The 70,331-nt window shown below is 44.6% G+C and overlaps 1 protein-coding gene and 1 long non-coding RNA gene across 2 annotated transcripts; both read right to left on the bottom strand.

Moving 5' to 3' along the window:
• Window positions 1-27,104: 27,104 nt before the first annotated feature.
• On the bottom strand, window positions 27,105-27,914 carry LOC120836425 (gastrula zinc finger protein XlCGF71.1-like; the record flags this gene model as incomplete). Its single annotated transcript, XM_040205303.2, has 1 exon — window positions 27,105-27,914. A coding segment is annotated over one exon (810 nt), but the record flags the coding sequence as incomplete, so codon positions are not given.
• Window positions 27,915-53,417: 25,503 nt separating this feature from the next.
• Window positions 53,418-57,343, bottom strand: LOC115330026. Its single transcript, XR_005714660.2, has 3 exons — window positions 57,258-57,343; window positions 54,814-54,932; window positions 53,418-53,489 (listed from the first exon to the last, which is right to left on the bottom strand). It is a non-coding gene; the product is annotated as an uncharacterized LOC115330026 (long non-coding RNA).
• Window positions 57,344-70,331: the final 12,988 nt, after the last annotated feature.

Genomic DNA, 70,331 nt, shown 5'->3' with positions numbered 1-70,331 from the left:
ACCACCTCATCTGGTTGGTTGCTAATATCAATGACCTAACTTGATTATAAATGCCATCAGTGACGTTTTTGCGGTGGCCCATGACCTGCTTCTTTGTTTCTGTTTATTATTAGTAATTATTTGTTACAGATGTACAGACTATTTTGGCAGTGTATTTACCTTCCGCTCTATAACGACTTCGGGCCACGAGAGCGCATTCGATAAACAAGTACACAAAAGTAGTAATTGTGGTCGCGTTGTCAACTCCATCCCTTGCTTAATCATGTATACAATGCGTAGGAAGAAACGCGTTGATAGCAATACAAGGGGAGAAGCTTGGAAAATTGTTAAGCGGGCGTTGGTTTTTAAAAACCGAGGATCTTGAAGATGTGTGACAAAACGCGGGGGTTTGCGGCAGGGGTATGGAAACGGGGCTTTCGGATTTGGATTATTTCTTAAACTAATCATGGAATGGGGCAGAATCGTAAATGTCGGCGAGGAGCACTTTATTCTGTCAGGAAGACCCGGCTTGCTTTTGTAAGTAAACGACCGTTGAAACAGATAATAGACATACACTGGATTCTCCAGTAGCTTCGAAAAGCCACGTTACGTTCTCCGCTCAAACCGTGACATTGAACTTTAAAAATACGTGGAACAGAAAAAACGATCAGATAGAAAAGCTACACGGACTGAGTGTATCTCCGTTTCACCATAACTTGGTAAACGGCGAAAGCTACGATCCCCGTTGGCCAATCAGAGCAAGGGAGCGACGCACGAGACAGCTCTCCGTGGGAGGCTCGTGTTTCTATGGCACATCGTCAAGTGCTTTGCTCCGATGCCCCGATTGGCTCACGAGGGTCGTAGCTTTATATCCTGTCTTCAAAGGACTGGCTCTCACAACGCTTGAACGAGCACTTAACGCCTCGCCTTGTCCTGTGCGGAAGGTACTCCGTGATAATGGTTTTGTCCGGTTCGACATTCTGACAATATACAATGACACTTTTGTGAGCTGCTTGGAGATGTCTTCGGGGTAATCCGAGAAGTCAGACATACTGCTTTGGTACAAGATTATGTTCTGTATACCCAGGGATGTACCACACCGGACGCTGCAAGTCGTTCCAGCCAATGCAGCGCTGCGAGCGCTTCATTTGGCCTCGTGCCACACTCAGCGCATGTCACGTGTCACACACCCGGAACTGATTTACCTCCGATGGCTCGTAGCGTCCGCTGCGGTCCATTTTAAGGTAGAACGGATCGTAAGAGAGTACGCTGCTTTGTGTTTGCGAATAATAGATCGCTTAGAGTGGTTCATTGGTAAATCCTGCTTGAGTTCAGCCTGAGCTCGCAAACTCTGGACACAATAAAACTATGTGGCGTAGAAATAAAAGCTTCTGAAAATGTCGGTATCGTTTTTCTTTTTTTACTTGTAACTTTTGTTATTGCTTGGGACCGAGTTCGGCCCTGGAAGCTGTTTGCCGCACTGTAAATTTGTCCAGTTATTAGTGAGTGTAATGATTTTTATGTAGGTGATAGGCCCTCTTGGGAAGAACACATCAGAAATAGTTCAATGCTATATCTTGAAGACATTGCCAGATAACAACTCACAAATATTGGGTAAAAATGTCAAAGTTGCCTAGTTCGTGTATTTCGAAGCGCTGCATTTCGCATGGAGACAAAATAATGCAACATGTTAATGGAACACCACGCGATATAGTGTAAAATATTTTCCTTGAGAAAAAATTTTTTTTTTAATTGCACGCTGAAGTTGGGGAACTTTTCACATTGAAGCACGTTTGAAGCGTTGTAAATATTTTCAGTTATAAAACTCGAGTAAAAAAATATTTTCAGATGATTTACCGTTCCGGAAAGAATATACAAAAAAAATTCAACGCTATATCTAGAAAATATTACGAGATATGCACTCCTAAACATCAGATACAAATATCAAAGTTACACGCACGCACACACGCACGAAGGTACACAATAACCTGAAAGCCGAATGCAGTGGCTGATGTACGAGTAGTGATCAAACTGTTTCTGCGGTTGACATCATGGGACGTCGCGTTCATGTGGGAGCTGTAAAGGTTATCTGATCAAAAATGCACAATCATGACAATCAGAGCACATATCTCCAACATTTTGTACCATCAACAACCTTCTCTCCCCCCCCCCCCCCTTTTTTTTCTCGCTCAGAAAAAAAGAAAAGAAAAAGAAGGGAGATCATTTAATGGTGCGACTTTTGCCGACGGTGCACGCGCGCAAAAGTACATGTCAATCGCAAAAGTGTTATTTACAAGATAAAGTACACAGGAAAGTGATTGTCGCTTTAGATGTCATTATAACTGGTTTTAGTAGTGCACCCATACAGTAGCCTAACCACATAGTTTTAACCCAACTACGTGAAAACGATCAGTTCTTTTGTTGACCCGTTCAAGACTGGCAGTTGTTGAAATATTTTAGCAAAGCGAAAAACGGGTATCGGTGCAAATGATAATCTATACGCAAACCCGAGCCCCTGAGACTTCAACAGTGCCTCCGGTATATGTGGACGTGTGTTCACCTCGATTAGAGAAGTCATTCCAGATATAGTCACGGCAGTCCGGAAAGTCGAAGTGCTTCCGTCGCATTCCAATTAATGCTCGGAGCCTTTATTCTTGGCTGTAGGTATAGGTTACGTTAGCTCGCACCTCACGTGTGAACCTAAGAACAAACGATTCCGTCAAAGCATTGTATGCTGCACAGGTTACGCCACCTCAGCTTATCGGATATCAGTGATACATTACAATAGACTTGAGTAGCTCTTGCTGTGTTGCAACTTACAAGCACAAGTAGAGAATTAAAGAAAAAAATATTATCTTCTTTTTTTATTAAAAACGAGCTTGCGAGAGCACGGTTATGGTCTCATCTCATATGTTGCGCTGTAGTACAGCATGGCGACACCACTGATTCGAATCCCGGACAAAAGCTCACCGGACAAAAGCTCACCGGACAGAAGCTCACCGGACAAAAGCTCACCGGACAAAAGCTCACCCATTTTTTCACAGACCCGGACAAAAGCTCACCCATATTTTCACAGACCCGGACAAAAGCTCACCACGAGAAAATTTCATGTTGGTCTTAACACGAGTGCGGACAAATTAGGTGCATGCGTGCGACACAAAAAGGCAACGATAAATTTAATCTGATAGGCGCATGGTTTGTTGATTTTAATAGAAACAAATTTATTTATCGTTTGGTTGGAAGCGAATGCAGTGCCCCACTAGCTCCAGCAGTCTTGGTAGATCTCGATGTACATCAAGCCCTCGCAAATATTTCTAAGACGATTCTGCAGGTGCAGAGTAATTTTTCGCATCCGCTTTACGGTGGGCTCACCTCTCCGGGCTTTTGTCAATGCCGTGGCAACGAGCGCCTGATTTTGCTGTAGGCATTCAATCAGCCTCAAGACGCTTGGATGGGCGTGGCCGACGAGCTTCTGGAACCCGGTACTCTATCTTTCGCAGGTGTTGCTCATCCGGTCTTTATCTTGAAGAGTGGTGTCGTACATATTCCTCCGTACCGGGGGAAACTCCGGTCGCCGTCGGCGCAGAGGCAGGCGAAGGGAAGAATTCGCTCTGGGTGCCGCCGCAGATGGAACAGAAGCATAACGGAAGCGGCCGTTGAAATACGTGCAATCAAAATAGTCCAGTAGGTAGCGATGTCACCGGTAGACTTTTCCCTGGTGGTCAGTTCTTGTGGAACAAGCTGTGGTGGAAGGAACCCGAGCCTATCTAAAATACCGCACAATTTTTTAAATTGGTCATCTGTCTTGTACTTTTCCAAAAGGCCGAACTCCCGTTCTTTCAAATTATTTTTAAAAAATTCTCAACTCAATGGTGGATGAGGTACAAGATCTCCTAAAATGGTCCAATGTCCATTGCGTCCGCACTTTATTTCAGCCCGTGTTTCGCCCGGATAGTAAAAAAAAAGAAATCGAGGTGAGCTTTTGTCCGGGTCTGTCAAAAAACGGGTGAGCTTTTGTCCGGGTCTGTCAAAAAACGGGTGAGCTTTTGTCCGGTGAGCTTTTGTCCGGTGAGCTTCTGTCCGGTGAGCTTTTGTCCGGTGAGCTTTTGTCCGGTTACCACTGATTCAGATACTTTGGAGTTACTAGCGCATCGTAAAACCTCGTTGTCATCGGCGGCTTCCTGAACAAGGTTGCGGCATGACAGTAATATATTATATTGCGCCTACATTGCACTGTTTGCAACAGCATACTGATATTTCATTATCGACAAGCAAACTCTACCTGCAAAAATTAAATGTAATACGAAGAGAATGCCCATAGTTTTAGTAATGAGTAATTTGTAATGTGATATAATTAAATTTTAGTGATTTTTAAGAAAGGAATCGGTAATGTAAAACAGTTAGTTTTGGAAAGTGCTTTTGCCATCTCTCGCATAGAAATCTCAAGAGGGCGACTGTACTAAAGTGATTAACCATTTCGAGAAGAGACATTGAGTTGAGAAAAATTAACGCAATATTGTAATTACACTTCCAAAATTTGACGGGTGAACTTGTACTTTAAACTTTTGCTTACGATAGGGTGAGTTCTAGTCACCGGTGTGGCCACGTGCAATATGACGTGTAAACGCGGCACTGGTCACTAGTAGGATCTCAAAACGCAATATAAAAATGCAAGGAACCGGAAAAAAAAGGCTGTTTCGTATTATGGATTTTTGCAGATCTCAATATTTGGAGTTTCGGTCAAATTTCAGAACAAAAACAACGGTTTGACAGCCCCCAGCACTGTTTATTTCAACGTGTGTCCCATTTAGGCAACACCAGGTGGGTTGGGGTAAAAGCACCGGACATGTTAGAGTACGCACGCTGGCATGAGTTCCCGTCCCGTAAACACTTTTTGTAAGGCTCGCCGCTTCCTCTTCAAGTACCCAGGGTCACAATACACTCTGTAGTACCGTATTTTCCGGACTATACAAGTTTAAAAGTTGAAAATTCACCCGATGCAGAATATTTACAGGTGCGGACAATACAATGATTTAATTTTTCTAGATCCTTCACTATGACAATCGTGAAGGTTTTTATGAGTAACGGACTATACTAATGTTGATTTACGTGCGATAAAGCTTCATCGTGACCTAATACAGTAGGCGTTTGTCAAGATCTGCTGAGTATGATACTTTTTACGTGGGACCGGACATTTCATCGAACGCCGTTTCGTCGAACGACGTTTCATCGAAGCCGTTTCATCGAATGCCGTTTCATCGAACGCCGTTTCATCGAAGCCGTTTCATCGAACACCGTTTTATCGAACACCGTTTTATCGAACGCCGTCTTATCAAACGCCAGGGTGGCATTCCCGCTTCCTGAAGCTGGTCGGAGGTGCCAGTCCCAGATTCTGGAAGTTTTTGACTTGCGTCGCCACAGAACATCAGCTGACGGAAGACAAGCTGGAGGCGATGCTGAGTTCACAAGAGCCTCCTCGCCAGAAGATGGCCATAGCGGCAAGGAATGAGAAGATCCGCCTTTTTTATGAGAACCCACGGACCATGGCTGTGGGGGACTTTTTGAGAGCTCATCGTTTGAAACGGTGAATGGCTGTCGCACGAACACATGGAACCCCCTAAAGTTTTCAAATAAAATTTAAAGTGACGTACTTACTTTTCACTTCATTGAGTCTTAGAACAAAACAAAAAAACACAATGTTTCGTTGTAGTTTTATAAATAGCACCTCAGCTTTAGCTACTGCAAGCTTCGGGCAGTAAAAAGTATCAATAGAAAGACATGAGAGGCTAGGAGGCTCACATGGCTAAAGTTTTTGCGCCTGCGCAAAACCTGAGTCGCCTTCTGGCCTCCATGAGTCTTACCGGGAGTGCGACTTTTTGTTTATTTGTTACAATACCCTCAAGGCCCATCGGGTAATACAGAGGGGGTGAACAGATAAGCACAATGCGCGAAACAAACATAAAGATCGGTACCAATATCCTCATGGGTTACTTGCATCAAAATAAATTGTAACAGCTACAAGGTTGGACATTAAAAAACCTGACAATGAAATGGGTGAATGACACGAAAATGCACTCGATCCGTGCATAAAAGAACATCTTTCACACTTTTTATTTAAAAGACATTCGATGAAACGGCCGTCAGCGATTCAATGAAACGGCGTTCGATGAAACGTCCATTTTTTCGATGAAACGGCGTTCGACGAAACGGCGTTCGATGAAATGTCCGGGAACCCTTTTTACGTTCGGACTAGGTGCTAAGTGCGGGCTTTGCACTGGGTGCCGATTGTGTACCGGGTGCGGACTATCTAAGAAAACACTTTTTTTTTGACGCAAAATATTTCCCTGCGGACTATGCACCGACTGCGGGCTATAGTCCGGAAAATGCGGTAGTTCCTTCGAACTCTAGGGTTTTTGGACGATGGCTCTTGGCCTATGCCCATCCTCACATGGCATTGGGTCACTTTACATGGACGGCAGAAGCAGTCAAATGCTCGGAGTAGCCAAGCATGGTTATCGCAAAACAAAACAAAAATTCAGAGACAAAACCGAGAGGCTAGGCTCTGAAATGTTGCAGAAAGGAGAGTTCGGTTTCGGGCGCTTCTCTGGGGGAAAGGGGTCGCTGTGCGTCCCGCCGCAAATCGCCCATTATGCGCTTAGCTTGGCTTATCTGGCCCCGAGATGCAGCAACAAAAGGAGTCTCCCCGCCGTCAAGTTAACTATGGGAGAGGAGGAAATGGGAAGTGTTGCGAGGGGAACTTTTTTTCTGGTTGAAAAATATTCTGCAGGTTGGTCTTTGAGCGCCGCGTGGTGGGAAGTTTTGAAACTAGCCCGAATGTCTCGGAATCTTGGCCTTGAAGAAGAAACTCTCTTCGGGAACAAACTACCAGCCCCGGCGGACGTCAGGAATTGCCAAGAACCTACTAATTAGCCAGATAATTAATTAAAACTTGCTAATTAACTTTTTAATTAGTGGAAATAGCCATATGTGTCCAATTAGAAAGTTGCTGAGCGTTATCGAAAACCACTAAATCAGTTATTTTCAGAAAGACTCTAAGCGCTTGAGAAGAGTAGTAGCGCACTAAAATTACTCTTCGTGGAGCAGGTACAAGGCTGGGGCTAGATAAGAGGCGGAAAAATCGCGCGGGCGCCTTATCGCAACCGCTAGCCTTGTACCTGCTCCACGAGTGGTAACTTTAGTGCGCTACTACTCGTCTCACGCGCTCAAAGTATTTCTAAAAATGACTGATTTAGTGGTTTTCGATAACGCTCAGCAACTTTCTAATTGGAACCATATGTCTATTTCCCCTAATTAAAAAGTTAATTAACAAGTTTTAATTAATTATCTGGCTAATTATAGGTTCTTGGCAATTCCTGACGTCCGCCGTGGCTGGTAGTTTGTTCCCGAAGAGAGTTTCTTCTTTTTTCAATCGCCCTAATTTTTAGGATTTTTGAAAGTCTTCGCAAAAACACCCGGTATAACTAATTAACACGCAAAGCTGGAAACTAATGCTTTGCGCATAGTACTGGAACAGAATATACAACACTCGAAGTATTAGGAATATAATGTCTTGTTTCTTAATACTACCACTGAACTTTTACCCGCTAAATTGAGCGGAAAAATTTTTCCGCTAAGTTTAGCGGAAAGTTTTTCTCGCTGACTTTAGCGGAAAAAATTCCCCACCATATTTAGCGGAAAATATTCCCGGCTAGATTTAGTGGCAATTTTTCCCGATAAATTTAGCGGGAAGTTTTCCCCTAGATAGGAGGCGAGCAGGAGAGGAGGAGAGGAGGGTACGGATGAGAAGGGGCACACCCTTCTCTTTGTAGCTTCCCCTCTTCCTCAAGAGCTGCGCTCTAATTCGGTGTTATAGGGGATTGTAAACGACTAAAATTTTTTTTTGTCTTTTTAACGATTTGTACGCCTTTGTAGGCTTTACTGTAGAAAATAGTTGTGTAAAAAGAAAACAGAAGAGATGGAAATACAGGGTGAGCTCCGAAACGGATTCTGAAGAGATAGAAGACTGGTAGACAACTTAACCGTCGGGCTCTCTACTGTCACCTCTTCTCTTCACGATACATCTCAGTGAAATGGAAAATAAATTAACTTAGCTTCTGATGTGAGTCATATGGAAGGAGGGAGAAATGTAATAGAGGTAATGCCAGGACTGATGTATGCGGACGACATAGCACTCATGACAGATATCCAGGAATATTACAGGAACTAGCTGGAATATATGAAGAGGAAGGTGACACCTTGGGCATGACTTTTAGTAGTGACAAGTTTGGAGTAATGGTGTTTAATGAGGAGAAGAGGTAATCCCTGAAGATAAACGACATTGTAATAAATCATGTGGCTCGAGGAACATGAGGACAATATAGTCAGAAAAGGAAAAAAAATTCATAAGTTATGAAAAAAGGCATTATGGAACTACATATAATATATATAAACCGGTCAGCAGTATATGGAAAGGAGTGATGGTACCATGACCGTATTTCAACAATACGGTAGTGTGCATGAAATCAGAGGTTCAATCAGGATTAGATCTTCGACAAAGGGGAGTACGCAGATTGGCACTAAGAGCACATGGAAAGACACCAAATAGAAAGAAGTATGCAGGGGGACATTGGTTGGTCGTCTTTTGAGAGTAGGGAGGCAAAAGTAAGTTGAAATTTTAACAAAGGTGGACCGAAATGGTTGTGGGTACAGAAGGTATTGAAGTATTTACGCATGAAAAGTTTCTACACAAAATAGACAAACCGAAGCCGAAAGCTTACATTAAACTAACTACACACTTGTGATGGGGCTGAGCTGACTACAGTAAAGAAGGGAGTGAAAGAGGCAGAAAGGAAAGTGTGGGAGGTAAGAATACACGAAAAACTCAGCTCCAACAATATACAGGTCACAAACACAGGACAGAAGAAAGGAAAATTTGTTTGACAATTCAACGGGAATTTCTTTTCTGTTCGAGGCCTGAACGTGAGTGTTGAGAACGAAGACGTTTAGGAATAAATTTCAGGATACAGACCCATTATGGGTCACCTGCCATAATGAGGGCAAGACGCTAGAGCACTTGGTTTCGGAGTGCACGGGGCTTTGCCCTGCCTTCCTGAAGGAATAACGGATTTGGCCGGGACTCTGGATTTTGCTGGCGAAGATGGAATGACGCAAAACAAAAGGGGGTTACAGTCAGAAACAGGTGATTCGAAGATTGGTGCAAATTATGAAAAGAAACTTGAATGATACAGAAGTAACAAGCACAGCTGTAAACAGGCGGAAAAGAGGAAAATTAGGATTGCCTCTCGCGTGACTCCGGCCCAAAGTCTCAACCCTGTCTCCCAGCTGGTCGCGGTGCTAGGGCAACGCCGACAAGGTTTGACCAGAGGAAAATTGGCGACTTCCTTCCCGGGGGGAAGAGGCGGGGGTGTTGTTCTTGGTTTTTTTGCGGATCCCTCGATGGTCAACCTGGTGATATCCCACACTTCATGGTGATAGTGAGGGGGAGAAAATTGGTTTTAGAAGGGCGGGAGGAATCATTTGTTTATATTTTTAGACTTGGGCTAGGGGGCGCAAGCTACTGCCCGTTACAAAGGGTCCATCCAGACATTGTCTGGCAGCTGACCTGTGAGGAAACTTCTATAAAGGTCTGTTTTCTGTTTTTCATTTTTCTGTTATTTAACATACATTTTCAGTTTCTCACTAAAAAATTTATGTAAATTCGCAAGTTCGGTTAAACCAATCACGGAAAAATTCCAGCACAAAACATTTATGTAAAATAACAATTTCCGCTAAATCAAGTACAGGAAATTATAAGGGAACATAATTTACGCAATATTACAAGTTTCGTGGAAGCAATAGATTTTATGCGAAATGTAGAGCGCCATTTAGTACTGCACCGAGTGCTATGTCCGCCATATTGGTAGCGGCGAGAAAACGAAACCAGTCACCCGACCGGCAAAGACCCGACGTAAACAAGCGAACGGGCTTCGCGCGAGAGATGTGATGCCAATGCGTTGCTGCGTTTCACTGGGAATGCAGCGATAAGCCTTCGATTTGTGCGTGACGGGAACGCAAACGTGAACAGGATTCAAAACTTTTCTTATTTATATTTCTTACTTGAGACGCAGCTTTTGACAAAAACAATCGGTGACAACGCGAAGAAACATGCGGACGTTATCGCGCGGCGTGAAGCCATTTACAGCTATTGAACTGGGCCCTAATCTTTTCACGAAGTTGTACCAAATTTGTTTGTAAAGTTTTGTTTTGTTTAAATTGTTCTTTTTCTATGTGCGTCGCACTGTCGGCCTGCGTTTTTCTTGATGCCCGAGCAGTTAGCTCAATGAATGCGGACCAGTCCATGGCTGTTAAGCGAGGCAAAAAGCCTCGCTTAACACTTACGCCAACAGCCATATTTGAAGATTCGTATGTCAACAGTGAACAACAAAAGCTGAAAGCACCAGAGAGCCCTCCTGGTATTGTCATATATTTAAAAAAATAATAATTACTTTGGAAACAAAGAGAGCCATCTCATTGATTTGCTGCGATTTCTATACACTTAATTTGACATCGGTAAACGAGGTTTCTAAAACACCTCTATAACTAAACAGGAAAGTATGTTGATAAAATATTCTTTAATATTCAAAGCTCGGTCATGTAGAATAGAAGACACAACAAGCACGGACGACGTGTCTGTTTGCTCAACACTCACAGAGACGGCATTCTGGTGCGTTTTTTGTCGAACGCCACGTTCGATTATACATCGAACGTGGAGTTCAACTTCGGTTCATGTCAGTGGCTAAAACTTCGATGTCGGCGGCGGTGAAAACTTACGTTGCGGACGTTGAGTGGAGCAATACGGGCGGTGCCCACTTCATTTCACAAACTCCCTTTTTTTTTTTTTTTTTTTTTGCAATCGAGGTAAACATTTTGTTTAGTGCAAAGAAGCTTCGGGGGTAGTTTTGAGAAGTCAGGGCAGTTATTCTGCCGGGGTTGAATAAATCTTCATTAATAGCGCAACATCCGTCAACTGCCCTTGAAGTCAATGCTATCTGAAACAAATTTGTGCTCTTTGTAACGCCTTACAAATCATGCCCACGGCACAGTTTCCTTTAGAACAAAACAGAGCTTTCTACCGAAAAAAACTTTCGCCAGTAATGGCAAAAGAAAAAAAAAAAAAGCTAACCTTGAGTTGCATGTATTGTCGTGGAGCAGTCTATCGCTAAACTGTACGACTTCATGCGTATTTGCGTCGATAAAAGATTTTAAAGTGTCCCCAGAGATTAAAGGCATGACGGCTTAGTCATTTGTGCACGTTGGCTGATCGGAAGACAGAAAACAATAAAGTTTCCGAATCGAACTCCGTGGCAAAGCGTCCATGCCTTGGAAATGCTGAGAAATCGAAACTCAAGATACCTGACGCTACAAAAACGTCGGCGAGCACAGTGCTGCCAGACCACCAAGCATTTTCGCATATCTTCCGTTACTGTGAAACCCCAACAGCAGATATTCTGTTTTAATTACGGAATTCTACATTTTCTCTCGTTTCTCTCTTTTACAATTATTAGATGCAATATCCGAACATGATACCGAGCTTAGGCAGAGCATCTATACGGTAGAGTGTACATAGAAGCAAAGGTATTAAAATACACCTAAATACCTTTGCATGCTTTACTAGCTCTGATGCCCAGTAGCACAGATGTCGCGTGGCAATATATCAGAAGAGAGGTAACATTTTGCCTATGCCCTGTTTCATCTTTGAATATTGCATCTAAAAATTGTAAAAGAAAGAAACGAAAGAAAATGCAAACTTATACGTAACTAAAACGGAGGATATCTGCTCTTGAGCTTTCACAGTAATCGCTTCCATCAGATAATGTCTTGCAGAAATTATCTTCCCTCGTATTTTTCTTTACTTGATTTAACGGAACTTGTTATATTACATACATTTTTTGTGCTGGGATATTTCTGTGATTGGTTTAAAATTTAACATAACTTGTGATTTCACATAAGTTTTCTGCGCTGGGAGTTTTTTCTAACCGCTTTAAAAGAACTTGTGATTTTACATAAATTGTGTTTTACTGACAAACAGAACATTAATGTTAAAAAACAAAAAAAGTAAAAAGAGAAAGAGCTTTACAGAAATTTTCTAGCAGGACAGCCGCCAAACGATTTCTGTTTTTTTTTTTTGTTTTTTTTTTTTTACAGCGTAGGGGAGGAAGGCGTAAGTAAAGAATGCCCCTCCCTGGGGGTCAGGTTGTTTTCTCCCGGTCCTTCCTAGAAGTCGTAGGTCAGGGCCGGGCGATCGTGGACTGCCGCGCTGGATGGTCGCTTCGGTGCTTGTTGGTGGTGGCGGAGCCTCGAGGAAAGACGCTTGAAGTCGAGAGCAACGATTGATAAAAAGAGATATATTAAAACGACAACGGCTAGCTTGATTACAGGACTCTACTGTCCGCTCATGGCAGTAGAAAGGCGAAAAAAAAACGCGCCTCGGCGCAAAGTGCCCACCGGGCACAGTGAGGCTCAAAGAAACTGCTCGTCGCTCGCGACAAAGCTATGCGGACCGGCGGACCGCGGGAAATAACTTGCTCCGCCTTCTGTACGTCACAATCGGCCTCGGACCTCAGGACAGTCTCCGGTTCCTGGACAGCGCGGTCAGCCCCGGACCCCCCGACAGTGTCCTGTTCTTGGACACTGCAGTCGGCCCCCAGACCCCACCGCAGTCTCCGGTTCCTGGACAGCGCGATTAGCCTCGGAACCCCCGGCAGTGTTCGGTTCCTGGACAGCGCGATTGACCTCGGAACCCACGGCAGTCTCCGGTCCCTCCCTCTAGCTGCCTGGACGCAAGAGAATCCTCGTTTGCACGTGGCCCGATCGGCCTCGGACCTCACGGCAGTCTCTGGTTCCAGCACGGCACGATCGACCTTGGACACGACGGCAGTGTCCGGTTCCTGGACACTGCGGTCGGCCTCAGATCCCACCGCAGTCTCCGGTTCCTGGACAGCGCGATTGGCCTCGAAACACCCCCCCCCCCCCCCCCCCGGGCTGTGTTCGGCTCATGGCTCATGCACAGCGCGATTTGCCTCGAAACCCAAGGCAGCAATCTCCCGACTGGACAAGCCGTCACTGGGAACACGGCGTGACGACAAAGCCGGGGAGGGTGCCACTACGTCGCGGCGACAGGCAAGAATGTCTGTCTCCTTCCCGGGCCAAAGATTAAATAGGGCTCAAGCCGCTCATCCCCCTATCCTCGGGGCGAGCCGTTGGGGTGCCCCCATCCGAAAGGTTGAAGGTCGATTACCTCAGTTTCCAGGAAACTATCAAATCCTCAAGCGATCCCTACAGCGTACAAATCGTTAAAAAGGATAATCAAAAAGTACAAAACCGGGTGGCGCCTGATCCTATCGGGTCATCTCTGAGAGAGGCAGAACGCTATGAAGGAACAGGAGGCACATCCTTTCTACCCTCGAGGACTTCAACACAGAAGAGGGAACGGATACTCTAGAGCAGTAAGAGGTACAGTCGGGAGCAAAAGTTTGCGGGGCACGGCAGCGCGTGCCGAAATGCATCGCCGCGCCGTGCAACGGCGCCCCGCCGCGTTAAAAAGCCGCGCTTTGCGCATGCGCGCCCTTCGTGCTGGCAGTCATGGCTCTTTCGCTCGTTTCTGTCCGACTCATTCCTGATAACCGTAGTCGGCGCCAGGGGCGCAAGTTGCCGTTTCGCTGACTGTCATACCTCGAGTCCTCTTCAGCTGCCTGATCAGCCACGCTGGGTGACAAAGCGCCTGGTTATCCCATCCCGCGTGCTCCGTCACAAATCGCGGCGGCCGAGGCAGCTGAAGCAGACGCGCAGCATGACAGCCAGCGAAGCGCTAACCCGCGCCCCTGGCGCCGACTCCTGTTATCAGGAGCGCGGCGGAAAGAAACGAGCGAAAATGACATGATGGCGAGCACGAAAGGCGCGCATGCGCAAAGCGCGGCTCCTTAAGGCGGCGGCACGCCGTCGGACGGCGCGGCGATGCCTTTCGGCACGCGCTCCCGTGCCCTGCAAACTTTTGCTCCCGACTGTACATGTCCATACATCCTCATTCTCAAACGAGCCTACAAGAATAGACCCAGCACCTCCACCCCCAGTGCGAGTGACTATGCCGCCGTTGGACTCCGCCAGAGGGACACTACAGCGCATTCGGCGTCCGCATCAGAAGCTGGCGTGTGACAAACCTTTTTAGCAACAGCCGTGACTATTGTTTCAGCCTTACCCTAAGAAAATGGAGGGTGTAACGGAAGAGCCTGCTGGTCGGTCTGGCAACCCAGGCACCAATCTTATAGGTTGTTTGCACATGACGTCAATCCGCCATTTTGTTGTTTGTTTGTTTTTTTTTCAAACAAATTGACTACTTTGATGGATTACATCGCAAACGGTCGAGATGATGTCAGCGTGGTAAGACATAAGCTTATGTGCTCTACGAATTTGAGGGGTCATGTAAACACCTGGAATGCTCAAGTTTGACACACGCCAGATAGCTCAGAACAAGAAAATGGTGGACGAAATTACGACAGTGAAAACACCCTATAGCATGTTGGAATACGGTCCTGCTGCGCGCCATTAAATACGTTCGTTGGAACGCTGCTCGTCTGAGCCTCACCGCTTCGCGACGTTACACTGATCCTTTTTCACCTTCAAAACCTCCGGATTAGACAAGTGACTGTTTGGACACGTAACCCTAAATTATGGAGTATTTATTTCAGAGCATGAAAAACAGGCAGGCCTCTCGCTCCGCTGCGAATAGACCCTTCTGGAGATCCCTAAATTGCATCGCTCAGTCCCCACATGAACTCGCATGGCGCAGGGAAGAAAAAGAAGAAAATAAATGGTGCTATGGAGAATTTGGCAGCCTTGAAATGGCGCCGGCTACTCCAAATGGCGCAGGGAATTGTGGGGGCATTCTGATGTACGGCCCGTGTGACAGCACAGATGTGTGTTCAGCCTCAGTCGATTAGTACCTTGTGTGTCCGCGAGACCACCGCGCTGGGCTTTGGCGATTAGAGATCCAAAGGTCTGCATTTCTCACTTGGAGCATCGTGAGTTGCCAATGCTTGGTCCGTATCACTTCATCAACAACTTTTCATCGACAACTTTTCCCCGCCGCTCATTAAATGGACAACTACTACGATGCCCGAGTGGGCGTCGGAGGCGTAGTCGTGTGCCCGTCATGCATCGTGAAGGCAACTTCGACTTCGCTCGGGGAGTTTTAATTTAATCTCAGGCTCGAGTAGGCGTCCCGCCTAGTCTAAACCGCCGATCATTAAGTAATTAGTAAACAAGAGCTTTGCAATCGGGAGAATGCGCCACCACGCCGCGTTGATGACGCTCCTGAAGCCCTCTTCACAATTCGGCGACATAAATGCCACCAAAAAGTCGATATCTAAGGCCCTGTCGCAAAAAAGACACTGTCTATGAAACGATCTGTCGATAAAACGTCGCTTATCGATGAAAGGATCTGTCGACACCGACTAGACGGACGGCGGTTTTGAAAAGCACGGATCGTTACTAGATTCAGGATATAGAGCTCACACAAACTCACCCTCTTGATCGCCAACTACAATCGAGTTCTGATCGTTTCGTCGTCTCTGCTTCGAGGGACTTGTACGCGCAACTCACCGTCGAAAGCAAAGACCTAAGCCGCAAGCGTGGCCCAACCCAGACGAAAAGGCAACAGCGCACAGTAAACGGGGACTAAAGGAAGTGCAAACAGGACAAGCGCTTGTCCTGTTTGCACTTCCTTTAGTCCCCTTTTACTGTGCGCTGTTTGCCTTTTCGTCAGTATGAACCAACCGACCCACATCGCCACCCCTACCCAACCCAGAGTGCGAGCATCGATTATCCGTAAGTCCCAAAAAAGCGCACAAAGAAAGCGTTTTTTTTTTTTTTTGTTGTTGTTGTTCTTTTTTTTTCGGAAGGGTTTATTTGTCATATTGCTTTCTTATATGTTTTACGAGCTTGTTTACTTCTTTCTTAATTATTATTTGAGTGAACTAAAAGCTCGCGGGGAAGAGGCCAGAACGTTCTGTAGACGTTCGCGGATTATATAATGGTCCCCGAAAGGTAGTCCACAAAAATACGCGAAAACACATATAATAAAAAGAAGCACTCAGGTTCTTTCCTTCTCGCGATTTGCAGCTCCCAAGCCCTATGGAATTCCAATGGCAACGTTTTGATATGTTTTCTCCACCGAACGGATTGATTTGGGAATGGTTTTATTAGAAAGATAATAAAGAAACTGAGTAATATTGTAGCGCTACATTTCCCAATTTAAACCTTCTTTTTTTTTTTCGTTCTTCATGAACATTTAAAAGTAAACCATGGTTTAAATACAAATTCAGGCGCGACAATACTGAAAACCAAGACTTCTTGAATATATCTCTTACAATACCTTTTTTTTAGAGATTCTCATTGTGATAAAATTTAACTAAGTTTGTGGCTCATCAAAAATGCCAGAAATCCAGCTGTCAGCTGGTGCCATCTATGAGCGTGTAGTGAATACTATCTCTTGAAATTGCGCAATGCGTTATTGAGCCTCGGACTACTGGCATCTTCAAGGTCATTGAGTTGACGGTCGGGATTTTTTAAAAAAAAGGCCTCTCAAAACATTTTTTTTCTTTCTTTTTTTTGCTGGCGAAGGTATTTTTAGGGTGGATGTTTCATTCTTTGTTGCTATTTTGGGTCGCACACATGCCAGTGAAAAGTCTCGTGTTTTTTCTTTTTTTGTTCGGCGGCGAAGATATTTTGCGGGTGGGTGTGTCATTAGTTTTCAATCGCAAGAGCGCGTTATTGGGAGGATGTTCCGTTCTTTGTTGGCGTTTTGGGTCACGAAAATGCGGCTGGAAGATTTCACGCTTCAAGCGGTCCTTGCGTGAGGCATGAAGTTACCAAATTCAGGCAGACAAAAGCTACCGAAGCGCCAAAAGGTCGATACTGTCTTACCACTTATTTCTGCTCGAACTTGACAGATGATTTGATCTGGGGATTTGAAATATTCTGCAGAGATGCATTTAAGATGTTTACATATTTTAACTGCGGAAAAAAACATACGTGAGTTCGTCGATTTTATTTTAATTTCGATATTCGCTTTGCATATCAACTTGTGGAGGCTTGTTTCTACCGTAATAAAACAAACACTGCGAAAATTTCTTCAGCGAAGCTAAACACAGAACAAGCCTTTCGGAAGTAGGCGTCACACGTTGCTATTTGGAAGTTGTGAAGGTCTGGCGCTGAAGATTCTTTGTTTGACCCGAACCAACACACTCTTGATTCAGTATATTATGAAATAGAGCCGAATGTATTAGGCAAGAATCCGCACAAGTTTTATTATGGTCGGCTGTTGCTGTTGGGCGGCGAAGAAAATCTCACCGAAGAACGGGCGGCGGAGTTTCTTTTCGCCGACATCGACGCCTGCGACGCTAACCTTCTCTTTTGTTCGCCAGATTAAACGTTTAGGTTCTCCAGTTATTGACAGCCTCATCATTTGTCCATCTGTGACATCTTTATCCTTTTGGCTGTAAAGAAAAAACACTATTTACATAAACGAGAAACGATCTGGCCAGAAACTATGATGTTCAATAAAACGGCGTTCGACGAAACGGCTTCGATGAAGTTGTGTTCAGTTAAATGGCCTTTAATTAAATAACTTTGATAGAACAGAGTTCAACAAAATATCGAGAGCTGCGAAGAAATAATATTTGACCAGTTTGTAAAGGTAAGCTTTTCTTCGCATCTATCAAAAGTCTGGTGACCTCTTCTCCGGATCCGCTGGATTTCTGTGAGGTTTTCTCCACCGGGGGGAGTACAGCGCAACACCGAGAAGCTTATGGGTGAAAAGTTCACCACAAAGCTGACTGATGCTGAGATAAATCCACACAAGAATTATACGATCAAGCTTTTAAATTTAGTATTTGCGGTTCTACTCTGGGCCCTGTGAGGAACACAAACGGAGATATATACAAAATTCGTATAGTGCAGACACCAATATGAATAAAGAAACAGAAGTCCATGGTTAAGCAGGATGGGAGCAATTAACAAAGTGATAGAGACGTATTTTTTTCTATGAAGACATTGCCTCAACGTTGAGTTCTATGAAGAGTAACGAAGTGACCTCGTCATTGCACCCGACGACCACAGAGAGCCCCCAAATTGTGTCAGGACCCATCAGCACCAGAAATCATAAGTTACTGCAAGAAATATACAGAAAAGAATGTTGCTACTATTCAAATACCGAATTGACGAAAACGAAGTTCGTAGGTGAGTTTCCACTGCATTCATCAGGAAGCCGGTGGGCTTTTCTCCGCGTCAGTTGGTTTTACGGTGAGATTTTGTTATATGAGCTTTTTTCCCCGATATTCTTGACTTAGGCATCCACCTGGACTTTTTTTTTTTTTATATCGGAAGCGCCAAACGATCGCACGTGCCTGAAAGACGATGTCGGTTTTCAGTCATCATATTTTCACAAAGCGAGGCATCTAAGGTTATGTTGCGCACTAGAAGGTCAACCGCACCTGGGACTGGACATTTCATCCAACGACGTTTCGCTGAATGCGTCATAAGTTTCCGCCAATAAAATTTGAAAATTTATACTTTCGCTGAAATTATTGAATCTTGCAAACTATGAAGCAGACTTGTACACGTTACTGAAAAATAGTAAGGAATTACATTTACAATTACTCAAAGCTAAATTGTAATTTATTACAGTTACAATTACCCTCCTATAAAAGTCAGAGACCGTTACCTCAAAAAGTTATTCATTACTACGTTACCACTGCGTTTACTTATTTGAGTGATTTGCGGTGGTGGCGTCTCGTCCGAGCGAACAAAACGAAACAACGACAAATGCGACGCTCGGTAAAATATGCTGGGGCCTTAGTGACAATCCAGTTTTGCGAAGTGATTAATGGGAACGAGTAATTATGAAAATTATTGTTCGTATTTTTTTAATTGCTTTGTCACATTTAAAGTGCGCTTTGATCAGCACCTAATAAGACGCAACGCTATCTAAACTTCTGGTAATTCATTTTTTGGCATTTCAGCGGTACAACATATCGTCCTGCTTCCGTGCAATTAAGAGATCGCACAACTATTTGGATATAAGGGTGATCGTTGAAATAAAACAAAATCCGGTGCTCTGGGGAAAAAAGCTGGAACTCTAATGGCTGCTGACAGTGGCGTACCAACTTGTTTTTGAGTGGGGGGGGGGGGGGGGGGGGGCAAGCCAGACCCCCTCCCCCCCCCCCCCCCCCCTCCTGGTGGCACATTTTTACTAGTGATGGGCCGAACTTTTGCCGAATCGAAAATTCGGCGCCGAATCTTAGGATTCGGCGGAATTTTTTCTAAAGATTCGGCAAAGATTCGGCAAAAATACACTGTTACCAGACTTAACGTTAATATTTAGTTGTTTTCTAACAAAAAAAAAAAGTTTTTTTTAATCTAAATACCACATGTAGTGCCTATTGACACAGTTATTACTAAATAAGGCTATATTCTAGAAGATAATTGTATCGGTGTCGCTTTTGGTATTTACTGGGAATTTAGTGTCTGCTTGCGGAAAGTGGCGTGACAAAGGTGGTTGGGTATAGCCGGCGCAGTCACCAATCGCGCTACGAGAGTTTTGGTTTTGAGGCTTCATCAGCGCACGCCTGCAAGTATGTTTACATTGTTAAAATAAAAGCAATCACTGCGTTCTTACTCCCTATGGGAGTCACCGTTTCGTGCGCGAAAACGAATGCAACGGTTGCTGAAACTTCATCAGAAGAGATAACAATATAAATATGCATGTTTTTCGATTTGAGTCATTTGACGTCAGCTTTGCATAAAAGTGTGCGTTCTGTATTCCTAGCGTCTCGTTTTGAACCTTTAAAATTCCGGTTCCTGGTGTTAGGACACACACGGACGTTTAGGAAGATGGGGAGAGTTAGGAATGTCGGATGTGCAACGTCGACGGCATGATAGTTTTATGCAGATACATGAAAATTGAGAAATAACGCGTACTGAAAAGCAATATTATTTTGTTTTGGCACAAACTACTTGTGAGCCGAAAACAGGATTGTTATTATTGTAATAATATTAATAGTAATAATAATAATAATAATTTTCTTTGCACGTAAAGGAAGGGGCCCATGTGGTGGTGTGCGGGGCTAGGCAGATAGGTGAAAACCCTTACGCAGAGCGCCTGCCAGCCCGCCACCACTTGTGAAAAACAAAACAGACATATATATGTACAGAATATACACACTACAGAAATTAGCTAAAAAGGAAAGAAAAGAAGAGGGAAAATATGTATTACATTATGACGAGGATGCCGGCTGCATCCCGTATAAATGTCCTGGCTCGCTCTGGTGACTCTGCCCGTTCGATAGAAGTGTGCTGTGCACACTGAGCGTAATTGCCAGTTGTGAGTCAATGTTTCAACTACCTCGTTGCATCGATGAAAAGGTCAAATTAAAATCACGTTTTCCAGATTGCACCGCATCATTTGTCACTTGCGCAGTAAACTGCGTAAATTACTGGTCGATCTTCTGTTCTTGAGGCAGACAATATTGAAGAGAACCACGCTCGCAAAGGCTCAGAAACGCACAGTTACCGTGTTGCCTACTCTGCACCTCGCCGTAACCGCTGGTTGTACTAAACTCTACGATGGTGACCGCACGACTGCACTTGCTGATCTTTGCTGAATTTGAAGTTCGCCAGATTCATTCCATCACTATTTTTTGTGGCGCAGACGAGTGACCCCCTAGCAACGACGTTCACGACGGATTGGCTGCTCGGCAACGCGAGGGAACTTAAATTTCGGATTCGGACGGCGCGTGTACACTCGAAGCGCGTTAACCCACCACACCGCCTGCGTTCATGCCGCTTCGCGGCGGCAGTATGCGGCTACTAATTATAAAACTTTAACCCATTTAGCCCCTCCCCCCCTTCCCCCTCTCTCTCTCTCTCTCTCTCTCTCTCTCTCTCTCTCTCTCTCTCCCCCCCCCCCCCCCCCCCCGTACACGCCGCATTGCGGCGTCCAGCCGGCAACCCAAGCCCCGCTGTCCCATACCATTTAGTTCAGCGAAGTTTCGTCGTCAGCATTCGTGTTTTTTAGTGCTAATCGCAAAAAAAAAAGAATGTCGTAAATATCTTAGAATGCCTCGACAAAACAAAATGTTGGAGAGACCAAAAACAGAAGAAGTAAGCCCACACCGTGAATCGAACCCGGGTCTACTATGCACGTATGAAGCACACATCGTACCACTAAGGTATACGCTACCGCTTTGGAAACGAGCGTTGCAACATATCTCCACATACCATCCAATCCGGTGTGAACGTCGTTGCTGGGGTGTGTATCGCCTGCGCGTTAACAATATGCCACCGCGGGTCGGAGGGCGGTGCCCTTGGTATTCCTTGGGCGCGGCCGGCCAGTGTTTTCCCTGCCCAGTGGCGGCTGTTTCAGGGAGGGGGGTGGGGGGCAAAACACATGTTTGCCCCCCCACTCTGAGAAGTGGGGGGGGGGGGGGGCAATCAGTTTCCGGTACAATCAGCAGCCCATGGCTGCTGATTGTACCACGAACTGATTAGATTCGTTTTTTTTTTTCGCACAAGGAGATCAGACACTCTTTCGAGCGAGTCGCGGGAGTGAAATCTAGGCTCTTTGGACGCAACGCCATTCCGACTTTTGGTAGATTATTTTGCAACATTATGACACAACTCCATGAAAGAAATGTATGGCATATGTCGTTTTTGTGTTGACGATATAAACAATCTACATGCTATTTGGAAATCGCATCGTACGAAAAATCTCGGAACACGGAAATAGCCGAAAAACAAAGCGGTTAAAACCTTTGTTTGTTTTTTTTTTCTTCTTTTTTTTATTTGGTGCGAATGAGACAAAGGGCCCACTTTGCGATGACTTTGGAAGCCCACATCCCCTCTCCGATATCCTCTTTTTAACTACCGAACAATAAACAGCCATTCTGGCAGCTCTCAGGAGGCGCCCTACCCGAAACAACCTTTCCGCTTCGGCCATCTTTCGTTATCAATTGGGTCGGTTCGTTCGTATTGTTCGTTAACAGTTGGTTAGGTTCAAGTGTCCAATGTCTGTCCTCCTTGCTTCACCTCACTTCTCCCTCTCCCGAAACAACGTTGGAGACACGGCACCGTAAGATAAGAGCTGTGTCAGGGAGAGCTCACCCGAACATTAATAGCTTCATGGATCTGATCAAACGGGATGAGGCTTTCATGAGACATAATTAAAAATAAAACAACGCAAATACGAGAACAAAGTGAAAGATAACCGACAGGATACAGCACTGTGTCCTGTCGGTTATCTTTTACTTTGCCCATCGTATTTGCGCCATTTTGTTTTTAATTATGTCTGCATATCAATAGTAGCCGAAACTTGTACGTTAATCAACCTTGACAAGGGTACCTACGCAGCAGCTTGCAAATAGTGGTGCCGTGCGGGCCAGGGGACAGCAGTGAACTATCAAAATCGGAGTGCAGCCTTTCTGATGGTGCGATTGTCCTGCTCGACGTACTCAACAAAGGCGATAGCATTTTGTAGTTTATGGATTTTTCCTGTGAGCGCGAGGGTTTTGTGTTTGAACTCGTAAGAAAATGAAGTCGCAATCATATGCCCTGATAACTTGTCTAATTTCTCACTCTTCAACATATCCCGTTCACTATAAGGAAGTTTTAGAATAACGTGCGTAAGGGCTTTGGGAAACCTAAAAATAGCGTCGCGATTATAAAACCTAAGGCAGCGCTAATTTTTGTTTACTCAAAGTGCTTGAGCGCGACACTGCTTGCGCGAACAAGCAATTGTAGTTTTTCGCAGTTTGTCTCAAAGAATGAAATGACTGCCATCAATATTATTAGTGTCTTTGAAAGTGCTCATCTGGGCCACTAAGCTAAGCGGTATACAACTTGGTACCTTCTAACACCATTTCGAAGTAACATTTAAACAATCGTCTACATCGTGTTCGCGGTAACATTGTCGCGTTTCGTAGTCCCACATTTTGGGGACCATCTTGACAGAAACATTTCAAGTGGTTCAAGTAGAAATATCTTTCATTGGAGCTTGTCTGAAAGTGATGTATAGCTTAAGAATACGTTGACAATAAAAACTAGTTCACAACATAACTAAATAGCCCGCCGGCACCTTTGCTTTAATTGCATTAACAAAATTTCGGCACCTATTTTTAATGAGAAAATGTGAGCAAACCAGGGTTAGAACGATGGAGACTTTTCGCGGAGAGTTTGAGATGTGCGGGGCTTTATATACCAATGGGTTTATACGGGACTGGCGCAAACGTAAAGGTGTTTCGGGAACGGGTTGAAAAGGGACAGGTTCAAATGGGAAGGGCGATTCGGGAATTCTCCTGTATGAGCCTCGGCCGGTACACGAAAGCAGTCTTCAGGAGCTGGTCGGAGCGCTCGTCACGGTGACCCCTCTGTGTGTGCCGCCGAGTGGATTTTCTGCTAGTCGCCCCATTTTTGTGCAACTTCTGTTCTTGTGAAAATGGGCGTGTGGTGCAAGGTGCTATTCCTCCGATCCTATCAACAACAGGCATCAGACGGCATAAAGCAGGTCCGACCCCATCAAGCGCCCTAGGCAAACTCCTGCCGCAGCGCCCCCGGCGCCCCATTCCCTTCGCTTTTTTATACGCCCCTATCTACGACATCACGTAGTCAGTAAACATGTGAGTAGCGTTCCAAAACAAGTTTTCTTTTTTTTTTTCTGACAAGAACCGCCGTGTTTAAATAAATTAGTAAGCTACACAAATTTTCAAATGGGGGCGCAGCGGCGCAACCCTATTGATGGCTTCCTGGGCGGCATCACGGGTCGCCTACCCCCGGTCCTGGTATAAAGTCGTGGATATCAAAAAAGTAAGATTTTCTTTTTTTTCTTTGGGGCTAATTTGAAGGAGGAACTATTTTCTACGGTTGCGGTCGTCACGAACGTTTACAATTAGGGTCTATACGTCCTTATCAGTGTTCCAATTTCTTTTTTTTTTTTAGTAACTGTCGCTAAGCCCAGTTTGCACGCTTAATCCCGTTCGGAATGTGTCGTTAGCCTACTGTTGTCCTTATTGATTTGTGTTCCCTACACCGCGGCTTCGACTTATCATAAATAGATCTATCCTTCTTTTCACCCATAAGAGCGTCGCCTCTTTTACTATTAATTACACTAAACTCGATCCTAAAATTTCTCCACCAGATAACCCTAGTTATATTGTCCTTGTAAGTAATTTTTTATCAATTTAGTCATGTACGGACCGCTTCGTGACCCACCTTTAATATCCCTGCTTTAGGTGCGCTTGAAACTGGGTTTTAAGTACTTTCAGAACAAACTCATGAAAAAATCAGAGAAATCGGCTCGCAATCTCCACTCTGCGCGTGCCCAACAGAGTGCACTGGTTCGCCGACTTTCTAAAAGATTTAAGTGGGAGAGCCCTTTGCAGCATTCTCAAGAAGGGGTATACTGTAATTTAATGCATTATGCCCCATTTTCTTGGGAGCACCTTTAAATACTCTTAAGAGTGTATCCGTTCAGAGAGGGAGAAAATTTGTCGACACCTGGTGACTTCTTTGCACAAATTAGTGTTTTATTCAATCAGCTTATCGCAAACCCCTTATGGTCGTGCAAAAAATTACTACATTTACTACAGCACAGTCAATAAAACCAGTTTTCAAAATAATGATTATGCAACAAATCTTACAAACTAATAACTTACAAAGATGTTAAACGGTTGTCTGAGTTCATATCCTTGGCCTTTCGCTCTCAAATGATATTGCAATTCAAATTGGCGTAAAAGTAACGTTCGTTCTCGTTTGAAAGTAACCATAACGGTATATCGTTAACGTTCGTAGGACGGTGACGAATCTCAGTTGCCCGTAAAGTTTTGACGATCAAACGAGTGACGCTATTTTCTTGCATGTTTTCTGTAACGGGCACACCGGTGCTTTGGTCCCACTGGTGCAGAAAGCCCAACACCCAATATCTTTGCACGGCCCCTTGAAGCTGACAGTGCGGGGGGAGCTACATATTTGCCGGACCAGACAACCAACTCGTTTTCATCTCCTGACCACGCACTCTGCGTGTATATGGCTGGGAGCACGGACATGCTCGTGCTCATAGGTTCTACGACAAAGTCACCTTACGCCTTTTGCACATGCCACCAAGGAAAATGTTTAGCGTTTAAAATAACTGGGTAAGTAATTTTGAACGAATAAATTGCACATTATTGATTTGAAGGGCCAGGTTTCAAATAGAATCTTGCCGTTATGATTGAAAACTACTAAAAACACCCACGCTACAATGGTACGATCGAAGCACGCGCAGCATTTTACGGCGTTCCGAAGAAATGCTCAATTTGGACGCATATCTTGGTTTCGCTTTCTTATCGGAGCACATCTCCGTGCCGGCAATCCCGCCCCCCGTGTCTAAGACGCGCAACGTGCGTGCGCCGCCACTCATTGTACGTAGAGTAGTCTATATATTAAAGCCTCCGGACTGTCACATAAGGTCTGCCTTTTTGACATCGGTGTCAGAGTGAAGACGCACCTTCACCAATATTATCTTAAAAACCATCTCTTTAAAACTAATATTTAACAATTTAAGTACTCGGAATTTGTTAAATATCCCATCATATTCAGCTCTAGCAATCTTCCTTTCCCACAGACCACTACGGCATCGGGCTTCTTTATTGTGCGATGCGTGGTTTTCGCAGTAGTGATTTTGCATTTTTCCGGAAACACCCTGTATATGTCAAAACAAATATTTTATACGTTTGGGAACAGGACTCTCCCTCCTTCAATTCTGGCACATCAGGAAATAGTGACAACCACTGTACAGTCAGCGCAGATTAACACATATTTAGATGGATTATACATATGTAGTTTTTAGATACATGAATATACACAATGGAGTCAATTACGCCTTTAGTACAACCAATGTATATGATCCGTCTACTACAAGGAAAATTTCGAATATTTAAAAGCCTGACGAAATCAAGTGAAACTATACTTCGTTTAATCTTAGGTCCGAGCGTGGCCGATGTTATGAGCCGAAGGGCCAGTCAAGCGGCGAAAAAGGCACAAAGCCATGGCGAGTTCTCTGCCGTTCATAGGACTATAGGAGTAGCCGGTATTCGCCATCTCTCTGTGCGTGCTTTTCCACCGGCTAGCCCTATCAAGCGCAGAGAGCACGCCATGGCGTTGCGCTTTTTGCGCTGTTTTATTGGTACCCCCGGCTCAAAACATCGTCCGTGCTCGTACCTAAGGTGCAACGAAGTATATACGAACACCAAATGTATACCACTGAAAATATGAATATCCTAGATGAGCACCGTCTTCGTGAATGTGCAAAAAAAAAGAATAAAGTCATGCAAAAGGAAAACATACATACGAGTATTTCATGTAGCAAGCACATTGAGTGACGACATCAGAATTCAGATAGTCAAACTGGTCAAAAAGAAAAGGACGAAGAATATTACGAAATGAGATAGGAAATTACACTTCATTTCTAAATATCCGAGTCATGTATATTCTGTTGCCGTCCTATGAGCAAAGCATTAGTTTCCAGCTTGGTGTGCTAAATTGTTTCGAATAATGTTCTATTTTTACATCTCAAAATTATGTTGACCCCTCCGCATTACTCGGTTGTTCTTATACTTTCTTAACATTTGCAATATTTAAGATTGCTGCTATTGAAAGACCTTCGTTATTTTATAAGTTTGTATATTTATAATCATGAGTAGGCCGACTTGTAAGGAACATAAGTGACCCTACAGACAACACAGACTCCAGGTGCATCACGACATTAATGACTTTAAATGAATAAAAAAAGATAAGGCTTCAAATATTTTCTTTTTTTCGTGTACAAAAAAGACCTCTGGTCGCTTCGACTAAGGTAAATTCAATTTTTTATCTGCGTTTGCTCGATAAATAACAGGCTGAAACATTTTGAACCAGCGAAACACACACTGCTCGCAAGTAGAACCGCTGCAGGTCTATCGCCAAGCCAAATGAACACACGTCGATGCTCGAGTATTTCGTTTAAATCCCCTCCGCAACTATGATGCACGTTGCTGTTTCGATCACTTGCGATGTATCTTCCGATGAGTGTGTAAATCGCTATAAGCCGTAAACGCTCTACTGCAGGTCTCGCACTTGAACGGCTTCTCTCCTGTGTGAGTCGTCTCATGAACCGCCAAGCTGCATTTATGACTAAACGCCCTGCTACACGTGTTGCACTTGAACGGCTTCTCTCCAGTGTGAATTCTTTCGTGATCCGCCAAAGTGCCTTTCAGAGTAAACGCCTTGCTGCACGTGTTGCACTTGAACGGCTTCTCTCCGGTGTGAGTCCTCTCATGATTTACCAAGTTGGTTTTCTTAGTGAACGCCTTGCAGCACATGTTGCACCTGTACGGCTTCTCTCCTGTATGAATTCTTTCGTGATTCACCAAGCTCCATTTATGACTAAACGCCCCGCTGCACGTGTTACACTTGTACGGCTTCTCTCCAGTATGAGTTCTCTCATGATTCGTCAAGGTGGTTTTCTGAGTAAACGCCCTGCTGCACGTGTTGCACTTAAACGGCTTCTCTCCGGTGTGAATTCTAACATGAGCTGTGAAGCAATCCTTACGCGCAAATGTTTTCTCGCAGGCATTGCAACTGAAGGGCCTCTCGCCAGTGTGAGTCCTCTCGTGGATTGCGACATCCGCAGCGGAAGAGCTTGAGTGAGGACAGAAGCGGCACGGGTGCTTGTCTGGTTGTCGGTGCGTTTGCTGCTTGTGTGGGCCCGAATTGTTGGTCTGGAGAGAGGTGTCAATCCTGCGGCTGTCATGGTCAAAGGTATCCACTTTGTCGCCACAGCCTGCTCCTATCCAGTCTGTTGGGATGACACGACAGAGCAAGAAAGGTCAGCGCATTTTTAATTGTTCTGAACATGGTCCAGTATACCTACATTATGCCGGTGCGGCCTACAGTGGCTATTCGTTCATTTGAGATCTTAAAAAGGTTAATTCGCAAAGCTTGTAAATGTCTACAGGGGATCGTTAAAGACTCTATTCTGGCAGCCCCACGGTGCGGCAGCTGTGGTGGCTTGCATGTTCTGCTAACCAAGCGCAGAAGGGAAGTCAAGCCGCCGCGGTCGCTGCTGCACAGTGTTGGCGGTAACGTGTTACAAGTAACGTCGTTACCGGTAACGCCTTTCTTTTTTCAGTAACATGGTAACGTAATTGTTACTTTTCCAACACAGTTACGGGTAACGTACTTGCGTTAGTTATTTCAAGTAGCGGATAACGTAATTACGTTACTCGTTACATCTTCCAAAAACTTAAAAAACAATGTTAGCACAGAACGAGCGGGTTGGTAGGGATAATTAAACTTGAGGAAGAAAACGTGTTTGTCCCTCCCTTTTTGTTTTTTCCTCAAGTTTAATTGAAAAACGAACACCTGTATTTTTTGCCAGTTTCTATACTTCGTTTTACCTGAAGTCCAGACGCAGCTGACGCTACAAGCTGATGGAAATTATCAGACAGGGAAAAGAGAACCATTATGGTGTTCTCCGTGTTTCTGTACTTGTTCAATCTTTGCTGAACCATAAACATTCATGGCCCAGTGACTTGTGATTTTGACACTGCTTGATTTGTTCCATTAGCTCGTAGCGTCGGCTGCGTCTAGATTTAAGCTGTAACGTAGTACATGATTGAAGTAATTAATTATTTCACTCATTCTACATATTTTCTAAAATTTTCCTCTCTTTTTCCCACGCAGGAATTTCCACTTTATAAAATCTCCAACGCCCGCGCCCGTCATCCCAGTGTCGAAAAACGCTGTCACCAAAATAAAACAAAAACGCTGTTATAAGTAGCGCTGGAAGGGCCGTTCACACACCCACAGATTATTATGTTACACAAAATAGCATTCAATTGGCTCGTAGAATAATCGTTGTGTAGCTTTGAAACTTGAAAAATCGCTAAGGTGACACGCGATTATTTTACGAGCAATTTGAAACATCGAAAAACGCTATTTCAAATCGGCATTGGTATGGACATTTGCCAGTCTAAAGCTAAACTTCGGCGACACAAATAATGCTGTGAGAAAGTTTTCAATCATTTGAAACACCGAACATTTATTGGGCTATTTCATTCGTTAAAATCATTTATAATGTTTTGACAGCTACTCGATCAACCGAAACTAAAAAAAAAGACAACTTTTTTTAAATAAATAAACTCAACATGATACATTTTTTTTCGATATCAGTCATCAAATATGGTGTACCAATTGAAACTTCGAGTGCTCGGACTGAATGTTCTTCCAATAGAGCCCAGCTTGATTGTTTACTTTCACTTGAGCTGTCGTTCTCAGACTTTAGAATGTAACTCCTTTATCGCCCCCCCCCCCCTTTCCTAAGAAAATAAACTTTGCATTGTGTTGTGGTGTACTTTTCTGCTCGGTGCAGGGCGCTAACCAAACCTTAAAAAACTTTCCACGTGGAAGAAACTTATGTACCCCACCAGACTCTTTAGAGTTTCCACCTTACACAAAATAGTATTCAATGGGGTCGTAAAATACTCGTTTTGTACCTTGGAAACTTAATACTTTGCAAAGGCACAGAGCGATTATTTTACGAGCAATCTGAAACAGCGAAAAACAATGTTTTAATTCGACATTTGAATGCACATTTGCCAGTCTGAAGCTAAAGCTAGGTGTCACAAATAATCTTGTGAGAAAATCTTCAAGCAATTGAAACATCCAAACCTTTTTGGGTTATTTTATGTGTCAAACATAATTTATAGCATTTGTGAGAGCTACTCGATCAACCGGAACTAAAGATAAAATACAATTTTGTGATATAAATAAGCAACTCAGCATGGTACATTTCTCCGATATCAAAAAAAGATGTATCAGTTGCAACTTGGAGTGCTCGGACCGAATGTTCCTTCAGTTGAACCCAGCTTGTTTGTTTACTTTCATTATAGTTGCAGTACTCGGACTTTGGAATGTAACCCCTTTATCCCACGGAAGGAAAACTTTGTGTACCACTTCAGACTCCTGACATTTTCCACCTTCTGGAAAACCTAGCCTACGAAAAAAGGGTTTCAATCCGTGTGGCACCAACCGTTCATGAATATGTGAGGGTGTGCTAAGAAGTTGCGAGGCTGGATGAGTGTTTTCCCGTGTGCGTCTTCGCATACCTGAGGTTGTTAGTTCTCTGGGCACCATAAGATTGGGGGCAGAAGTCGCACCGCCGTCCGTCCAACCCTGCGGCTCCATCTTGCATGGTTGCCTCTGCAATTCGGCTCTTTGGGAGAGCTCCGCCCCCTTGTCATCGCAGTCGGTTCTCTGCCATTCGGAGTCGAATGCTGCGTGGGCAATTTCTGTTAGGAATGAAGACAACGTTTTCTGTAGTTGCTTGCTTTTTATTTATACTACACCAACAGAGAAGCCCAACCAGAACAAACTCCAAGAACAAGCAAGCAGAGACACATCGTGCAGATAAAGTAGAGAAATTCAGTGGTTTACATTCGTATTGAGGTTTGATTCAAAAGGTAAAATAATCAAAGCACGAACAAACACGCGCATCATAACTGGATATTGAACATCCCGAAAAGGTTGATTGTAAAAAATGCATGTGATCAAAACTTAAAAGCAATACTTCTCTATCAACCACGTACGTCAAAGGTTTCACTTCACCTTTAAACACTCGCTAAATGATTACGTCGGAACAGTCCCACACAAATCGAGCAAGACACAACTGGAAATGATCAAGGAGCATTGTTTAGTTACGTTGCTCCTGCTCTGTAGTGCTCAAAAAGGCAGGCATGACACAAAACCAAGGTTATGGTATATCACCGTCATAGGTTTTGGGAATTACACGTCAACAAAACGGATACAGTGTGTCGGCGAACAAAGTTTTGGAAGGAAAGAGAAATGTCGCAGGCAGTTGGCTGAACTGTGGCCATTCCTCCTTTGATCCGACTAGTTGGTTCCATTAATCTGGAAAAGTCTAAGCCCAAAGGTCTGGCACTGCCAAAGTTGACCTGGATGGTGGCTGGCCCTCCTTCCGCGTCGCTCACATTTGCATTAAAAGCATTTCCGGTTACCTCGGCCTGCAAAGTATAGAAGAATGAGTATTAATAAACAGGCGCCAACACAAATTATTTTACCTGCCATCAGATATCGTCACATTCGATGAGCAAATCTAAAACTGAAGGGTACCAGTGCTGTCAACCGGTCTAGTTGGCTATTCATTACTTGAACAAACTGCGGAGTAAATGATTACGAATTACGACGCAGAAACGAGAAGAAAAAAAGGCAACAAAAAGGGAAAACGCGCATTTGCAGTACAGTTTGATCAAGTCAAGAACTGAAGGCCACTTTCAAAATTAAACGCGGCGTAAATAACAGCACGCTTTGTCAGTACGAGAGTACCTGCACGAAATTTCACTCTGAAGGACACGGAAAAATTAAGTCCCATGGGACTATACCATTTCCAAGTGTGTATGTTTTAGCCAAATACCAACGAGAAATTTTAAATTTCAGCGATAAATGTTTCATTATATATGCAACGTTTAAAAGCAAGGGGGAAGGAAAATGTTAGCAGGTTGCGTCAGTGCTGCACCGCCCCGCGACTGATGCTATCATTAATAAAATGAAATGAAGTGTAGATTAATCAATCAGACTCGCGTTTTGCCAAAAACCAACATAAGCGGGGTTCACTTAGGAAAAATGGGTTTTATCAGAAATACTTGGTTCACGCTCACGAGTTCCTCAGAGACTCGCATTGCTAAAGAGCCCTTTAGATCACCCAGAAGTTGATTACAAAATGTTATAATTTGGTTAATTGATCACTAGTATAAATTGATTACCATTCATCACCAGTATAGTTTTTACAGTCCCTATTGCAAGACAAGTATCTTTTTTCTCATTTCTTCTCACTCAAGACGAGCTTAGAGAGGCATTCCCCTCCGCTTCGTCCCCATTAAAGAGAATCTGAAACACTTGTAGAAAAATATGAGATAAAGGTAAATTCCAGCGTAGTTTTATTCAGTAAATCTGAATATTGCGTTCGTTTCTAGCTCCGAAAATGCAACCAAACGCGAGAAAACACGCAAAGCCTCCGACTAGTCGTAAAGTCATAATAGAATCTTTCGGCCGCGTTTTCAACATGTTCTATCGATCTCCTCTGCAACGCCCTCCCGGACCATTGAGGGAATGGTTCAGGCCGGAAGATGGCGATTATTAGATTTTGTTCAGGCTTGCTTTACCATCTAGGCTACAAGATAACGTCCTTCTTTTCAAAACCAGTTTTTGCGGTCGGTGTTGGTCCATGGTGAGAGCGATAGAATTCTCGGGTGCTGATTGAACGTGATGTCCCAACGTTTTACTGAGCGAGAGTTATCGGCCAATGATATATCTTAAGTGGGTTTCAGAGTTCTTTTGGTGAGAACTACTCATTAACACACGGATGGTGACAGGAGTCTCGCAGTAATATTTGTTCCGAGTGTACATAGGAGAATTTGAGCTCTGTACGGCAGCAGAGCTTGAGATTTGCCGAGGGAGCGCCCGTTGTCGATCGCATCAAACGGGAAGTATAGCAGACCATTTTAGTTTCAGCTTGCGTCTCGTATCACTTCGTCACGGTACTCGCAATTTACCAGAGGGCTGCCTTTATTCCGGTCCGTTAACGGAATAAAGTATTTTCTTGTTTTCTTTTTGTCTGCTAATGACGCTTCGTAGCAGACGAATTCTATTGTTCACTTACGTTAGCAGACTAATCATCTCCTGGCCTTTTCTTAACTCGCTCCGTAAAGTCCAGGTAACACTGCTCGTACACCAAACAAAAGACAGTGTGCAAACACCGTCTGAGACAAGCTTTTTTTTTTTTTTTCGTTCGAAGCACTCATATATGTGCGATTCTAACACGTCTGCGGATAGTCTTGGTAGGCCCAATATGAGAGTACTGAGATAAAGGAACCAATTTTGGCAGTTGACACAGTTGCAACCGCTTACGACCGGAGGGGCTTGTGAACCACCGTCTTCTGACTGCCGATGGCCGGCCGCTTCTCTGTCGGTTATATGTAGTCGCCGATGTTTTAAGCACCTGTGGTTTGTAAGCATGGCAGTAAGAAATGTGTAGATCTTCCATTACATCCGCAAACAATAAACAAAACGCGCACATGGCACACATTGTTTCACAGTTTTAGAAATAAGGCACCACCTCCAGACATGTTGACATAATAAAACAAAAGTAAGACACTATTCAGTCTTCCCGCATTAAGGCATACTTAGAGGGATTATACAGTTTAAATATATAATTGGATGCAAGCCTCCGCTAGGCTTTGAAAAGGAAGAGGGGTGAGGGCGGTTGGTCGGCAAAGTAAGGTAAGAGAGACAATGAAAAGTTCGCGCGCAGCAGGCTCGACTGTTCCCATCTCATTTGATCTGACTCTGTCGCATTTGTGTAAAGACAAAATGTAGCACAAAGGCCTTGCGCCGCCGAAAAGGGACTCGGCTGGTGAACGGCCACCTTTGCAAAGCAGCGAAGTGTCGTTCTCATATGTGTCGAAATTCCTGCCTAGTTTGATCTGCAAGGTTTAGAAAGACGACGATTAATAAACGGTAAAGAACGGAAGGCGACAATACTTGTTTGTACCCTTCACTACTCATATTCAGCAATACTGCAACTGGGTGCCGAATTTGGAAACAGGCATGTCAAATGAGGCATAAAAGAGTACAATTAAGCTTTACACTTGAACAAGATTATTATGCAACTGATCACCCCAAACAGGTCATGTTAAGAGACTTCTCAGCGTGTCGGTAAACGAGATTTACCGTCTATTTCAACCCCTGCTATATTATGCTATGATTGAAATCCTGTTCACGTGAATTTGACATGTTTTATTCTGAAAACGGGATCAGTAAAAAAACTTGGTTAGGGGCTGAGGCGTATGAATGAGGTCTCAGATTAATGAAGGTGCACAGAGTACAGCTGCAGTACATCATTGACCTTACGGGTCTCTGCTCGAAGCGTGGAGCGAAATCTTGCGCTGCAGAATCTCAGAAACGGGCACACCAGTGCTTGGGCCCCACAGGTGCCAAAAAGCCCAATACTCAATATCGTTGCAACGCCCCTTGAAGCTGACAGAGCGGTGCGAGCTACACGTTTGCCGGACCAGACAACCGCCTCCATTTCATCGCCTGACAGCGCCCTCTGCGTGGATATGGCTGGGTGCGCGGGCATGCGACGAAAGATCGACGTTTGAGTGGTCCAACGGGCTCGTAGCTTCCACCACCCTGCCAGCTTTGGCCCTTTGAACCTGCCATAAAAGAAACATTTTAGCGTTCAATCTATTTGGGTAAGTAATTTTGACTGAATAAATTGCTAATTATTGATCTTAAAGGCATAATTTCAAATGCCTCATACAATTGTAACGTGGGAGTATTAAATAGTTCACAATGATGCCGATCAAAACTACAATGGAAACCATTCCTTTAAAACTATTATTAAATATTTTAAGAACTCTGAATTCATTAATTACCCAATTATATTGAACTCTAACAATTTTACTTTGACATAAACCACTACGGCGTCAACCTTTGTTCTGTGCGATGCTTGTTTGTAGGAGCGATTTTGCCCGTTTTTTCGCAAACACCCTCTTTATGTCAAAACAAATATTTTATACATTTTGGAATAGAACTCCAACTGCACCGATTCTGGCGCATCAGGATATAGTGACAACCACTGTACAGTCAGCGTAGATTAAGACATATTTAGATGAATTATGCCTATACAGTGTTTAAATACATGAATATACACAATGGAGTTAATTATGCCTTTAGTAAAACAAATATATATGATCCTTCTACTACAAAAAGGAGTTCAAAAATATAAGGGCCTGACGAATCCCAGTGAAACTAGATGAATACCAAACAAATAGCAATAAAAGTAGGAATATCCTGAATCATCACAACCGTTTTCATGAATGTGAAAAAAAAACACAGAATAATAAAATCATGCAAAAGAAAAACAACATACAAGTATTTCATGTAGCAAGAAGATTGAATGACAGGAACTGACAACGGTCAAAATGAAAAAGGACCAAGAATATTAAGAAATGAAATAGGAAATAACACTGCATTTCTAAATCTTCGAGTCATGTATATTCTGTTGCTGTCCTATGAGTAAAGCATTAGTTTCCAGCTTGGTGTGTTAAATAGTTTGAAATATAATTTTATTTTTACATCTAAAAAATTGTGTTGACCCTTCGCATTACTCGGTTTTTTTTATACTTTCTTAACTTTTGCAACATCCAAGATTTCTGCTATTGAAAGACATTAGTTATTTCATTAATTAGTATATTTATAGTCATGAGTAGGCCGACTTGTAAGGAACATAAGTGACCCTACAGACAACACAGACTCCAGGTGCATCACGCCATTAATGACTTTAAATTAATAAAAAAAGATAAGGCTTCAAATATTTTCTTTTTTTCGTGTACAAAAAGAATCATGGTCGCTTCGTCTAAGGTAAATTCACAATTTAATCTGTGCTTCCAGGATACATAATGGGCCGAAATATTCTCGAACCATTCAAAACCTGCACTGCTCGCAAGTAGAGCTCCTGCTGGTCTATCGCCAAACGAAATGAACACACGTTGGTGCTCAAGTATTTTGTTTAAATCCCCTCCACAACTATGATGCACGTTGCTGTTTCGATCACTTGCGATGTATCTTCCGATGAGTGTGTAAATTGCTATAAGCCGCAAATGCTCTACCGCAGGTCTCGCACTTGAACGGCTTCTCTCCTGTGTGAGTCCTTTCATGAGCCGCCAAACTGCCTTTCTGATTAAACGCCCTGCTGCACGTGTTGCACTTGAACGGCTTCTCTCTGGTGTGAATTTTAACGTGAGATATCAAGTGAAACTTCCACACGAACGTTTTCTTGCTGGCACCGCAACTGAAGGGCCTCTCTCAAGTGTGAGTCCTCTCGTGGATGGCGATACCCGCTGCGGAAGGACATGAGTGAGGACAGAAGTGGCACGGGTGCTTGTCCGGGCTTCGGTGCGTTTGCTGCTTTTGTGGTTTGGCGGGGGGAGAGGTGTCACCCCTCCGGCTATCACGGTCGAAGGTATCCACATTGTCGCCAGAGTATGCTTCGATCAGGTCTGTTGGGATGACAGGACAAAGCAAGAAATGTCGGCGCTGTTTTTGTTGTTCTGAACATGGGAATTTTGAGTACCTAGACGAACATGGTCCAGAATACCTACATCATGCCGGTGCGGCCTAAAGAAGGTATTCATTCATTTGAGATGTTAAAAAGGTTCAATTGTAATGAATGTAAAGGTCTATAGGCGATCGTTTAAGATTCCACTCTGGCAGCCCCATGCTGCGGCAGCTGTGGTGGCTTGTGCGTTCTCCTAACCAAGTGCGGAAGGGAAGTCAAGCCGCCGCGGCTGCTGCTGCACAGTGTTGGCGGTAACGTGTTACAAGTAACGTCGTTACCGGTAGCGCCTTTTTTCTTTCAGTAACGTAGAGACGTATTCATTAGTTTTCTAAATCTACAAAATTTCTAAATTTTTCCCGTCTTTTTCCCACGCAAACATTTCCGCTTTAGAAAAACCCCAACCACTGCCTGTCATGTTAAAGTCGAAACACGCTGTCGCCAAAATAAAACAAAAGCCCCTGTAACAGTCAATTTATAAATAAAAAGTAACGCAAAAGTAACGTGCGTTACTTTCTGTCGGCGACAGTATGACGTTCCTTTATTTCCCAAGTAATGTAGTTCTTTACTTTTTTACGGTAACGGCTACAACACTGCGGCTGCTTACCGCTGCCAGTACGAAGCGCCGGGTGATAGCGTGTTGACATTCATAATGATCGCGACTGTGTTTTACGTGACGCTGGGAGGGTCGTTCACACACCCACAGATTATTAGGTTACACAAAATAGCATTTAATAAGCTCGTGGATTAATCGTTGTGTACCTTAGAAACTTGAAAAATCGCTAAAGTACACAGTAATTATTTTACGAGTGATTTGAAACAGAGAAAAACGCGGTTCCATATCGACAACGATGTGGACATTTGCCAGTCTAGAGCTAAACTTCTAAAGCAGGAATGGCCAGGCTGACCCGGCCTGAGAGCCGCAAACGAAACCCCTAAACTTCCAAGAGCCGCGGGGGGCGAGTGGGGGGGGGGGGGGGGGGGGCAGGCAAACTTTTGTCCAGTGCAGTAAACGAAACTCGAGAAACTTTCAATCAATCCGAATCAAAAGCAGTCCGACTGTAAGTAAGGTAGCAGTAGCACAAGGCTACCAAACTGCAACCTGTCTTTCGATTTAAAACGCGGTCCATTTCACTTTTTGAGGAGGGGGGGGGGGGGGGGGGTGGAGCCGCGAGCCGCACTTTAACACGCGAAAAGCCGCAGCTTGGCCACCCCGGTTCCAAAGCTTCAATCATTTGGAATAGCCTAAAATATTTTGGGCTATTTCATGCGTCGAAAATTATTTATAGCATTTGTGAAAGCTACTCGATCAACCGGAACTGAAGGAAAAAATACAATTTTGTAATATAAATAAACAAGTCAGCATGGTACATTTCTCTGATATCAAATACTATGTATGCGGTATATTTTTTCGGTTTGGTGCAGACCGCTAATTAAAACTTAATGAAGTTTCTACGTGGAGAAAACTTTGTGTGCCACATCAGACTCCTTACGTTTTCCACCTTCTAAAACACCGAGCCTACAAAAAGGTTTTCTATCCGTGTGGGACCGTTCATGAATCTGTGAGGGTGTGCTAAGAGAGTGCGAGGCTGGATGAGTGTTCTCCCGTGTGCGTCTTCTCGTACCTGGTGTTGTTAGTTCCGTGGGCACCATAAGATTGGCGGCAGAAGTCGCACCGCCGTCCGTCCTCCCCTCCTGGTCCATCTTCAATGGTTCCCTCTGCAATTCGGCTCCTTGGAAGGAGAGCTCCACCCCCTTGTCCTCGCAGTCCGTTCCCTGCCATTCGGAGTCGAATGCTGCGTGGGCAAGTTCTGTTAGGAGTGAAGATCAAATTTTGTTTTGTTCCTTTTTTTTATACTATACAAATACAGACGCTCAATCAGAACGAAACTTAAGGAACAAGCAAACATAAACACATCATGCTGATGAAGTAGAGAAATTCAGGGGTTTACAATGATATTGCGGTGTAATTCAAAAAGTAAAATAATATTATCACGATCAAACACCCGCACCATAACTTGATACTGAATACACCGAAAACGTCGACTGTAAAAATGCACGTGAATGAAACATAAAAGCGATCCTTCTCTATTAATACGTGCTTCGAAGGTTTTACTTCACCTTTAAACATACGGTAAAAGATTACTTCGATACAGAACTACATAAATCATGAAAGACACAACTGGGTACGATCAAAGAGCGTGGTTTAGTTACATCGCTCCTGCTCTGTAGTGCTGATAAAAGGCAGGCATGCCACAAAACCAACAACTGCACGGTATATCGCCGCCACAGGTTTTGAGAATTACACGTGAACAAAATGGACATGGTGTGTCGGCGAACAAAGGTAGGGAGGGAATGGAAATGTTGCATGTAGTTTGCTGAGCTGAGGCCACTCCCTATTTTATCCGACTATTCGGTCCCATTTATCTGGGGAAAAATGTAGCCCAAGGTTCTGGCACTGCCGTAGGTTGGTCTGGCTGGTTGCTGGCACTCTTTCCCAGGCAGCGAAGGATCGCTCACGCTTGCTTTAAGAGGATTTCCGGATAGTTCGGCCTGCAAAGTTTAGAAGGATGAGGGTTAATAAACAGTCGCCAACACAAAGTTACTTTACCTGCCCTCAAATATCATCACATTGGATGAGTGCAACTAAAACTGAAGGATACCAGTGCGTGGAATTGGTCCAGTTGGCTATTCATTACTTGATTAAACTGCGCAGTAAATGATTACGAATTACGACGCAGAGACGAGAAAAAAGAAGGCAACAAATGAGAAAATGCGCATTTGCAGTTCAGTTTAATCAAGTAAAAAACTAAAGGCCACTTTCGAGATTAAACAGGGCATGGATAATGACACCATTTATCAGTAGGAGGGTACCTGCAAGACATTTCAATCTGAAGGACGCGAAAAAAAATAAGTCCTATGTGATTATTCCATTTCCAAGTGTGAATGTTTCGGCCAAATAACAGTGACCATTTCTATTTCCACGAGATGTTTCATTATATATGCAGCGTGAAACTGCTAACGAGGAGGAAAATGTTTTCTGGTTCCGTCTGCGCCGCATCCACGCAACTAAAGCCACCATTTATAAAATGATATGCAGTGTAGATTAATCACTCAGCTTTGCATGTTGCCAAAAACATATATAAGCGGGGCCCACTTAGGGAGAACGAGTTTTAGCTGAGATACTTGGTTCACGTTCACGAGTTCCCCATGGAACCGCATTGGTAAAAAGCATTTTAGATCATCCAGAAGTAATTATAAAACGCCATAATTTGGTTAAGGGATCTTCATCATAAATTCATCACCATTCAACACCAGTACAAAATTTACAGTCCTTATTGCAACGCAAATGTTTGTTTTCTCCTTTTTATTTCTTCCAACTCAAGATAGAGGTTGATTTCTGCGTTGTTTGATCCCGTAATTCTAAAGATTTCGTTTGTTTTCCCCGAAGATGTAACTTAACGCGAGAACACACAAAAAACCTCCGACCAGTCGTTACGTCCTAAAAGGATCTTTCGGCCGCCATGCGCGTGTCGCTCGTGAGCAATCGCAGGCTTGCCACTCCCCCGCACTGGCAGCAATCATGAGTTTTTTTTTTCCCCCTATTTAAAAATAGCAAGTCGCGTGCATAACTTCGATAGGCACTGAAGATGCGCGAGAGCGGAGTATCCGGAAACTCCTTTTATGATGGCACGCTCCGGGAAGGAGGGGCTTCAGCGGTACTTTGAAAATTATTTTCTGCTGCCTCCATGCATGAAATTGAAAAATGATTTCAACATTGGGCTTCCTGGAGGGCAAATTAAGACAATTTAACTGTGTTTCCTCAATTACAAAACCGCTACAGCTTCCCTTTGAAGACGTCTTATTTTCAAGACCGCCATAGCTTTACACATTTCGAATCCCTCATTAGTTCATTCGTAGTTTTGTTTATGCATTTTTAACAACTTCTAACTACCTCCTCTGTAAAGTCTTCCCGGACCATGAGGACATGGTTCAGGCTGGAACATGGCTCTTATTACTGATTGTGTTCAGCCCTGTTCCGCCAGCTTTTCAAAACCAACCTTAGAGGTCGTTTTTGGTACCTGGTGAGAGCGATAGCATTCTCGGTTACTGATTGGACATGACGCCTCAGCGTTTTAGCTCTGCGAGAGTTATCGACAAGCGCGAAGTCATGCTACTAGATAATCTCTAGTCTGTTCGCGAGTCCTTTTGGTGACAGCTTCTCACTAACACACTGATGATGACAGGGTTCTCGAGGTATTTAAAGCATTTGTCCCGAGTACTGCATACATAGGAGAACTTGACCTAAATAGGGCAGCAGAGCTGGAAATTTGCAGAGGGAGCGCTTGTTGTCGATCCCATCGAACGGGAAGTATAGCAGACCATTTCAGTTTCAGCTTGCATCCCGTATCACTTCCTCGCGGCACTCGGCTTTTAGCAGACAGCTGCCTTTATTCCGGTCCGTTAACAGAATACGTGAAAGTATTTTCTTGTTCTATTTTTGTCTGCGAATGCCGCTTCGTAGCAGACGAATTCTATTGTTCACTTACGTTAGCAGACTAATCATCTTCCGACGTTTTCTTGACTCGCTCCGTAAAGTCCCGGTAAGACTGCTCGTACAGCAAGCAAAAAGCAGTCTGCAAATACCATTTCAGGCGCGTTTCTTTCTCGTGTCATCTCACATTGGGCCTACCAAAACTGTCTGCTGATGTGTTCAAAGCACCCATACGTGTGTGCTTTGAACAGATCTGCAGATATTTTTCTTAAGACCCAATATGAGAGTACTGTCATAAAGGAACGAATTTCGGCAGTTGACACACTTGTCACTGCCTACGACCGGAGGGGCTTGTGAACCATCTTGTGACTGCTGATGACCGGCCGCAGCGCTGCAGGACATAAGAAGTCGCCAGTGTTTTAAGCATCTGCGGTTGTAAGCATGACAATAAGAAATTAGTATACCTGCCTTTACTTGAGCAAACAATAAAGCAAACACGCAAATAGTGCACGTTGTTTCACCGTTTTAGAAATAAGACACCACTTTCAGAAATTCTACATAATAAACCAAAAGTAAAACACACTATTTAGTTTGTCCGCATTAAGGCATACTTTGAGGGATTATGCAGTTTCAATCAATAAATGTATGAAAGGCTTTGAAAGGGGTGGGAGGGGCCCCGGGGGGGGGGGGGGGGGTGAGGGCGGTAAATAGGCAAAGTGAGGTGAGGCAGACAATGGAAAGTTTACACGCAGCAGGCTCAACTGTAGCCATTTCATTTGATCTGACTCTGTCGCATACGCGTAAAGAAAAAATGTAGCACAAAGACGTTGCACCACCGAAGGGGGACTCGGCTGGTGACAGGCCACCTTTCCAAAGCTGCGAAGTGTCGTTCACATCTGCGTCCAAGTTCCTGCCGAATTCGATCTGCAAGGTTTAGAAAGACGATGGTTAATAAACATGAAGGAACGGAAAGCGACAATACTTGTTTATACCTTTAACTACATATATTCAGCAAACTGAAACTGGGTGCGAAATTAAAAAACAAAACAAAAACAAAGCAAGCATCGCAAATGAGGAATGAAAGAATACAATTAAGATTTACATTTGAATGGGATGAGTAAGCACATATCACCCCAACCAGGTAATATTCAGAGCCAATTTAGAGAATCAGTACACGAGATGCATCGTCCACTTCAACCCCTGCTATACTATGCTGCGATTGAAATTCTGTTCTCGTGAATTTGACACGCCGTATTCCGAAACCACAATGAGTATTAAAACTTGGTTTGGGGCTCAGGTGTATGAAGATGCGACCCATTAGGTCTCAGATTAATGGGGGTGAACGCAGTACAGCTGCATTTGCATCTTCGGGTGTCAGTCGTCCCAGCTCTTCTTCTTAGAAGTTGTTTAGATTCCGATGTCTGTTGTGTGAATCTTCTTTCTTTCGTCATTCTGTACTGCCTTGGTCGATTGTTAAAGAGACACATCATGTATAAGATTAATAAATTGTAGTGTTTTCTAGCTGAGGAACAACCTTAGGTGTCTATATACTTCTGCCGGTTCATAGCTCCAGTCCTGAACAACAAGACAGCAAGACTGAAGAGGCAGCGGTGGCTCCAGAGTAGAATCCCTTAATGTTGCTAGGCGGCCCTCACAGAGTGGTGGCAACACTTGCATCTGCTAACGGAGACGCCACCTTATCTTCCGACGCTACAACCTATTGTGCCGACACTACAACCTATTGTCCCGACCAGCCCTTGCTGAATGATATGAAGATCGACCGTATGCATCAAGTTCCCGTTTCTCAAGAACGGTTCGTCAATCGTGTGGAGTCGTTTGTGGTTGAGGCGCTATAGTCATAAACTAACAGCTGTGATATATTAACAGTGAAACACAAAATAACTAAAACTAACGTAAAAGTAACATTTCTTAGTAATGGCAAGTAAGGACACCGGTATATCGTATTTGCAAAATGGTAATGGAGCTCTGTAACACGTTAGCTTTTTTTCGAGCTAACGAGTAACGATATTTCGTTACTTATTTTCGGTAATGGACACAACACAGCCAGGAAGCCTCTTGCTGTTCAGGCGAAGCCAAAGTCCGATAATAGCACAAGGCTCGCTGGAGCGCGAACGTTATCGCCGGCACGGCCCTTGAGTGACGCAGACAGGCCCGCTCAAAGAAGCGCCACGAGCTGCATGAAGAAGCAAAAGGGATTAGACGATTGCATTGCTAGTACATTCACATGCCCGCTGAAGGGTAAAGGAGAATGCCAGTTGCTTTTAACTTGCGCCAAGAGTGATGTCGATGTTGATGCAGATGATTGAGCCGCCATTGCCGACCTTCTGTTTCTTTACCGAGATGTCGAGTTACTGAAGCGGGCGTTGACGAGCCTTCACAAAGGCCTATGCTGGGAAGAAGGATACAATAGCAGCTAAAGGAGCAATAATTAATTTGCCCTGCTGTGGCAATGATTAAATGAAGCGATCGGAATAAGACAGAACAAAAACGGGAGGTCGGGTGTGGCGGCGAACATCCACAACTGCCTGAAAGCGTATTATAGGGAGTATTCACTGGACGCCATATTTGTGGGTGCTGTTTAGAGCGCATGCCCAGAACGGGCTTACATCAATAGGCTGCTAAGACCGGCACTCTTGATGGTGCGGAATGCACGCTGCAAAAGAACTGTGGAAGCTCGCCATCAGCACGCGCTCAGCATTCGCGCACACAGCTATGGCCGTCAGTGAATACTCTCTACAAGACAATCGAAAGTGCCAGACCATAACTTCCTCTATACTCACAAAGCCTGGCAGTCCGATGACGGAACCATATATAGACCGTTCCATTAGGTTCATAGCAGAGAGGGTAATAGAGAGAAAAAAATGCCCTCCCGATCTCACCGCGTTGTCGTCTCCTCTGCCGAGTGGGCTGTACCCACGGTGTCTGTACCTAGCATCCAGCTGGCGTGCGAACTCTGTTTAAAATTGTGTCATTTTGGAAATTTCAAACGCAGATGCGCAGTGTTTGGTATGCCAGTTATCGTGTAATACTGTGCTAGATAAAAAGACTAACAGCGTCCAATTGCGCTGTTACCTGCGTGCAAATAAAAAAAATAGGGAAAACTGTGTCAGATTGGCCGGTCTCTCCGGCGAAAAGAAAATTCGGTTGCTGTACCTTTTTTACTATACAAAGTTCGTACTGGTGTAGGCCTTTAGCGACCGTCAGTGGAAGTCTGAAATAATAAATAAAAACGTGCTCTCCTGCCGCAATACACGCAGTTGTTGAGGGAAGTACTGCCGGCTGACTCAACTGTTATTTAAGTAACGGAAAAAAGATATGCTTGTTGATCATTTGCCGAAATCGAACAACAAAGAGCTCTAGGCTGTTTTTGGAGTAGCCATAACTATTCTAAGAACCCGAACCACTTCAAAACGGCAGCCACGAGCGAGAGTTCGATGTTCCGTACAGCCCGCCAGTACAGCCCAAAGATGGAGAATGGCAACCTCCCGGTTTGTCGTCTGCTAGCGGAGTCCGGCGCGTGCCCTCTCCTCGTTTTACCCCGCAGAACCCGCTGAATTTCCCGGATGTATGGAGAGGACGCTGCTGTCGAACAAAATGGAATGGGCAGGAGATCGAACTATAGGGGGCGCTCTGACCCGTTTGTTTTCCCCACGCTCGGTGTTTACTCAACACAAGGCCTGTGCACAGGCCAAAAGGCCTTATGGGCATGGCCATGTCATCTTCTACAATAGAGCGCAAGGCACAGTGTAATGTAAAAAATACTAACAATCGACGAAGCGACGTTAAGTGCCGGATCTATCCTCAGAGAATGCAAGCTTGACCCACTTCGGCTTTTGGGCTGAGCTGGGATCGTGCATGCTGCATTGTTCATGCAGGCCGTTGTGGAAACAAAAGAGCTCCTCCTCGCCCTCGCCGGAGAACACAAACTCCAGCCGAACGCTGACGCCGCGTTCGGTTACGTCGGCCGAGCGCTGCGTCATTGTATTTGTTGTCCCCATCCGTGTAGTTGATAAGGTAACCGCTTGGGGCGTCATGGTCTGTCCTCCTCCCCAATAGTGCCCGGTCGCAGATTCGGAGCGCGAGGATATGGTAGCACAGAGCATCAAAGAGTCATTTCTCGGAGAACCTAGACGTCAGCCCAGTTTTTGCAGCGGCGAGGATTTTAAACACACTTCCGGGTCCTTGCGTCTCGCCGCAGAGCCTCGCGTCAGTGACGACAAGCTGCGTTTCGGCATCTCGCCGCAACGGGTCGCCAGTCACCTGGCTCTCCTCTCAACCGTTGTCTACCGCTCCACTGGCAGCCGCTTCTCGTGGCGATCTGCCAGGCTTTGTCAGTATACACCTTTCCAAAAAAGACTCGACCCCAGGGGCCACAAACCGTTTTCGATCCCAGTCACTGAGTTTGAGGCTACTCTCTCACCGGCGTCCCTCCTAACCCTAACCGAGTGGGCTGTGATTTCAATAGGTGCAGCCTGCGTAGGCGCAGTTTCAAACGCTGCTGGTGGCTAAATTCTCGTCTTTTCCCGCTATATTTTGTGTTTTATGGTACATGTATTTTCCCGAGTACATTAAAAAAGCATTGTGCCACATTTAAAAAAACAAAAAAGCAAAAAAAAGCTGTAAACTATTTTTGTTGGGTACGCGCGCGACAGAACGAATGCGACTGGTAGTTATTTTTTATTTTTTTTTCTTAGGATAAGTTTTGACGGCGCCGCGGGATTTGCCGCAAATGAAACGACAAAGCGCTTTGCTGACAAAAATAAATTGCAAAAGAAGAGGGCCGAAAGGCGTGCATTTTTCACGCTCACAAATAACGTGTTTACCGATGGACACGACACACAATTGAGGATGTGTTAACATTCGTACAATATATCGTACGTACCACACGATGCAGCGTTATCCGAAAAGAATTTATATGAGAAAGATCTCAAATCACACAGTCACAGTCAATGACAGTCACATCTTGACGATCGGACGGAATCCGAGACGACTTCGTTTTGGGGCACGTTTTGGGGAGAGCTTTTTTTTTCACAACCGCACCAAGGCAAAGAAACAAACGCGACTGACCTGTTTCTCACCCCGACCCGGACAACTATTTTTGGAGATGACTGAGGATTCTACGCGGATTATCTCTGGGAGGGGGTAGAACAATGTTCGCAAAATCGCGTCGAGGGTCGTTCGGCGTCCTTCACCTCCTTCGCTTCCCGTGAATGTCGAGCAGAAAAGTTTGAACGGCAGGCACTTACCAGCCTTCTTTCTCACAATGGAAGATAGCACAAAAAGGGTACGCAGAACGCATAAAAAAAATTAAGTGGAAACTTTCAAAAGGGGCGAGGAAACGTCAAATACAAAACCGCAAAAATGTAGGCAGAGAACCGCGCTGAGCGGGTCTTCACAGTCCCTGAGAGTGGCAGAAAATTTCTAGCTGATAGAGGGCGCGAGAGTCGCACCAGCCGCATCAGCATCAGCAACATGGCACCGGCCTAGGAGCATTTTTTGGAAAGGTGTATAGAGGAGGCTATGGCCAGACCCATGCCACCATGTCTAGGGTATGTGTCTCTTATCTCTGGGATTAGTCACGTCAGAATATCTGGCACCTCACGCGTTCGTTTCTATCTTTTTTCCTCTTTACATAGGAACGCGTGAAACGCCGTCTCGTGGCTCACGCTCTCTCCGTCTTAGCTTTAACCTGTGCTTCGACGGCATTCGAATTCTTGTAGTTTCATTATATTTTCCTCGTGATCGCGTTCAGCACCAAGAGCAGGCACGCTTTTACTGTGACAGCCTGAGACGCTCAAGTTTGTACTACCCAAAACAAGTTTCTTCAGCCTAAGTTCCGGCGCAGCTGATGGTACAAGCACTGGCATCTGGCCCAGAACAGTGCTTGTACTGCACGAGCTCGCGCGCTTGGCAGGGACACTCAAAGCCCGAAGCTCGCGCGTGTAGCATCGGCTGTGTCAAGACCGCGGTGGTGAAGACTTAAAGGGATGCTGAAACGAAATTTGGATTTCACAAGTTTGGGTAGCATTTTTCTAAAATAACGGTGCGATTGAGTGAGAATCGTGACGTCGAGTTTTCTTTAGAATTCTTGAGGAAGGGAAACGGCCTTGTTTCCTTCTCTCTTCGCGTCCTCATGGAGACAAAACGAGAAGAGTAGGAAACAAGAAAAGCGACGTCACGGGCTTTTTTGGCCTTGTTCAAGCGCGCTTTTCTTTCACAAAAATACGAATACCCGTTGGAGGTACCACTAACGAGTGATGCTCTCGGGTTTGTAGCCCCCCGCCTACGCTTTCGCGTTGTTTTCTGAAATCAAAATTTCGTTTGACCGTCCCTTTAAGCTGAAACGAAGTATATAACTATGGTGCCTGGAACGGGTCTTCACAGTAATATGGATAGGTGGGCTAGTTGGCACATGATTAACTTGTGAAGCGCCTAAAAAACGAGGACACGAGGAAGACGAGACAGGACCAAGAGTCTTCGACTGGTGTGTTGTTAGCGTCCTATTCTGTCCTTACATCAAAAGTGGTCACGAAATGGCAACAAATGACGTCACAGAAGTCGGAGTGTCATGCTGTCAGATGTCGCGATCCTGGCGGTAGGTCGTAGAAATGCTGACGAGAAGCGGCGAGTAGCACAACTAAACGGGAGTGCCGCTGTCGTCATGGCGTCCCGACTTCTGGCTGCCGAAGCTTCCGGGGACTGTTACACCCGACAGCCGTCTGCAGAATAACGGGCGTCTGCTACATCCACCACCGCTCCTGGAACACCGCCAAGATCCTGACCGACGACAGCATGACACTTTATGACGTCACCAGGCGAAAACCGAAGGACCACTTCTTTAAACGCGGTAAACACACCAGCCGGAAACGCGTTTCAGGCGCCATAATATAACTAGTCCACTTTCGCAGCGCCCTCTGGGCAGCGCAGTAGGCCTAAGAAACAATTAATTGATGTCCAGCGCTTGCCCCGTCTATGCCTCTCTAGTCGCTATTTGTGCGCTGTTTTCAGTTCTACCAGAATAAACACTGCCCGAGATTGGTTGAATTTCTTCCTTTTATTTGCAGCATAAGGCCCACAGTGGACACTTCATTAAGCATTTCACGTACCGCGTCAGACCTTTGATTCACCGCAATCTAGAGAACCTAGCATACAAAATGGTTTTAGATCCCTGTGAGATCTTGAGTTTATGTAAAAGCGTTCTAAAAAAAGAGCGTGGCTCGACGGCTTCTCATACCTGGTGTTGTCAGTTCTGTGACCGCAGTTGAATTGAGGGCAGGAGTGGCGCCGGTGTTCGTCATCCGCCCTTGGTGTTTCTCCCACTGTTGCCAGTTTGACCCGGCTCCTGGGAAGGGGAGAACCCTCACCCTGTCCTTGCAACCGGCGGCCTCCTATTCGCCTCTGAAAGCCGCCTGGGCAATCTCTGTTGGAAATGTACAATGGGTTCTTTTTAAATGCCCATCAGGCAACATTGGTGGTCGTCATTTCTTGGGCTCGGAGCGCGTGACTGTATTCGAGTTCACGTCAAACGCTGACGCACCCCTCGCAACTAGTGCCACTCTATATGGCAGCAGCTACGCTGCCATATCGAGTGGCTCTACTCGCAATTAATACACGCTCAGAGCACGTGCTCAAACATTGGCGAACAGCCAAGAATAGACCGATCTCACCAGCCAGTTTGACTACGCCACCGCTGCCGCAGACTCTGCACTATCAACTTTGGGACGAACTCACAAAAGTATCCTCTAACAAATCCTCTTGTTGTGTTCATTGTTGGGATACCCATTGCAGATAAGCCTGTAGGGACAGAACGAGCGGGTTGGTATGGATAGTAAACTTGAGGAAGAAAACGAGAAAGGACGGACAAACACAAACTTCCAACTGGCAACAACATTTAATAACACCAAGAGTTTGCTTATATACAGGAAAAAAGGGGGGGGTGAAAAGGGGGTGGAAAGGAAGAGCACGATGCCGTCAAGGGTGCGTCGTCGCTGTCGGGAACGTCGGGGGAGATAGCTCCGAACTAAGAAATCTTATCTCTTTCCCCGAAAGGGCAATGGAAGGGGAGCCGATGTTGTCCTTGGATCGACACATGGCGAAGGCCTCCAGAATCTCCCGACCATACCTCGAGGGGTGACCCCCGATTCTTGTAGTAGAGGGAAGGACGGCCGAGCAGGAAGTACATTCCGATGCGTGTTTGGCGATCGGGTGGTGAATGACCTCTGAACCGTCGGAGACCGCTTTTTTAACCTCGTTCGCGTGCTCTCTCAGGCGGTCGTTTAAGCAGCGCCCCGTTTGGCCGATGTATCGGGCACCACAGGACATAGGTGTTGAGTAAACACACTCTTTGCGGCAAGGAACGTAACAGGTTTTGTGGTTCTTTTGGCAAGGGGGCGCCGGTCCGGGGCTGTTGACTTTTTTGCAAATAGATGCCAATCTAAACTTACACGAGAAAACCACGTTGGTGTTGAAGCCCTGAGCTATTGATTTCAGTCGATGCGAAATGTTATGAATGTAGGGGATGCACGCGAAGCGGGACCTTGGACGCGGCTTTTTGGATTGAGGCCCTGTGACAAGTCTTTTGATGGTAAGCTCGATCAAGTCGTTTGAGTAACATGCCTTGAGAAGGCGGCCTATCTTATTGGACAGACTAGTTGCGGAAAGGTGGTGACACGACGGAAAGGTGGTGACACGACGTTCACAAAAGAGATCCCTTCATCTGAGGGATTACAGTTCCTTGATCTGAGATTGGTCCCCACCAGTGTCGGGATCTGCTGGTCCAATCAGCAGAGGTCTGCGAAGCCTGTTCTGCCGTTCAGCAGCTCGCACTCAAAAAACGTAAAAACTGGTATTGTCCGAAACCTTATTGCTGCTGCCAAATCCAAGTCGTGTCACCACCTTTCCGCAACTAGTCTGTCCAATAAGATAGGCCGCCTTCTCAAGGCAGGTTACCCAAACGACTTGATCGAGCTTACCATCAAAAGACTTGTCACAGGGCCTCAATCCAAAAAGCCACGTCCAAGGTCCCGCTTCGCGTGCATCCCCTACATTCATAACATTTCGCATCGACTGAAATCAATAGCTCAGGGCAACACCAACGTGGTTTTCTCGTTTAAGTTTAGATTGGCATCTATTTGCAAAAAAGTCAACAGCCCCGGACCGGCACCCCCTTGCCAAAAGAACCACAAAACCTGTTACGTTCCTTGCCGCAAAGAGTGTGTTTACTCAATACCTATGTCCTGTGGTGCCCGATACATCGGCCAAACGGGGCGCTGCTTAAACGACCGCCTGAGAGAGCACGCGAACGAGGTTTTAAAAAAGCCGTCTCCGACGGTTCAGAGGTCATTCACCACTCGATCGCCAAACACGCATCGGAATGTACTTCCTGCTGGGCCGTCCTTCCCTCTACTACAAGAATCGGGGGTCACCCCTCGAGGTATAGTCGGGAGATTCTGGAGGCCTTCGCCATGTGTCGATCCAAGGACAACATCGGCTCCCCTTCCATTGCCCTTTCGGGGAAAGAGATAAGATTTCTCAGTTCGGAGCTATCTCCCCCGACGTTCCCGACAGCGACGACGCACCCTTGACGGCATAGTGCTCCTCCTTTCCACCCCCTTTTCACCCCCCCCCCCTTTTTTCCTGTATATAAGCAAACTCTTGGTGTTATTAAATGTTGTTGCCAGTTGGAAGTTTGTGTTTGTCCGTCCTTTCTCGTTTTCTTCCTCAAGTTTACCAAATAAGCCTCTTGTGGGGGCACCCCCCTGCAGACCTTCAAGAAGCACGATGCAGGCGAAATGCTGGAGCGAGGGAAATGTTGCCTCCTCGCCTTTCCAGCAACTTATCTCTGTCTGTCTGTCTGTCTCTCTCTCTCTCTCTGTGTGTGTGTGTGCTGAAGAAATATATGTTATGGCGTCGTCTCTAAAAACGCAGTAGCCCCAGACCGCAAGTTCGTCGGGTTTTTCGTTCTCCACTTACGAATTTTTTAAAAGAGGCCGCGGCGGAAAGCAGTGCTTTTCACATCCGTCGTGGGTCGGATGTTTCGATCTCTCTGCCGTGGATTTTCAGTCCACATTATATATAACTTTTTTCAAGCACTCTGTGAGTACATTTAAAAGACTTTAATGTCATAAAATAATTTTAGGCGCTTTGCTTTTTTTCTGAAAAAATGACAAAAATGCCCCCTCGGTTAACTTTGACAATTAAATACTGGTGATCTCCTTGAGTTACGTCAATGCTTTTTACGTCTATGCACATCCAAAACACGCTCTTTATATTTATTATAAAATCACTCAGCTGTATAATTCGCTTTGCAGTACGTTTACGTTAATATTATGCTGAAACCAAAAAGTACCGAATTTTAGATCGATTTTCTAGAAAAATTAATTTTTTAGATTTTTATTTTTGTTACAATGTAAATATGACAGTTGTCTACTCGAAAAGCAAGTCGAGAAAGTGTTATTTTGTTTTAATATTATATATTTAAGCTTCAATAGCATAGAAAAACATGTTTTGCCGGCTCGAAATGGACTTGCGAATTACGCGTCTTCTCAGACTTGGAAATATTCTTGCCTTTTTTCAACGTTCCCACATAAAAATTAAGTAGTTCCACCCTGTGATATCTACTGCTCATTTATATTTTATTATTGGCGGCAAGCTACATTGGAGGACTTCAAAAGAGAAAGCCACACCTCTTAACAGACCAGCAGGCGTCGTTAATTTTTAATGTGTAAAAATTGGCAGACATTGTATTGATTCGGGGCCCTCACAGGCCTATATGAATGTCCCTCCCTTTCGGAACCAGCGGATGACCACGCCTTTCGCGCTCGTTGTGTCAGATAGGACGGAACGTGACAATAAAGCGAGCAGCGAACCTTGTGCCACGAGGAGTGAAATGGTACGAATGTGTCGTTGACGCGGCGAACAGTGACGGCCACCCAGGAGGAGTTAAAGCAAAGGAAGTGTTGCTTGGGAGAATGAGTACACCACGGCCTGACAATATCGACGGTCAAAAACAGTTCTGCCGGTCACAACAACGCCGCGTGCGCGCTAAAACCGGCGGCTCGAGACAACAATCCCGCAAACGCACACACGAAGATGGGCTACGGTGTTTGTGGAGAATAACATAGAGGACGAAAACAGGACGACACGTTTTCGTCCTCTATGTTATTCTCCACAAACACCGTAACTTAACCAGCACGCTCCATTTCCACGAGAGAAGATGGGCTAGTTTCGTTAGGGATATGTGAACAAATTTTGAAACCAGCCAACCGTGTACGCATGAAACGATACCGCGTATTTGCCCAAGCTTCGAGCGCCCTATCTTTGAAACGGCCGTGCACTATCTCTCTTTGCGGGGATCCGATAGCACCGAAGAATTACCTCGTTTGGAAACAGCAAAGCCCGGAGACTAGCTGTGCCGAAGTCAGCCTCCTTGTCAACTATAACGTTTGTGAAGAGTGGTCTTCTTGCAAGATGAAAAGTTAGCGCCGACTGACGTGTTCTTCTGGAAAAAAGAAGGGGAAAAAGGAAGCTTGAGTAACTGCAGTAACTACAGCGTGATTCAAGGAGAGGCCAGACTCTTTAAATCGACTGCGAAATTCGGTTTCTTAACCTATAATTATAATGCAATTAAAATGCAAAGGGGCAAGCGAGCTCGACTGTGTTTGGAGTTTTGTGTTTGTCCTTTGCCCCTTTGTTCCCCTTCTCCAGGGATTATTTTCGTCATTCTTAACCTATCGCGCTACGACTTTGGGCAGCGTTGCCCACAGATGGTGAATTTTTTTTTTTCATTTTTTTGTAAATTTTGCAAAGAGCGGATTTACCTCAAGAAAAAATTAAACAAAAAAAAAAAAAAGGCTTAGCTCCTATGGAAACGCAGCGAAGCCACCGGTCTTCAAACAACACAGCACCGTTTCGCACGGGAGAGAGGAGATAGCGCAAGCGGTCGCAACGTCAACTGCTGCCAACACTGTAAAAAATGGGCCGTCAAAATTACGGTAAGTTGACTGGCATTCTGGCTGCCAGCAACTTCTCGTAATTTATACGGCAGACCGTAAATTCAAATTTACTGCCTGACCGTAATCTCCCAGTAAATTAAACAATCGCAGTAAAAAAGATACCGTTAATTTTACGGGGCGCGTTAATTTTACGGGGCGATGCTGAACAGACCGCAAATGAGATTTACTGACTGCCGCTAAGATCACGGCATGGTGGCAGTTTATTTGCCGGTCAACTGACTGCTAATTTAATGGTCACCGTAAAAATGTTGACCGTTTAATTCACTGCCAGTTGGCCATCGTAAGAAGTAAATTGAAGGTGCAAAATGCTGGCACAATGAAGCGCTAGCACTTCGTACAACACGTCAGAAAGTATGCAAAATTCGACATAAGTAAGCATTGTCGAATTCTATTATCTACCCACCGCATTGTGCGACATGCTTAGCATTTCACCGCACATGTTTAGCTGCTTCGATTTACTTCCTACTACTGGTCAACAGACAATGAATCAAACAATGGGTCATGAAGTCTCCTTAGGTTAGCCATTTTGTGCCTGTAATATATGTGGCATGCTGTTTATTGTAATTGTAGCATGGTCTTCATGTCTGCAATGCGATCGTTGTGTATGTACATGCAAATGCAATTAAGCCAGAACACAGCATAAATTATGTGTAGGATAGAAATAAAAACAGAACATTTATTTACTTGGATGATGAGGACCCAGGTCCATATACCCTCTGATCTGGAAAAGAAAGAAACCAGTCATCAATATAACATATATAAATGTGCCAAAATAGAAGCAATTTAACAGATATGTTGTATAATGTTAGCCACGCTTTATTCACTGTGCAAAGAAACTAATGATGCTGATATTGCATACAATGTTTGAAAGAAGCTTTATGTGACAACTGAACCCCCCATCCTCTAGCTTAGCTTGTCCTAATCAAGTCAAACTTCATTATATCTCAGTAGCTATATATTAGCCATGTAGTACATGTATTCTGGTTTTCTCGAATACCATATCAGTATCCCAGCACAGCCCCTACATACCTGGGCAAATGAATGAGAGGATATGCACAAAGTTTGGCAGAGAATGCTGCACAAAAATACAGCTATTTTATGGGAAAGCCTACTATTCACTTACTAGACAGACATTTGTCAACTTAAGAGCTGAGTGAGTTTGTTTTCAAAATCAGGGGTTGACATTAATTAAGCAGCACACATAGAAATTTACTCCTCCTCTTCATCTAGTTAAGGTGGTTGACTGTTGTTGGCACTAACGTAGAACTAGTCTTTCCCCACCCCCAGAGACTGCAATTCTCTTGCCACCGTGCACTAATGAAAAGGCACCATTAATCTTTCTCTGACATGTTCACACCATAAGAGATATGAATAGTCGTGGCCGGTTGCATCAGGGCGAGCTGCGAACGTCAGGCTTAGCTGGCAGTAGAATCTCTGTGCACTGTGCCTAGTGTCACTTCAGATAAACAAATGGTTAAAGCAGTGTGCTCAGCACTTCAATTTGAGATGATATCCAAAATAAACATGGACAGCTTGTGATGCAGCTGCCACTTACATGCTTCTCATTTTATCGACCTATATTTGCCATGTATAAGATGTACTATAAGATGCATGAAATGATGCACAGCAATGGCATCATTTCTCTTAAAATATATGACTGCATGCTAATCATGTCTCATTTCTAGCATCACATAGACATTTTTCCATGTAATTATAGGCAGCGTAGTAAAGCTATGCTTGAGTTAAGTGAGGCTAGGTAAGTTATGTTTCAACCCAATAGTGTTAATGCAGCAAAAGAACCGGCGTCCAGCGTCGGCATGTCGAGAAAACCCCTCGATGTTTTGCGCCACGATCCCTTGTGCATGCAAGGGATCATAGGATTCCCCCTCCCCACTGCTGCCCTCCCTGCCCTTTCCCCCCCCTCCCCTCTCCTCCTCCACCCCCTGCCCTCCCGCTATCGTGCCATACATTAAGGCCGAGCATAAGTGTCCCCCCATTTTTTTTTTCACACAAGCAGCTGGGTGCTCGATCATTATCATACTCACCAAATTTAGACCCAAGTGCCATTGCTTATGGCTGCTGAAATCTTCCTGGTGCCAAGACCTTGTGTTGAATGAGCTCGAGCTCCATGTTGCATGCCTCGTTCCCACATAGGATGACCGACCTTCAACAGACATATTCAAACAGAACAGAATGAGTAGAAAACCACAGACTGAAAAAATCAAGGAAAGTAACTCCAAGCTAGTGCTGATGAGATGTAAACGGTCAGAGTAATTTCGGAGCACCTTCTGGGCCAGCCAAAAATATATTTTCAAGCAACAAAAGGAAGTTTTGGATTTCGAAAGCACACTTCCTATTCATTCTGTTGTGAATACTACATTAAGATACATCTGTCTGCCTGTCAAAACTAGAAGACAATGCCTGCTTTCCTTTCCCACCCCTGTGTCACCACTAGTGTCAAGTTTAGGGACAAAAATTCTGTAATATAGTTATTCACAACAATTGCATTTAACAAAGATTTTTATGTTTATTCTAACATGTAAATTTAACTAGTAATATATCCGTTCAAGAAATATTACTACTTCATATGTCCACACTGTGATCAACAATACTAACATCTCCATCATTTAATCCATGCACTAAATAATATACATGTTCAAATTTGTGGGCCATGTTAGTGCGTGAACTTTTTAGGAGACCCTGTACTAGCAAACAACTTCGTTTTTGAAATCTTACACCAACTTAGAATTTTCAGATTATCATTTCTCAACTTCCCTGTCTATTCAAAGACATGTGGACCATATGTTTAAATGACAACTTTCCTACCCAAGCATGAGCCTCTGCTACGGCGAGACGAGATATGCAGAATCAGTGTGAAACCTGTGGGTACCACCTCTTTGGGGTGCACAAGTGTATGGTTAAGAGTGCGCCCAACGGTGGTGGCTAACTAGATTGGACAGACCACACATAATGCCGAAAATTCCCAAACTTGAAAGCACAGTATCAATTTTACAAAAGTAAAATTGAATAGTATATTGCCCAGAGCAGCACTAAATTTTGATTATTTGCTCAAGCCCGCTCTGACGGTCCAGCCATGAAGCAGGGTCTTATTCACTGCTTTCTATAATAATGGGCTGAAGTAATGTGTGGTGAAATGTAGGCATGAGCAGTATCACAACAATGTAAGAAAAAATTTAGGCAAGCTTGATTATGCTCACAAAAGCTATGAAAGGTCAGAATGTGTTGGGCTCATCCAGATGCATGCTGTGTGTGGTTATGCGACCGTCTGACTATGAACGATTCACTATTTGCAGTATGGACAGGTGACCACACACAGATGATGGTTATGTGATCCCATTATTCCCAGAATGGTGACAAGCTGGGTGGGACTCTGCGAACAATTATGCACAAAATCAGCGCAAAAGACGAACACAGAAAGAATGAGACAGGACAGAGCACTACTTACAACTGACATTTTATGAGAGGAAAGAGGAAGACAAAGACAACATTGACGCTAATATAACAGGAAGAGAAAAAAAATACAATAAAGAAAAAAGTAAAATCACAAAAAAATATATCACAAAAAGATAATAAAAAATAATAAGGAAAAGTCTTAAGTGATAAACAAATAAAAATAAAAATAAAAATTAAGGAGTCTTTTGCACTAGTTTGGTGTTCTATATTTATTAACTAGGCCATCAAATTATTTTGGAACAATGGCGACTAGATGCCATGGATCATGGCTAAGTGACCACCATTTATTCACTATTTGCATCTGTCAGTGTGACATGTCAGTCTGTCCAGAGTGTTAGTCACTGGCCTTTGCCATGAAACTCGACTGGCAAAACACATTATTCGTTGAAACCTGACATCCCCTTTTCACAGCATTAAAGAATTCATGCAACTTTACCCAAACGTTTCATAAATTATACACTCATTCGCCAGAATCAATGAAGAACCATTATTGTAAACTACCTCATCACATCCCCTCCCAGACGGGTAACAGTTGCAAAATTGCGTTCAATATTTCACGAACTAACCTTTCAAGGTACCTGTCTACAGCCGGAAATTTTGCTCTAAAATAAGCTGTGTGATATCATTGTTTTGCTATCCAGCAGAGATAATTTGATAAAGGTGCGGACTCACGAGAAGTACTAATCAAGCGCCGAATTCAATTTTTCTTTTTTTCCAAAAAACAAAGTGAAAACATTTTTTTTTGTAAATCCATCACTGGCAGACAAACACACTATACCAGTGAGTAAGGCTTGTAGTTTGCTAAGACAGTGGTCTGTTACAAAACCTTCAGATACCCTTCGTTAGTGGTAAATGTATCCCTGCATCTATCTATCTCTGAGAATTATTCTTCCTCTCTAGTGACAGTGGACTCTTACGCTCATTGAATTGTTTCACCTTCTTCTGCTTCTCTTCAAAATGAGTCTCATGTCCACTTCCCATTTATTAAGTGAACACTGTAGTGAATCATACTTACAGCCTCACACATTCCACTCCAGCTCTGCTATTTTCTTGACCAGGTTAAGTACTTTCTTGCTCACTTCTTACTTGGAGCGCTTGGCTCTGGTGCCACGGTCAGGGTTCAAGCTCAGGAAACCTCTGCAATAAGCATCAGTGCCATAAAAGAAACATTTCATCCAAGTTGGTAACCTGAAAAGTTAGTCAATTTAGTCATATGTGTCACATATGTATACATGACCGAAGGGAGAGACTAGAAGAAACTCAAATATTTAGTAAAGAGAATATCAGGTGGGTCCAAACTGCGGCTCGTGAGCCGCATGCATCTCTTCATGCCTCCCTATTGCAGCTCTCCTAACCTGAGGACCCACAAGTTATAACAGGTGGGACCAAACACTAAGCTTGTATACAAAAACGTTACAGTGAGAAGCGGGAGCATATCAAAATATGCAATATTGCTGGAGTTGTTTCGTTGTATATGGGCACAATAAAATGACATGTAATGGTCAGAAGGGGCAAATCAGTTTGAAAGATAAGCTCTATTTTTTTTTTATTTTCTTGTTTATTTCACCTTTACAAGCCAGGTTGAAGCAGTGTTAGCTTTGTGCTTAAATGTTTCCCTAAAATTGATTTCTGAGCTTTGTTATTACAATCCAGTCCAGCTGCCTGATGAAACACCAAGACCACTGGCCTATGCATACATGCAATTGAAGCTGTTTGATTGACTGCAAGAGAACAATTGGGACAGCTCTCCAAGCGAGATATGTGCTCTTCTATTTAACATATGAGAAGGAAGGTACCAACCAGGGCCGTAACTAAGGGGGGGGGTTAGGGGGTTCTGACCCCCCCCCCCCCCCCCCCGACATTTTTTTTCTGGGTACGGCCCTGATGTACCAAACCCCGCAAAGCACTCAAGATATGCGCAGATTTCGTGTTTGTGCCCTCAGCCTAAGTACGAATAGAATGGATACGAATTGCAACTGGGGTTTAAAACTTCACGAGAGCGATTGCTCTGAACGTGAAAAATTATTTCGCTGGCAGTCGGAGGTCCTTTAGGCTTGGTGGTAGCGGCATGGCGAAGGCAACTAGCGACTTCTCATAAAACACAGGGTTGTCGAGGTGAATCGGCAAAAGTTATGCACCAACTTCTATTCCTTTCCATTACCAGGAATTAAATTCCCGACAGTTTTTTTTCTTTAGGTTACAAGCGATTTGAAAGTATCCTTTTATTACCTTTTTAGCAAAGCAGAGGACCAGCCCCGGTACAGTGCTGGTACATGGTCGGTGCACTTGCAGCCATCCAATTTTAATCTCCACCTCTGCGCACGCGCAGTGGCGCCGGTCGGCTACTGGGTACCAAACCGGGACCGGTTCTCCGGTTTGCTATAACTCTCCATTATATGCCACCGATGTACATGATTCATAGGCGAAAATAGGACAATAGACATTTTCAAAATGGCCGCCGTTGTCCCCGAAACCCCCCCCCCCCCCCCAAATTTCTTCCTGGGTACGGCCCTGGTACCAACTGTGGGTCCATGTCTTTTATGACACTAAATGTGCAAGGTGTTTGCTTTATTTCAATAGGAACAATAAGCCTGGAAATGATATAGATAAAAAGTATAGAGTCCTACTAGGCATCCCCATACATATACCAAAATCACAGAACAGGAAATTACCTCTGAAGGAACTCAAGGGTCGATGACAGGCCTTCAGCGTAGCAGATGTTAAAGCATTAGTGACTCACAAAGAGTGTGCAGCCTATGCCGTAGGGACGTCTGGTATCTTCTGAACCATGAGCCTGCCATCAATGCTGAGTGCGTACTCGTGGGCAGTCCACATATCATCCCCTACAAAAGTTAAAAAAATGAGAAAATAGTAAACATTCAGATAAGTAGAGTTGCTGACAAGGCATTGAAACAATGGGGCTGGGCTGCACCTCTAGATCGTGGACATTTCAATTAATTGTAAATACAAAAAGGGAAAAGGGAAGGGGCCCAGCTTTGTCCCTCCCACCCTCACTGCCAGTCTCCCCCCCACATTTCAAACACTTCTAACATTACTTGTTGCCGACAGGAGATGAGATCCTTGGCTCGATTTGCCTTCCCTCCACTATGAGTGAGCTTGTTTGAGTGTAGGCCAGTCAGAATTCTACTCCAGAAAGGGAGATGATGGGCCGTGAAGGCACCTAGGCAAATGTTCCCTGGTTAGTGGAGGGGAGACATGTGCCACCAAAACTGAACAGGAACCTCGAAGACCCTCTCTCTCCCCAGTTGCACAGGACCACCGCATTCGCATGGATACACGCTGTATCGTTACATCTAGCACATACTTCTATTGGCTGCAAAGAAATCAAATGATTTGTCACTTCTAGCAACTTCGGAAATGTGTGTTGTCGCTATGGGCTATAGGTAGCCATTGTAGATTTCATGAATTGTCTGACAGACATGTGAAACACTTCAAATGATTTGTATTTGATTTAAACTCTGAGACCTGCTTTATATTTATATATCAGTGTTTTTAGGTTTTTATTGTTCTAGGATTTGACATACTTCTTTTGGCTTTTATTTGGAAATTTGTTTATTTATTCGTTTGAAATACTGTGGCCCTGTCGTTCTACACAGGAGGGGAAAAAACAACACACAGAAATAACTCAATTATGCACTCACCGTGTGAGGCGAGCGCAGGTAGGTTGCAGCAACCCACGCATGCTCAAAAAATAAACATTTCCACATGCAAAATTTAACCAAACAATTCATTCAGCTGTGCTTCAAATAATTGAGGACTACAACAATTGACAACTTGCTCAGGCAGGGTGTTCCACTAAATAATAGTCCGACAAAAGAAAGAGTATTTAAATACATCATTTCTGTACTGGTAGGGTGCAATTGCTTTAGTATTGCTTGTTCTTTTGGAGCGTGAATGTTAAAGGGACCATGAAATGACTTTTTGACTTTTTCCACATAACTTTTACAATAAACCGTCAATGTTCACTGAATGCCGAACAGGCATCCGTTTTCGTCTCGGTTTATTAACTTCTACACAAAAAATTAATGAAATATCGACTTTTTCTTGACCGCGAAACAAGCCGTGACGTACGATGTTTCCGGAACCGGAAGTTCTCTCTGCAGTAGGAGATGGGAGCGTTAGCGAGTTGGGGTGCGCCGGTGTGTTTTACTGCGCCGATGTCACCGACGTATTTTCTGAATCGGCGCCTCTCATCGCCGCATCACAGCTGAACGAAATTCAATGAGATACGTTGCGCTACAGCGACAGCATGGGACTAGTCCCATACGCCGGTATGCCTGTTGGGAAGTGCAGATGGGAACAATTTGCCGCGGCGTTTTTCGCGGTCTCGGAGATGCAGGAGCGAGCCGACGTTAAAAAAGATACGTTTGAACTGTCAGCAAGAGCCACGTAAATACCCGTTCACACTCAGAGCGGACGCGCGCGTTTGATGAAGTGCTGTATTCGCGCTGTTGGTAAGCGCTTCGGGACCAATCTTTTACAATTGCAACTCGATACTGACGCGACACTCGGCAAAGAAAGGTTGGACCGGTATTGCATGTATACCTCCCACGAACTGTTACAGCTCGACAGTGACGTGCAGTCTGTCAGAATAAATATGGCATACCAATAACAAAGTGTACATACCGTGCTACGAAGGTAATCCATACAGCGTTTATTTCAGCTCTATAACACACAAAACAAGGAGAGGATCGACGAGGGTCCCTTTTCGACGAGTGTTCGTCAACACTGCCTCGGAAAACAAGGGGAAGAGATTGACCTCACCTCTTAACCTAAAATTGAGGTCAGCGATCAAACTATAATACGGAAGGGTCCACAAGGGTAGCGCGGGCATATTCCATTCAGTACGCCAGCCGGTCGTAGGCAGACGGTCTTGCGACGAAGCAACGCTGCGCCGAGTCGGAGTGCCTGCTAGGCCTATATTCTGAGAGTTTCGTCGGAGCGGGATTCGCAGCTGTTGTCGCTCTTCTCGGGTGTTTGTGGATCCAGCGTTCTTGTTCGTCGTGGTTTGTTTTAAGTACATTTCTTTCTTGCTGCTTGAAGTCGGCACGCGCGAGATGAACACGTAGAAAAATAAACGTTCAGTCAGTCAGGGTTTTGAGAGGAAGGAAACCAAAGGAAATAACCGTTCTGAACTTGGCCCTGCCCTACTGCGCACGCGCAGTAGTTGCTTCGTTTACCACACGATAGATGGCGCTTGGCTCTCAGCATTATCAAATTTGGCAATTTTCGCCACACATCTCTAATTATGCTACAAAATGTGGATCTGAATATTATTTAACAAAACTTTTAGGAAACATTCGCTGGCTATTTATTGTTTACGATCGCGGTGCTGGTAAGGTAGGCTCTTACCCAATAGGCGATGTGGATTCGGCTGACGTGCACCGATTCTGCGTATGCATCGTAGTGAAAAGGCAGAGCTTTCGAAGGAAAGAAGTCACAAAAGAGTCCAGTTTTCTTTTAAAAGTTCTATAGCAAATAATTTTTTTTGGCTCCCTAGTCTTGTGTTTTTGTGTTCCTTTTCACACCTTTTACGACGTGCGGTGGATGAAATTCGATTTTAAAATCATTTCATGGTCCCTTTAAGTTTACGTCACCCGTTAAATCGAGCCGAGGTCCACTCGCGCGCAGTTGACCTTTATGAAACCGTAAGATGTGACATCTGAGCCCTACATAAGTAGTGAACTGCAAACAACAAGTTGCGTGCATACATGGAATCTGCCGCGCTCCGAACTCGTGGCTGTCATAATGACGCACATATTCGACCAACGTGGTTGACCCCTTTGAACAAACACGGCAAACAAACATGGTTGTTCAAGCCGTCGCCTCACTAAAGCGAGAAAAGAGCCAAGACCGACAAATCGCGAAAATGCGCAGTATTAACCTGAAGCTATCTTTGGCTGGCTCTCAATCGCTTGTGCTCCCTACTCGAAAGAGTAAAGCTATACGCACCCCGGAGTGCGCTTCGGACGGAAATGGCTATACGCACTCGGCTTTTCTCGTATAAAAAGAGTGGACACAACGAGATTCCTAAGCGGTGCCATGGCATAGGGGTTAGGATGTCCGTTTCATACGCAAGTGGTCGCGGGTTCGATCCGCGGTGGGCCAACTTTTTTTTTTTTTTTTCTCAAACATTTTGTTTTGTCGAGGCATTTGGCGATATTTACGATATTTCCTTTTTTGCGATGAACAGTAAAAAAAAAAAAATCGAATGTTGTCGAGAAACTTCGCAGAACTAAATGGTAGCGGACTCCCTTTCCGGAGGTGCGATCGGGGACAGCGGGGCTTGGATTGCCGGCTGGTTACGCTTTGTAATTAGCAGCCGATACTGTCGCCGCGAAGCGGCGTGAACGCAGGCGGGGGGCTGTAGGGAGGCTCAAGTGAGGGTGGGTGCAACTGCTAGATCGGCGATCACGGGACATGGACGCCATTTAATTGCTAAATTTTGCTGGGAGTCTATGGGGCAAGGGGTCGTTTTCTTTCCTAACTCGGGTCATAAAAGCCCATTAAGGTGCTTGAATAATTTACACAAGGTATAAATGATTACTTTTCCATAGCCACCAGTTTTGTTGCGATAGGTTAAGTATTTTTTTTAACGCGAAAAATGGTAAATTCCGCCATCTTGGACGTTGCTGCTTGTCTGGCAACTTTGCTTTCTCCGCTCGACGTTTGCAATTCTCGGAGCGAGAAGGAAGCGAGAGAGGCTGCGCCAAGGCGCTCGTTGCTTGCAATGGGAGGCGAGAGGAGGAAAGGCGCATGGAGCAACAGAGTTGCAACAGAGCGGGCGCCTGCTTTCGTCCAGGCAACACTGGCGCATATCCTTTCTCGAATCCTCTCCCTCAGGCGCCGCCATTAAATTGCAAACGCTCTCCAGGTTTTGAGTTGCGCCCACCCTCACTACAGCCTCCCTAGGGGGCTGTGTTAACGAGCGCCCCAGTGATTCACGCGCCGTTCGAAAAGGGTGGCCCGAGCGGCATGATCTCTCGGAGGGGTGCGTATTCGCGACTCCAGCGACCTATAGGGGCCACCACCAAACAAACATGGCGGCTGAGTCCAGGTCGCGGCGGCTCGGCCGGGCCGCCTGAACAGGTGGCGCGTTCAATTTAACAGATTTTCTTTTGTTTAATGCCCAATTTTATAGGTACTTGAACTGAGACGGTTAAGTGTAGCCGGTGCAGATAAACTTGCAAAGCATAGTTTTGTTTTGCCGGTGTTTTTTTGTTCTTTTCGTGTCAAACTTTCGTTTCGGAGATTTCGTTCAAAACCGAAACTATCGGCTCCGGAGAGACGGTAATATACTAATCAGTTTTTATCATCTAAGGAAAGCGGCGATGACTACAGAATTGTTCCACAGAGAGTAACTTTTCAGTAACTCGCATGCCTCGACCATGCGACTTATCTGTCCGCGAAATCGAGCTTTTGTGCGTATCCGCGTTTACGAAACAGCTCCAGTCGTCTGCTCGGCCAACAACACAGGCTGCAGGAAAATTACGAAAATTAAGCAACCGCTTCTTGAGCCAAAGACCATGTTAACCCGACGGCGCCCCACAAAGCAGCTGATACTCGTATTTCAATTCAGGTTTTAGTAGCAATCGAGAAGTCATTTTGACGAGCGGGTTATGCATTATATTACGTACTATGTCCCAGTAAAGCGATATTAGTTTATCCTTCGGGTTGAAATATGAGCTTAGTTGACTAGCTATTAGGTGAGCTGCTGAATAAAAGTATATTTGATAGACGGAGACATACTACTTAAACTTAGCCAAATGGTTCTATAGCCGGCAGCACGGAGACAAACTGAAGAGAGTTTTCATTGAAGATCCGCGCAGAACCTCTCTGCATTGAACTTTGCTTCGAATCCTGAACGGAGAAAATTTGTATTTTTTTTTTGTGGCCGGTCAATCTGACCAATGTAGACGTATATTGCAGCTGGCTTCGATGTCCTCGTAATATAAATATTGGAGGCGCGATAGTTCAAAATGCCGTGACAGCATCTAACGTTGCGAGACTTGTCTCCCACCTTTTGAAAACAGATAATTTCCCTCATTCATCATTTGCAGCGAGCAAGTTTTCCTGAATCAAGTAATTGCGAAATCAGCCCAACTCCTTCAGTATGGTCCAGAGGCTTTTTCGGCGAAAAGCAGCCGAGATGAATAGCCAACGCACCGACCGGCGTGGGTGGCTCAAACTTGAAGCTAACCGAACACAATCAAACTCAAGAAAAGCAGCTATCGAACCTTCCCATTCACTTGACTGCAACATTGATGTTCCCTCCAGTATCAGTTACCAAGTAGTCGTCACCTTGAATGTGATTCAAGACAGACAAGAAATCAAAAAGTTTTTCCGTGATTCCTCCCCATCCAAGAAATCGAAAGCACGCGACCGTGTGCTGTGGAGTAAGCGGGCTTTCAAACATGTAATAGAAGAAAACAATCTACTGAGGCTTCACCACACTAATGATCACTCGGGCAAACTAAAGAAATATTCGGACCTTCGTGAAATTACACTGTTCGCCACCGCGCCGACAACGCGTGTCCGCGAAAGCCACCAGAGACGCGGAGGGGCGCGGAGCGACCTGGACCGGCTGGTTCCCGGTTTTCCCGCTTGGCGGCGTCCGTTTTGCTGGAGTCGCGAATAGCCATTTCCGCGCGAAGCGCACTCTTCCCGAAAAGGAGCGCGAACGACGATCGACAGCCGGCCAGCGATGCACTCCGTCAACGCACGTGCTGCCGGTTTGTCGGTGTCGGCTTTTTCTCGATCTTGCCGGCAACGGGCATTAATTTTCTCAGAATCAGATCGTGCTTGCCACATTCATATTCAAAATGATACTCACGTTATGTTCGTTTACTATTGGGCCCGCCAAACGCCTCGGGTACTGCGCCGTCAGCCGTCTTGGCAGCCACGGTCGTGCTCCCTACCGCAAACTTTCCTCGCTTTGTTTTCTTCCTTCGGGAAACAAAAGATGGCGACCCGACGGGGGGAACGGCGCTAACGGCGCGAAAGCAGACAAGGCGGCGAAGGTGGCGAAGGTGCGAAAGCATGGCAGCGCGATGGCGAGGGCTGTGGGCGAGGGTCAAGGCGCGAGCCGCGAACTGGATAGCAGCCCGACGACGCAGGCGCAGAAGGCCCCCAACACATCACGTGCGTGCCGTGCGTGTGTCTGGAGCGTGGTGCGGAGTGTGTAGCGCGCCTCGCTTGAGGCGTTCCGCTTCTTTCCTTCCGTCGCCGTGCCTTCTCTCGTTCCACTTCTTTCCTCCCGTCGCCGTACCCTTTTCACTCGAAAAACATTAGAGAGTTTTAGGGAACCGGAACAAAATACGATCGATAGACAAAAACGATCGGTACCTTGGATCGGGCGTGTGGACCGATCGTGTGCCCTGAAACGGCTTTGGGGGAACCGTATTTGCAGACAATAGCAGACGATGGATGGATGGATGAATACGGCTGAGCCCTTTGGATCGGGCGGTAGCTTACGCCACCTAGCCATTTTGTTTTACCATTTAAGCTTAGAATATTTAAATGTGAAATCTATATTCAGTTCGCAGTGCAAAGAAAGTGAGGCTATGAAACCCCCTTGCCATCAGTGAATAAGTAAATACCTAGTTTTCTCTCGATTTCTGCCACCATTCACTTAATCTTTGCTTGGTAATCTCTACAGTCTTGAAATCCACTCTCCCTTCGCTGTCTCTAAAACCCAATGACTTTATTAAATCTATGTTGTCTTCGGTAGGCATAGGGTGAAGCCCTTTACAGTAGAGTATCAAGTGCTCAGCCGTCTCGTTCTCCTCTCCACAAGCAGTGCACACTGTATCAATTTCCTGGTACTTCACTCTGTATGTTCTGGTTCGCAGAACACCCGTTCTTGCCTCAAACAGCAATGAGCTTCCCCTAGAATTGTCATAAATGCTTTCTTTGGCAATAACTCTTTTGTTTAATCTATAGCTTTCCAGAGCCGTCTTTGTCTGCATTCCCTCTAGCCACCGATCTCTTTCTGTGGCCTTAACTTTCTTCTTAACTGAGACTTGCTCTTCCGTATCTTCGCTATAGCCCAAAAACTTTCCTCTTAATTTCCTAGTGCGCTGTCTCCACTTGGTGTCTACACTCCTCATGTATAAATAGCTGAAAACCTTTCGTGCCCATTGCTCCCCGTCCATTAGCCTCAACCTATCCTCAAATTCTACCTTGCTCACCGCTTCCCTGCTCTCAAATGATGCCCATCCCATGTCTCCTTGTACTCCCTGGTTTGGCGTTTTGCAATGTGCCCCCAAAGCCAGTCTACCTACTCCGCGCTGTTTTATTTCTAGTTTCGCATGCACTTCGGATTTCATGCATAGCACTGCGTTTCCAAAAGTCAAGCCAGGCACCATGACCCCTTTCCAAATCTCTCTCACCACCTCATACCTGTTGTAATTCCAAAGTGCTCTATTTTTCATTACAGCTGCATTTCTGTTGCCCTTACCTATTATATACTTTTCATGGTCTCTGAGATATTCTGCACCATCACATATCCATACTCCTAGATACTTGTATTTACTAGCTCTCTCAACTGTAATATTCTGTATCTTCAGCCTCTCAACTTCATCCTCGTTAAAAATCATGACTGCCGATTTTTCGCTACTGAATTCTAAACCTAATTCCTCTCCTTCCCTACCACAGATGCTCATTAATTCCTGCAACTCTGTCCTGTTGTTAGCCATTAGTACAATATCATCCGCATACATCAATCCCGGTAAGGATTGCTGAATTTTTTGGCCTAGCTTACTGTACGAAAGGTCGAATCCAAGCCCACTCTTCTCTTGTCTATCCTCCAATCCTCTCAGATACAACATAAACAGCAAAGGCGATAACGGGCACCCCTGCCTAAGGCCTCGTCTTATCTCTATTTTCCCTGTCGCCTTTCCTTCCCATGTTATAATCACCTTGTTATCTTTGTAAATGTTCCTTAATAGTGCTGTTAGTCCTTCATCTAGGTTTAAGTTCTCCATTATGTCCCACAGGTTTCTTTGGTTCACATTGTCATAGGCACCCTTGATATCCAGAAATGCCAGCCAGAGCTGTCTGTTTTCTTTTTGCGCTATTTCTATACACTGTGTTAGAGAAAATAAGTTGTCCTCCAACCTTCTTTGTTTTCGAAACCCGTTCTGTAACTCGCCCAGTATGCCCTCGCAATCTACCCATTCCTCCACTCTGTTCTTTATAATCTGCATTACCAACCTGTAAATAACCGGTGTCACGGTTATAGGACGATAATTCCTAATATCAGACTTATCTCCCTTTCCCTTATATATCATACTCATCCTACTAAGCCTCCATTCATCTGGAATATTTCCTTTTGTTATCATGGTACTCACTACCTCCCTTAGTTTTGCCTTAGATTTAGGACCCAAATTCTTCACCAGCTTAATAGGGATACCATCTGTGCCTGTCGACGTGCCACTAGGGACTCTTCGTTCCGCCTTTTCCCATTCTCTTTGTCCAAAATCCGCGATGTCACAAACTGGACTGCTACTTCCTTCGGTTCTCCTATCTTCCACATGTACCCGTTCCCGAAATTTCTCCTCCATCACTGCTCCTATATATTGTATCGCATCATCTCCCTCTAATTGATCTCCCTGATGCGAGAGTATGAACCTCTGTCTAGCTTGCGTCGTTTCACCGAGTGAGTTCAAGTGCTCCCAAAACTTCTTGGCAGCGTTTCTATCTTTCTTACTTACATTACTCATCCATTCCTCACCCTTTCTCTGAATTTTCGCATTGATCAAACTGGATGCCTCTCGGCGACATGTTATAAAATTGTCCCATTTTCTTTTTACTTCCGTTTCGGACTCCCCACTACGCTTGGAATACCTGTGTTCTCTAGAGGCTTCCTGACGTTTTTGTATCGCTTGCTTCACTTCTTTGTCCCACCAACTTTTTGGTCTATGTCCTTGCTTCCCCTTTCGTTTCCTCTTAACTTTGTCTAGTTCTAGAGCAAAAAGCCTAGTTAGGCTCTCATAGGTCCAATCTGTATGCCGTTGCCCTGAAACTGCTGCCTCTATTCTTTCAACAACTATTTCCAACTCTTTGTCGCTGCAGAAAGTTTGCTTTGAATTATGTTGTCTAGTTTCAGCATTTACTTCTCTGGCAAAATTCAGCTTAATACGTTTGTGATCACTACCAAGACTTTTGGAACCTTCTTCATCTATTTTCATTACTTGTAACTTACCATATATTTTGTGTGACATGAGTACGTAATCTATAGTTGAATGTAGATTGCCAGTTTCCCAAGTTATGTGCCCGTCACACTTCTGACTGGTATTACATAAAACTAAATCATGCTTTTCCACCAGTTCTAGTAATATGCTTCCAGTTGAGTCCGTATACCCATCCAGACCCTCAATATGGGCATTCATGTCTCCCATAATAATTATTTCGGAGCCTTCCCCTAGTTCACTAATGTCTCTTGATATGCAATCAATCATTTTTCTGTTTTCCTCTTTAGCACCTGTCCCTGTCCATAAGTAAACCACTCCAAGGACTGTTGATTCCCCAGCGACTTTTCCTTTCAGCCACAAGTGTTCGGCGCACTCCTTTCTGAACCTTTGACGATCGGTACAGGTCGCGCCCCCTGGCAACGGAAGCCTGCATCTGCCTCATCGAGAAAAGACAAATTTGCGTGTGTTTGTACAAATCGCAGAAACTCAAGTAAATAAATATCGCACCCTAATTATATAGAGAACCAAAAATATAGTATACCTACTTATAGTTCGTCTCGTTTTTTTTACTGGAATGAATGCGCTTCCGTAATACAAAACCTGGCGCACCACGGCGTGTCGCCCCTAGCACGGCGAAGTTCTAAAATGTTCGTCTGCTAAGAAGCAGACGAGCTTTCCGACAACAATGGCGCTCGATCTTTTTGACCATGACTTGGAGTTGTATTCAGCGAAAGAAATTTAGAAAAAGTGATTTTGTACGACTGTCTGCGCACTAAGTGTGGCGTGAGTCTCTTTTGAACTTCCCGCTTTCTATAAGCGAGGCACGCACGCGCGTGCCGTGGGGCCCGTGACTTGTGCAGGGGCACGAGGGAATAAACATTCTTTTTGGTTTGCCGTGACACGGAGTCAGTCGCATTTCTTTCGGGTGCCACCGAGCACCGATACACTAAGAGAAGCCGCTTGTTGGCGGCAAGGCATAGGACGTTCAACTTGGCGTAGCTTTTGAGTAAACAAAAAAGTTGTGATACCATAAATGATGTGCGGATACCACGAATGATGTGCCAGCGTATTTTGGGTTTTTTTTTTCTTTCAGTTTACCAGATTTATATACTTGGGGAATAAAATAATGCCTCGATCGTACATGGTAACTTGTTTCCTAATAAATCATGCGTTCTCAGCGGGCAAGCTTCGGTGTTTTACATCAACCAAATATGATGTTTACACCAAACACGTCCTGATATACTGAAAAGTTGCCGAAAGCAAACTCGATTTGGTAGAAGAACACGCTCGCGCGCGCTTATCATCAACATTCGAAGTCGTCTGCTAGCGATCCTGTCTCTTTCCCTCGAGGTCCAATGCAGGATCGAGTATTAAGAAAGCCATGGTCAAATAAAACTAGAAATATTAAATCTCGAAGAAAATACAAAAATAACCAAAATGTACTCACTTTCTCAAGTTGATGCGGCCATTTTTCTTGTACAAAGCTTCAATTCAATTTTCATTTTAATTCAATTTTTATTTTAAGATCAAATCATACAAAATAAAGAGCTGGCCCACAAAAGCAGCATTCTGCTTGTATGTGGGGTCAGGCGACCAACTTTGTGTTTGTCCGTCCCCCTTTTTGTCCCAGTCTCGGGGTTTTTGTCGAAATGTACAATACATGTTGTTACAAAAAAAAAAAAAAAAAACACCCCGCAGCACAAAAAAAAAAAAAATGAAAGGAACACAAAATTAGCAGCACAAATAAATACAAAAAGGAACACTTTACAGCATGAAATATAGGTGTTTATAGCCAAGTCTACTCACGCAACCATGAAATAAAAGTACGAAACATCTCCAACGGTTAGGCTACGATATCTACAGCTCAAATGCTT

This window comes from Ixodes scapularis, unplaced genomic scaffold (genome assembly GCF_016920785.2).
Source record: "Ixodes scapularis isolate PalLabHiFi unplaced genomic scaffold, ASM1692078v2 PGA_scaffold18__7_contigs__length_3171195, whole genome shotgun sequence".
Taxonomy (NCBI): domain Eukaryota; kingdom Metazoa; phylum Arthropoda; class Arachnida; order Ixodida; family Ixodidae; genus Ixodes; species Ixodes scapularis.
The sequence above is the reverse complement of the archived record's forward strand: the minus strand, read 5'-3'. Positions and strand labels throughout refer to the sequence as shown.